Genomic DNA, 72,089 nt, shown 5'->3' with positions numbered 1-72,089 from the left:
GCATTTAACTGCGACGTTGCCAAGTAACCGTGAACAATGGCGGCAAATAAACACAACCCAGTATTTGGGGAGGTGCGGGACTGGGTTACTGGCATAAGAAGTGGTGGATTATTAATTACTCAAACATATTTGTGTTCTTCATAACCAGTTTGGATTCCAGTTAGAATGAATCTGAATTTAGATGAAACGCTGGTTGTTGGCTGGAGCCGGTGACCGGTCTTGGTTGATTGGTTGTCCTGGAATCTCATTTGCATAGAATGATGAGCATGGTCTCCATCACAGGTGTCTGGTCAAATTTGAGATTGTATACATTCCCATGACAATAATAGATTATTCCTGAGGGCAACAACAAGAAATTTATATATGCGGGTATTTACACGTGCCAGACTTGTAGGTGACGTCCTATGCGTTCTGTTCAAGTGATTGACATCCAGAGTAATTGGACGTTTATATACAGGGTATCATTTGTGTCTTTCAACAACCGTCTTCATGAGCAGAGGCCAAGGTATTTGCCCTACTAATGTGTACACATGCAGTCCTCGGAATATGAGTAAAGATGAAGGAAAGATCTATGGACAACCACCTAGATCAGAAAGTGTCACCAGCCGGTACGTGGACAACCCAACCTAGATCAGAAAGTGTCACCAGCCGGTACGTGGACAACCAAACCTGGATCAGAAAGTGTCACCAGCCTGTACGTGGACAACCAAACCTAGATCGGAAAGTGTCACCAGTCTGTACGTGGACAACCAAACCTAGATCGGAAAGTGTCACCAGCCTGTACGTGGACAACCAAACCGGGATCAGAAGCTGTCACCAGCCGGTACGTGGACAACCAAACCTGGATCAGAAAGTGTCACCAGCCTGTACGTGGACAACCAAGCCTAGATTGGAAAGTGTCACCAGTCTGTACGTGGACAACCAAACCTAGATCGGAAAGTGTCACCAGTCTGTACGTGGACAACCAAACCTGAACGACCTGGATCGGAAAGTGTCACCAGTCTCTACGTGAACAACCAAACCTAGATCGGAAAGTGTCACCAGTCTGTACGTGGACAACCAAACCTAGATCGGAAAGTGTCACCAGCCTGTACGTGAACAACCAAACCTAGATCGGAAAGTGTCACCAGCTTGTACGTGAACAACCAATCCTGGATCAGAAAGTGTCACCAGCCTGTACGTGAACAACCAAACCTGGATCAGAAAGTGTCACCAGTCTGTACGTGGACAACCAAGCCAAAATTAGAAAGTGTCACCAGCCTGTATGTGGACAACCAAACCTAGATCAGAAGCTGTCACCAGCTTGTACGTGGACAACCAAACCTAGATCGGAAAGTGTCACCAGTCTCTACGTGGACAACCAAACCTAGATCAGAAGCTGTCACCAGCTTGTACGTGAACAACCAAACCTAGATCAGAAAGTGTCACCAGCCTGTACGTGAACAACCAAACCTGGATCAGAAAGTGTCACCAGTCTCTACGTGGACGACAAAGCCTGGATTAAAAGTGTCACCAGCCGGTACGTGGACAACCAAACCTGGATCAGAAAGTGTCACCAGCTTGTACGTGGACAACCAAACCTAGATCGGAAAGTGTCACCAGTCTGTACGTGGACAACCAAGCCTAGATCGGAAAGTGTCACCAGCCTGTACGTGGACAACCAAACCTAGATCGGAAAGTGTCACCAGCTTGTACGTGAACAACCAAACCTGGATCAGAAAGTGTCACCAGCTTGTACGTGAACAACCAAACCTGGATCAGAAAGTGTCACCAGTCTGTACGTGGACAACCAAGCCAAAATTAGAAAGTGTCACCAGCCTGTATGTGGACAACCAAACCTAGATCAGAAGCTGTCACCAGCTTGTACGTGGACAACCAAACCTAGATCGGAAAGTGTCACCAGTCTCTACGTGGACAACCAAACCTGGATCAGAAGCTGTCACCAGCCTGTACGTGGACAACCAAACCTAGATCAGAAAGTGTCACCAGTATGTACGTGGACAACCAAACCTGGATCAGAAAGTGTCACCAGTCTGTACGTGGACAACCAAACCTGGATCAGAAAGTGTCACCAGTATGTACGTGGACAACCAAACCTGGATCAGAAAGTGTCACCAGTCTGTACGTGAACAACCAAACCTAGATCAGAAAGTGTCACCAGTATGTACGTGAACAACCAAACCTGGATCAGAAAGTGTCACCAGTCTCTACGTGGACAACCAAACCTGGATCAGAAGCTGTCACCAGCCTGTACGTGGACAACCAAACCTAGATCGTACGTAGACAACCAAACCTAGATCAGAAAGTGTCACCAGTCTGTACGTGGACAACCAAACCTGGATCAGAAAGTGTCACCAGTATGTACGTGGACAACCAAACCTGGATCAGAAAGTGTCACCAGTCTGTACGTGAACAACCAAACCTAGATCAGAAAGTGTCACCAGCCTGTACGTGAACAACCAAACCTGGATCAGAAAGTGTCACCAGTCTGTACGTGGACAACCAAACCTGGATCAGAAAGTGTCACCAGTCTGTACGTGGACGACAAAGCCTGGATTAAAAGTGTCACCAGCCGGTACGTGGACAACCAAACCTAGATCAGAAAGTGTCACCAGCCTGTACGTGAACAACCAAACCTGGATCCTAAAGTGTTTTGTGGCTTTTAATTACAGCCAATGAAATATCTTTTCTATTCCATGGCATGATCGTGTCGAATCTAAATCTAATTTTCATTCATAAGAAGACATCTGAAATATTGTAGCTGTACGTTGTCCTCATATACTAGAAAGGGCCATTGTTTCTGTTAGGTTCAGAAATAGATTTTCGTTAATGCAATGTATTCAAATACGAGTAAGTGTTATATTATGTCCTTTGTCCTGGCCTCTTCGTTATTGTCATTACTCTCTCGTTAATCAATCAAGCCTTTTCACGAAGAGTCTAGTATTCTGATTGTTGGTTTATTCCCACAATTGCCATTGATTTGTCAGAAACTAACTTCCGGGCTGTAATAAGTGAACAGTAAGCCAGCCGAGTCATTATAGTGACTGACGAGGGCACATATTCGAAGGATAGTGTATTCATCTTGTCCGCGAACGTGTTTGTTCTCCAAGTGAAATGTACTTCTTCACACTAGAGGACATCCAACACAGGCAACTGATGTGACAAACATACAGATGTGTTGGGAGTTATGAATGAGTTGACTCAGACAACAGATCTGAGAAACACACGCATGTGTTGGGAGTTACGAATGTGGGTGTGGTTGTGGGTGTGGGTGTGTACACACATATATAAAATGATATACAGTAGACAATCTGGTGGCCATTACTAACTCTATAGTATAGGTTGTGAAAAGCCGATTTGCGGACACTACAATATTCGAAGTATGTGTAGTAACACACTGTGTTCAGAATATAATAGACCGAGAACGTTTTGGGGTACATCAAAGCTATTTTCGTAGAATATGCATACATGTCCTGTAGTTTTAAGGTGAATAATTGCTTTAGCAAGAGCTGGCGATAGGTGGCACAGCTGAAGCACGATTCCGATAGTCTGTAAAACTACACAGGTTTGGCCATGGTCATAGGTGGTCTAAACGAAGATGATAGTGTCCAGAAAAATATAAACAACATTCTGTGGACCCAGGTGGAAGGTTACTTCATTGATTCAGACACGCGACATACCAACACAGTTGTATTTCTGAACACAGTCCCCTGTAACAAACATTGACCTACAATGTGGAACAGGCCTAGAAACTTGAACGTGCCATCTAACTAAGAGACTATGAATACAATCATTCCAAATACTTGATGTGTTTGCTACTGAAACGTACTTATTTACTGAAGTATACACACGCCACATGTTTACACTGAAGTATACACACGACACATGTTTAGACTGAAGTATACACACGCTATATGTTTACACTGAAGTATACACACGCCACATGTTTACACTAAAGTATACAAACGCCACATGTTTACACTAAAGTATACACACGGCACATGTTTACACTGAAGTATACACACGCTATATGTTTACACTGAAGTATACACACGCCACATGTTTACACTAAAGTATACACACGCCACATGTTTACACTGAAGTATACACACGCAATGTTTACACTGAAGTATACACACGCCACATGTTTACACTGAAGTATACACACGCTATATGTTTACACTGAAGTATACACACTCCACATGTTTACACTGAAGTATACACACTCCACATGTTTACACTAAAGTATACACACGCTATATGTTTACACTGAAGTATACACACTCCACATGTTTACACTGAAGTATACACACGCTATATGTTTACACTAAAGTATACACACGCCACATGTTTACTCTGAAGTATACACACGCCACATGTTTACACTGAGGTAAACCACATGCCACATGTTTACATTGAAGTATACACACGCCCAATGTTTACACTAAAGTATACACACGGCACATGTTTACACTGAGGTAATACACACTGAAGTATACAAACGACACATGTTTACAGTGAAGTATACACACGCTATATGTTTACACTGAAGTATACACACGCCACATGTTTACACTGAAGTATACAAACGCCACATGTTTACACTAAAGTATACACACGGCACATATTTACACTGAGGTAATACACATTAAAGTATACAAACGCCACATGTTTACAGTGAAGTATACACACGCGATATGTTTACACTGAAGTATACACACGCCACATGTTTACACTGAAGTATACAAACGCCACATGTTTACACTAAAGTATACACACGGCACATGTTTACACTGAGGTAATACACACTAAAGTATACAAACGCCACATGTTTACAGTGAAGTATACACACGCTATATGTTTACACTGAAGTATACACACGCCACATGTTAACACTGAAGTATACAAACGCCACATGTTTACAGTGAAGTATACACACGCCACATGTTTACACTGAAGTATACACACGCCACATGTTTACACTGAAGTATACACACGCCACATGTTTACACTGAAGTATACACACGCTATATGTTTAGACTGAAGTATACACACGCTATATGTTTACACTGAAGTATACACACGCCCAATGTTTACACTAAAGTATACACACGGCACATGTTTACACTGAGGTAATACACACTGAAGTATACACACGCCACATGTTTACAGTGAAGTATACACACGCCCAATGTTTACACTAAAGTATACAAACGCCACATGTTTACAGTGAAGTATACACACGCTATATGTTTACACTGAAGCATACACACTCCACATGTTTACACTAAAGTATACACACGCCACATGTTTACATTAAATTATACACACGACTAATGTTTACACTAAAGTATACACACGCCACATGTTTGCACTGAAGTATACACACGCCACATGTTTACACTGAAGTATACACACGACACATGTTTACACTGAAGTATACACACTCCACATGTTTACACTAAAGTATACACACGCTATATGTTTACACTAAAGTGTACACACGCCACATGTTTACACTGAGGTTTACGTAAGCCACATTGACTTACCAATCACTGACAAGAGTGGGTTTGACTGGCACCTGCTCTTAGCCGAAATCACAACGGATTTATACGTCACGCAAGGAGGCACACAAGTGTGAGTTCATGACAAGCATAATGTGTTCAGCAACGGGTACCATGTTGTATACCTGACCCATGGGAAATTTATAAATTATATAAATTGCATATCGGTCATTGTGTTGGAGTGCCGCAGCTGGATTCGACCGGTAAGTAGAGACACTGTTATAGCTACCCGACCAGTCTGTTTGGCTACAATGGGTCCTCAGATACAGTAAGCGGTGTTTGTGTATTAGGACTCTATCAGCATTGTTCGTGCAGGAAAGTAATCAAATACCGAACAAGACATTGTACACAGAGTTATACACACATCCCCAGACTATTGGTAACAGTTATAGGGGCGGTGGCCTGATGGTTAAAGCGTCCGCTCGTCACGCAAAAGACCCGGGTTCGATTCCCCACATGGGTACAATGTGTGAAGCCCATTTCTGGTATCCCCCACTGTGATATTGCTGGAATATTGCTAAAAGCGGCGTAAAATCATACTCACTCACTGGCAACAGTTACATTAACGTGACGCTGCCAAGAAAATGAAGCTTCCGCTCGGCTTTGATTTGATTCCCAAATTGTTTGGACCCTTTTGGCTTTAAATTCGGAACTCTCCGATAATACCCGTTTTCGAGATACATAAATTATATTCTTGTCTTAATGCTGTAAAATAGAAGACACATGTGCGTAATTCTACCAAATATCTTTCCATTCCGTCATCATACAAGCCCATCAGCCCGTAAAACATTGTCTAGCCTCGGCTACTTTTCTGTAAAGATGCATAAATATATAAAAATTTAAGGTATAATTGCTGTATAAACAAAAAACAAAATACACCAACATTTAGAGTAATTATCGAACTATCTTTGTGGAAATGTGAATGCTTTGTGTTGTGGCGATTTCGAGCTGCCATCCTTGAAAGAACAACACCATCAAACTGTTAATGAATGATTTAAGAACATCATAGTGAACTATTTCATGTCGAACTCTAATTTACACAGTCAATAAAGTTTCTAGTGACAAACCTGAGCTGTACTGCCCAAAAGTAGTTTATTCACAGAGAAACCATATAGAGACATCCGTATTTTAGTCACGTAGAGCTAAATCAACTTGATAATTGTTTTTCACCATTTATTTGTGTTACATGGTAATTATATTTCTTACGTACGGATTCTCTCCATCAACTTCTATATCTGTGTAAAAGTGGCAGTAGTTTGTTTGAACATGGTCACATCAGTCGCAAAACATTTGCAGATGGAGATACTAGAAGTGAATGGAATCACCTTGGACGGCTCATTAAACGAGACACATACTCACCCCTGGCCCCTGTGAGCACATCTACACCTATGTGCCGTAAAAGTGCAGTTTCATTCGTCAATTCATCATCTACACTCTTCACTAAAAAGGAAACCCATAGGTGATTTTGAGATTATTTGACTCATGTAGCTGTGTCAAGAACAATACAAATATACTATTTCTTTCCAAAACGTCATCTTAGTGCTTCAGCGCCAAAACGTGTCAATTTTAACTTCTTCGCTTGTTTTAGAAGCGTTTGAAGAAATATTCTCGAAAAGGTCACCAGGAAAACACGCAAAGAAAAGTGCATGAGCATGTAAGCGGAAAAGCATGGGGTATATCAATCACTATAAAAAGACAAAAGATTTGTTAAATTTTGTCATTCGTTTTTGCCTGGAAAAGAGGAAATCATCAAGCCAAGACTGACTGCCGCCAATCGAAACATCACCATAGGCCGCTTTGAAGCTGGGGAGTCGAAGGTTGCAGTTGCCCGACATTTCAATGTTCATCAGAGCACCATATCTTGCCTTGAGGATCGTTTCCTGCAGACCAATTCCGCCCAAGAAGCGGCCATCCAAAAGTTACCACCCAAGCCCAGGACTGCTACATCCCGGTTGCATCTTGCTACAACCATGGAGACTGCACAACGCATATCTGGTTTGAGAAGAATTTCCGACCAAACTGTCAGGATTCGATTGCGTGAAGTGGGATTCGACCAAGAAGGCCAGTTGTCGCCAGGACTGAACGGTATTAACGGTATATTGCAATACGCCCTTCAAACGATACGTATTGCAATGTTGTTCATTTTTGTGATTATCTTTATGGTTTAAGTTCAAATCCATACAGACTTTCATTCACGCTGATGTTTTCCATTGTAACAGCAAACTTTACATACATTTTATAAAAAAGAAAATACAATCCTTCAAAATCAAATCTAAATTCGAAATTTCTGTTATCACAACCATTAAGTTTATTTTTATGGCTTGAGTATGTAGAAAATAGGCTCTGCATGTACAATCGATGTCACTCACTGTCAAACACTCAGGCAATACGTATCGGAATACGGGTTCCAGAATCACAATATATTGCAATACAATTTATTTGCCAATACACAGCCCTAGTTTTGAGAGACTTCCATTGGCGCAATCGCTTGCGATTATGTCGTAGAGTCCGGAACTGGAACCATAGAAACTGGAGACAAGTCTGGTTCAGTGATGAATTGTGATTTCTTCTTCACCGGTGAGATGGAAGACAGCATGTTTACCGTCAGAGAAATGAACGTTTTGACCCTAATTGCAATCGACAGAATCGGTCGGGTGCGATATCCAGCACATAAAGATCTGATTTAGTGGTGGATCAGGGGAATCTGACAGTAAATCGGTACATCAACGAATAGGAGTCCTTGCACGTCACATACTTCCGATTATGAACCGACAGAGGGAGTTGTTCCAGCATGACAACGCTACTTCACATACAGCACGCGTCACTGTCCGCTACTTTGCCAATTCTAACGTCAATGTTTTGCCACGGCATTCCCAATCACCAGATCTAAACCCGATAGAACACCTATGGGATAGAATTCGATCGATGTGTACGTGCACGTCAACACACGCCTCATACACTTCCACAACTGGCCATCGCATTGCAGGAAGAGTGGGGATGAATTCCAGAAGAGTGACTTCGTCGACTTATGCAGTCTGTGCCGAGACTGTGCCGAGCAATCAGTGCTGCCAGTGATGACCATATAAAGTACTGACTTTGACGCCATCTTGTGGACTCCAGTAAACAGAAACAATAAAGGCTGCTGTTGTGTTAGTGAACTCTTTATCTATAGATGTGTGAATTTTCACCGTTTTACCATTGATATTACATGAAATAATTGTTCTTCAATATGGAACAAGTTTTTATGGATAACAACTTCTTTATTTCGTGAGTGCGACGTTTCGATACAGATTCTTGTACCGTTGTCAAGCAAGAATCTGTATCGAAACGTCGACTCACGAAATAAAGAAGTTGTTATCCATAAAAACTTGTTCCATATTGTACGTCTCAACTTCTAAAATGCCACTCAAACAAGTTAATTGTTCTTCATCTAACACAATAAATTCTTCTAAAAATGTCTTATGCGTTTCTTTTTGTGAAGAATGTATCTTTTCTCTTTTTTTGGATGATTCGTCATCCTTTGCTACTGAACTAAGTTTTTCAGGTTCCTTAGAGACAACAATTTCTTTATCAGTTTCATTTGGGACATATTTAAAATCTTTTTGTACGTATTTGAGGTTACCTGTTATATCACATAAACGTATTTGTAAAATAATAATTATCATCTCCCCTTAAATGCCAATACAGTGATATATCACCCCACTGACATCTTGAAAATGTTCAGAAAACTAGTAGTAGTTTAAACATCACATCTGAAGAAAAGAATACTTGATAGTTAGTGGTAATGCTGTATAGCAAATTGGATGACGAGTTTAGGTTGACCGTAAATCGTTCACCAACAGAAAATGAAATCGTTCACCATGACCAATTGTCTGGGTTCTTAAATCGTTCACTAACAGTTTGATGGTGTTGGTCTTTCGAGGATGAAAGCTCGAAAACGGCACAGCACTAAGTATTCACATTTGGCACAAAGATAGTTCGATAATTACTCTTTAGTCTCTAAATGTTGGTGTATTTTTTTTTCATTTATACAGCAATGATACCTTAAATTTTGATATATTTATGCATCTTTACGCAAACGGAGCCGAAGCTAGACAATGTTGTACAGGCTCATGGGCTTGTATCATGACGGAATGGAACGATATTTGGTGGAATTACGCACATGTTCTATTTTACAGCATGATTTTGGGGGACAGTATGGCCTATACATATACAGATATTGACAATTTTCCTACACCTAAAAATAAAACCTGCATTCCTCTCGCGTGATAAATCGTTCACTCCCTGCTATGAAATATTTCCTGCCGTTCACTGCTCCTACGGTGTTTAATGTTAATTCTCCTCAGTATATTACTGATGTCACAGTCCCATTTGCAGATTAATCCTCGCTATGCTTGAGCGCTAAAAATAACAGCAGCCACTTTCGATCAGCGACAAAAATTAACACCCGTTGTTGTTGTTATAGCGAGGGGCCCACCCACGGACAGCCCGTGCAGCACGTGGCAATATACGACCGCAAAGGAAATCTTGACTAACATGAAACTGCACTTACGTAAGAATACACTATTTGTTATGTACAAAAACAAGTATACTGGCCAAATAAAGAAACTGTGCACACAGAAAATATAAAGATAGGCAGACAGCGTCTTTATACATAAATAAAGGTGTGAACATAGCAAGTATTGGAGACAATCAAACGCTCATGCAGGTGCCAGGCGACGTGACGTCATTTATGGTGGCCTATGGACTTGCAATGTGTTACTCCACGTGCAGCCCGTGCAGCTGCACACAACATGTGAAACTCAGAAATTGCTGTCACTGTCGAAAGCTTGATCTTTGGTCATTCAAACGTTCACAAATTCACATGCACATCATGCCAAGAGTAACATCTGCTCAACGTCATGAAGCCATTGGAATGGTTCGAGCAGGCATGAGCCAACAACAGGTGGCAGCACATTTCCAATGCCATCGTAACACGATATCTGCATTGGTCAGGCGTTATAGAAACAGTAATGACGTCGCCAACCACCCACGTTCTGGGCGTCCCCGAGTAACGACGCCAAGACAGGACAGATGGATTCGGGTGACTCATCTCAGACGGCAGTGACCACAGGTTCCCCAGGATGGCAGTGACTCTGTGCGTCCCAAACCATTGCCCGACGTGTGACCCCCTAATCAACTTTGAACTTCTGACGTCATCGTTACGGATATTGTTTATGTTCTTTTGACATGTTGTTGTGGCCCGATACTTCAGCTTATAAAGAGTCTACATAATTTCGTCTTTTCTGTGTTGTATTCCAATTCTGAAGGAATATTCTGTGTGCACAGTTTCTTTATTTGGCTAGTATACATGCTTGTTTAGACGAAGATTAGGCGGACAGTAATATCTCAAATTAGTGTGCAAATGCCTCAGAGTGGCAAGGCATTGAACCGGTGTCTACCTTTCGGTTCCAACAAATTGAATCTCTACGTAATTCCTACAACACCAAGTCCTTTAGAAAATATGTGATCTGACTATCAACTTGAGCCACGATTACACAGAGAATGCGTCTGCCACTAGTGTTATTACAATGAAGAAGAAAAATTATCAAAGATGGTTCACATCCCATGAAGAAATCGGAGTTGTTGAAGTGCTCGTCAGTCTAAAGATCCAATTTCGTTTTCTGACAATGATACAATGTGCCAATCCCACTTTTGGTGTTTTCAGCGTGATAATGATAAATATTGCTAAGAAAAAACCCATACTCACTCCGTCCCATTTAGAAACAGAAGTCTGGCTTGCTGTACTGACAAAGGATGTGGTTTTAGCACCAGCTGGTTCACCTGAAATGGGATCCATACCTTGCACTCATGTGGGGAATCAGCAATGACGGGCAACACTTTAACCACCAGGGCCTAGATTTTCGAAGCTCTCTTACCGCTAAGATAGTCGTAAGTCTATGTTAATGTATGGCACTTACGACTATCTTAGCGCTAAGAGAGCTTCGAAAATCTAGGCCCAGGCTACCCCATCGCCCTCACCCTTAACTATTCTCCAAAACCAATACTGCTCAGATTGTCTGGGCCTGTTCATGTCCACAAACACACTGCATGTTTTCTCCTAAGATTGAAGATGGTGAAGACTTTCTCGATGTTGCTGCAGCATGTTCAGTTGCACAGTTCACCAGAGTGAGTGAGTGAGTATGGTTTTACGCCGCTTTTAGCAATACTCCAGCATTATTTCGGCAGGAGACACCAGAAATGGGCTTCAAACATTGCACCATGTGTGGAATTGAACCCAGGTCTAGCGTGACGAGCGAACACTCTAACCATTACGCTACCCTGCCACCCCAGTTCACCCGATGGTATCCGGTACATACCAAGTTGTCACACATTCTTGATAAGGTTTACCCTTGCAGTATGGAAAGAAAACACAAGGTCTCAAGCATGTCCAGTTCAATGGTTTATTCAGGTCAAGTTATCCAACTGACAATACCGGAACTAGACAAGGCACCCAACACAACCCTCTGCCATCCCTTAAACATATAGTTGGTACTCCACATGGTTCAATACTTCATCTAGACATCCTGACAGTTGACCCTGGGTAGACAATCCTTCACACTCCATCATGCAGAACTCACCAATGAGACCATGGACAATGTATGACAAAAGTCTGATTGCACAATTCAATGACATTAACAACTTTCATAGCACTCATCCTGTAGATTCTCATCCTGTTCCTGGTGAACAAGTTCAACACAGGTTACAACATATTTGCATATAAAATAGATAGTACAAAAATTCTTTCCTGTATTAACTTTATGAAACATTTTTGTGCCAGTTTACAAGTGACATAACCATACTAATATAGAGACACCAAAATTGATCATCTAAAGCTTTGGTGACTCTTCCAATGCAACAGTTCTTTGGCTACCTTTTCAACCAATTCCTGTTTTTGGCCTCATTATGTGACCCTGTCATTCAGGCCACCCAAGAATTGAAAAAAATTCTACATTCCTCAAAGCACTGTACTGAATAGACAGTCACGATATTCACTGATTTTTTTATTTTTTGACAATGCCAGTCTCCCCATTGGTCACAAGATGTGTCTCTGTGATCTGCAGCTACTGCAGCCTCAGTTCTTGTTGACTGACATCAATTGGACACACAGGTCATCAGGATTTTTTTTTTCATTACTTGGTTTACAGATTTTTTGAAAAAAATATTAGGTCAGTAGGGGATAAAAAAAGATGAAAAAAGGGAATTTGGTGGGTGAGTGAGTGCGTTTAGTTTTAAGCTGCTTTTAGCAATATTCCAGCAACATCACGGCGGGGGACACCAGAAATGGGCTTCACACATTGTACCCATGTGGGGAATTGAAACCTGGGTCTTCGACGTGACGAGCGAACACTTTAACCACTAGGCTACCCCACTACCCCTAGGGGGTAATATGGAGATGTTATTTGCACACATCATATATGCCAGGTACAGCATGCAAGCTGAGTAGCCTGTGGCATTCATTACCTTTCTCTCTGTTCCACTCTGTTTCTCTGTTTAAGCTTCTCCATTTCTGGTTCCCCAGGGAATATATTGCTAAAAGTGCTAAAACTAAACTCAAGGTCCATAATTGAAAGGCATAATTTTTCTTTTTTTTTCACTTTCTTTGTTTTTTATCAGGTCGGTGGCATATAAAGGCAAAAAAAATATGTAAAAACAATTTTTATTTTTCCCACTTCCTTCACATTTCGGTCGGCAGATCCGTAAACCAAGTAATAAAACAAAAAGGCCTCAAGAACAAAACAATGTACTCATTCAGCTGTAAACTCAGGAGACAAACTCAAACATTCCATAACAATAGAACAGAGTCTAATTTTTCTGGGTAACATGTTTTAATGGGTAACATGATATACGCTTTGCCACAGGGATAGTGGTCACTTGACCATAACACTGATGTTTGTAAGCATGTTAACTTTCCCATGAATATGATGGATACACAGATAGGCGGGGAAAACCCATGTGTTACTAGTACAGATAACAGAGTGAATTTGGGTTGATGCAACCTGGAATAGTGCTTCGTTTGCATTACATGGTGTTATTGTGTAAGAACGTGATACAGATCTTGAGACTTTTCCCAAACCCTCCTAGGATTCTGGAATGTCTAAGGCGAACAACTTTACAAAGGAGATATGGTGAGTGGGTGAGGTTTTTTACGCCGCCTTAGCAATATTCCAGCATTTTCATGGCAGGGAACACCAGAAATGGGCTTCATACATAGTACCCATGTGGGGAATTGAACCCAGGTCCTCAGTGTGACTAGCGAATGCTTTAACCACTAGGCTACCTCACCACCCCCAGGAGATATGGTCGATCTAGTTCCGTGAATAACATAGCCAAATAAAGACTGATTGTATCCTAATACCGGAGTTGACAATTAGAGCATCACATCTATCTACAGTCGCCTGCTCCTCATAAAACTTTCATTTTAGACATAAAACAGTTGCATCATTGTCAGAATTGTCCCTGGGTCTATAATTAACAAACCCACCATCCAATCACAATTATGACATAATCACAAGGTACATATACTATCAAATGGTCTGCTTCAGATCCACATCACTGCCCAATCAAAAATAGTGTTACAAAACTCTGTCTCTCTCGGAGGTGACAGGAGAAAGCTTTGTCTCGAATACAGGCTTCCTCCATACTACAGCACACCCATGGGGTTATCTCCCCTGGATAGCCTTACACCCATACAGATCTCTTTAGTTAGGGCCAGTAGTAGTACCTTAATTTCCTTTGATTATCAACAAGACCACGGTAATGTGGACATTGACTTTTATTCCTCTCAACTACAAATAACACATGAAATGCATAGGTGTTGAGTGATGTTTAATTTGCTATAATTCTGGTTATTTCATACAAAAGAAAAAACTCTTTTCCGAACATGCATTTGATACTGATTGTGCATATACCTGTTGAGGATTTCAACAGAATTTCATCTTACTCCACTATCTGTTTCAGTTACATTCTACACTTTTAGTACACTGCATAAAGTTCTTACCTCACTTTCTGGTAATGATTAATAGATAGCACGGGTTATGATGGTTATATAGCAATGGTAAATGATCACAGACATCACCAACATTGAGCAATGGTGAGTACTGAAGCTACTGATCAACCTGTACTGTGATGAGATTGTGTCAAACATGCTGACCTAACACCATACAGTCAAACACGATGACTTGAACATTTGCACATCAAACGTGTCACAAACACAATGTTATTTAGACATTATCAAATTTGTAGAGCTCTCCAAGCCCCAATAATGTCAAACAGTGAGCTGATCACATACATCACAACTGTATTATCAGTCAAACATCAGTAGATACACATCGCGCAGTCATGACAGGTTTGCTGAGTTTTTCTTAGCTCCACATGTCATCCCATCAAACACAGGGCATCCAGCAAACATGGAATGTCACCAGTCAAACATGTCATGACACAGAATCAGTAAATACACTGATATCTGATAATACTTTCAGGATTTCATTACACAAAGGCAGCTCAGTCTAGGGATTGTATTCTATAAGGCATGCATGTTTAGTTAACAAGTACTGCTTTACAAGACATTCTTTAGCTCAGTGCACCAGACATATGACATCAATCGACAGTACTTCTGCTCCTGAAGAGGGGGTGCACCTTCAACAGTGCGCCTGACACATGACATCACATGACAGTACTACTGCTCCTGAAGAGGGGGTGCACCTCCAACAGTGCACCTGACACATGACATCACATGACAGTACTACTGCTCCTGAAGAGGGGGTGCACCTCCAACAGTGCACCAGACACATGACATCACATGACAGTACTACTGCTCCTGAAGAGGGGTGCACCTCCAACAGTGCACCTGACACATGACATCACATGACAGTACTACTGCTCCTGAAGAGGGGGTGCACCTCCAACAGTGCACCAGACACATGACATCACATGACAGTACTACTGCTCCTGAAGAGGGGGTGCACCTTCAACAGTGCACCTGACACATGACATCACATGACAGTACTACTGCTCCTGAAGAGGGGGTGCACCTCCAACAGTGCACCAGACACATGACATCACATGACAGTACTACTGCTCCTGAAGAGGGGGTGCACCTCCAACAGTGCACCTGACACATGACATCACATGACAGTACTACTGCTCCTGAAGAGGGGTGCACCTCCAACAGTGCACCTGACACATGACATCACATGACAGTACTACTGCTCCTGAAGAGGGGTGCACCTCCAACAGTGCACCTGACACATGACATCACATGACAGTACTACTGCTCCTGAAGAGGGGTGCACCTCCAACAGTGCACCAGACACATGACATCACATGACAGTACTACTGCTCCTGAAGAGGGTGCACCTTCAACAGTGCACCTGACACATGACATCACATGACAGTACTACTGCTCCTGAAGAGGGGGTGCACCTCCAACAGTGCACCAGACACATGACATCACATGACAGTACTACTGCTCCTGAAGAGGGGGTGCACCTCCAACAGTGCACCAGACACATGACATCACATGACAGTACTACTGCTCCTGAAGAGGGGTGCACCTCCAACAGTGCACCTGACACATGACATCACATGACAGTACTACTGCTCCTGAAGAGGGGTGCACCTCCAACAGTGCACCTGACACATGACATCACATGACAGTACTACTGCTCCTGAAGAGGGGGTGCACCTCCAACAGTGCACCTGACACATGACATCACATGACAGTACTACTGCTCCTGAAGAGGGTGCACCTCCAACAGTGCACCTGACACATGACATCACATGACAGTACTACTGCTCCTGAAGACTGCACCTGAAGGGGTGCACCTTCAACAGTGCACCTGACACATGACATCACATGACAGTACTACTGCTCCTGAAGAGGGGGTGCACCTTCAACAGTGCACCTGACACATGACATCACATGACAGTACTACTGCTCCTGAAGAGGGGGTGCACCTCCAACAGTGCACCTGACACATGACATCACATGACAGTACTACTGCTCCTGAAGAGGGGTGCACCTCCAACAGTGCACCTGACACATGACATCACATGACAGTACTACTGCACCTGAAGAGGGGTGCACCTCCAACAGTGCACCTGACACCTGACATCACATGACAGTACTACTGCTCCTGAAGAGGGGGTGCACCTCCAACAGTGCACCTGACACCTGACATCACATGACAGTACTACTGCACCTGAAGAGGGAGGGACCTCAAACAGTGCACCTGACACATGACATCACATGACAGTACTACTGCTCCTGAAGAGGGGGTGCACCTTCAACAGTGCACCTGACACCTCACATCACATGACAGTACTACTGCACCTGAAGAGGGAGGGACCTCAAACAGTGCACCTGACACATGACATCACATGACAGTACTACTGCACCTGAAGAGGGGGTGCACCTTCAACAGTGCACCTGACACCTCACATCACATGACAGTACTACTGCACCTGAAGAGGGTGCACCTTCCAACAGTGCACCTGACACCTGACATCACATGACAGTACTACTGCACCTGAAGAGGGGGTGCACCTCCAACAGTGCACCTGACACCTGACATCACATGACAGTACTACTGCACCTGAAGAGGGGGTGCACCTCCAACAGTGCACCTGACACCTGACATCACATGACAGTACTACTGCACCTGAAGAGGGGGTGCACCTCCAACAGTGCACCTGACACCTGACATCACATGACAGTACTACTGCACCTGAAGAGGGAGGGACCTCAAACAGTGCACCTGACATCACATGACAGTACTACTGCTCCTGAAGAGGGGGTGCACCTTCAACAGTACACCTGGCACATGACATCACATGACAGTACTACTGCACCTGAAGAGGGGGTGCACCTTCAACAGTGCACCTGTGCACCTGACATGACATCACATGACAGTACTACTGCTCCTGAAGAGGGGGTGCACCTTCAACAGTGCACCTGACACCTGACATCACATGACAGTACTACTGCACCTGAAGAGGGGGTGCACCTTCAACAGTGCACCTGACACCTGACATCACATGACAGTACTACTGCACCTGAAGAGGGGGTGCACCTTCAACAGTGCACCTGGACACATGACATCACATGACAGTACTACTGCACCTGAAGAGGGGTGCACCTTCAACAGTGCACCTTCAACACACCTGACACATGACATCACATGACAGTACTACTGCACCTGAAGAGGGGGTGCACCTTCAACAGTGCACCTGACACATGACATCACATGACAGTACTACTGCACCTGAAGAGGGGGTGCACCTTCAACAGTGCACCTGACACATGACATCACATGACAGTACTACTGCACCTGAAGAGGGGGTGCACCTTCAACAGTGCACCTGACACCTGGCATCACATGACAGTACTACTGCACCTGAAGAGGGGGTGCACCTTCAACAGTGCACCTGACACCTGGCATCACATGACAGTACTACTGCTCCTGAAGAGGGGGTGCACCTTCAACAGTGCACCTGACACCTGGCATCACATGACAGTACTACTGCACCTGAAGAGGGGGTGCACCTTCAACAGTGCACCTGACACATGACATCACATGACAGTACTACTGCACCTGAAGAGGGGGTGCACCTTCAACAGTGCACCTGACACATGACATCACATGACAGTACTACTGCACCTGAAGAGGGGGTGCACCTTCAACAGTGCACCTGACACATGACATCACATGACAGTACTACTGCACCTGAAGAGGGGGTGCACCTTCAACAGTGCACCTGACACATGACATCACATGACAGTACTACTGCACCTGAAGAGAGAGGCACCTCAAACATCAGTTGGCCCCAAACCATCAGATGAAAGTGACATGATCGAATGTAAGAATGAGGTCAGACAAAGTACCACAGTATATCAAGGGGCAGGAAGGGAAGTCCTGTATTTGAGACACAGCCATGTTAATAAAAGCATGTGAAAGGCAATGTTATATAAAAATAAGTTACTATGTAGATTTTAACTTCCCCGTTCCTAGGCAAAATCGTATAGATCTGTCGACTACAAATGCTGAAAGAATGTCTGCTGATATCACACCAAGAACTGTGTTGCTAAACTGAAACAGAAAAGGACAGGGGTAAGTAAAAGATATGTCAGCTAAACACCTTCATCTAAATACCTCCTCCGTTGACAAAAAAATGTTCGGATCAACCTTGCAGAGTTAACATATTTCCAAAGAACTATTATCACTGAGAATATCGAGAAGAGGATTTTGAGTTGCAAAGTACAGCAGCACACTCAACATGTTGAAGGAAGACATAATTTTCATAATTATGGGACAGTGTTCCTAGTACAATTCATCTCTCTGTCGTATAAGTCTTATCATCTTTTACTTTGGTTGTTGTATCTTCGTAAGCAAGTTGTGAACAAAATACTCCGGTGGATTAGCAGTGAATGAGATAAGACTGTTGATGTTGGGTTTTGCATATTGACAATTTATTGTGTTGTTCCAACGTCATCGATTTAAGGTGTATTTGAACAAACTGCTATAGTTACTGCTATAGTTACCTCATCTGGAAATGCGACCAGTTGAAACTGGTCGGCAAGGTCTGGAAGCAGTCCACTTGCCAGTGCAAAGATGGCGCCCCCCGAGAACATCAAACTGTACAGTAGGGGTTTATTGTCCTTTAAACTCTCCATAAACGGTTCTCCCTATAACAGAAGTAAGATACAATATTCATATTCAAATCTTTGAAGGGCATTTGGAAGTTGATGCATAAGAAAAGCAAGATTAATGGATGTCAGCTTCTTTATTGTGTATAACACGACATTTTGGGGTGTATGCTTGCTCCTTCATCAGGTGATAAAGGAGAAAGCATACACCAAATGTTGTGACATCTATAAATCTTAATATCTTTTGTGTTAGTCTGATGACTTGAGTCATAAATATAAACACTCAGATACTTTTCTTCAGTGATTATTCATCATTTGTGAGTTGAGTTAAGATTTTGTCTCTGATGACTGCTTCTAAATTCATGAGTAAGTTAAACAGTAAAATTACTAGATTATCACAGATTTGTTAAAATTAGATCACACACCAACAACTAACAATACGAGAGAAAAAGTGTGGCAAGAGGTCGCTAGCATATCATATCTCTGTAGAGGTGGCAAGAGGTCGCTAGCATATCATATCTCTGTAGAGGTGGCAAGAGGTCGCTAGCATATCATATCTCTGTCGAGACGGATGCTAATGTATGGTTCAAGAACATTGCGCTTATAAAGCAATGTGCATTCACAAGTAACATGGTCACCCCACTCAGACAATATACTGACTTGCAGCCAACCAGTCCATTCATATTCCAGTTTATGCCTTACTGATGTTCTAGCCACTACAGAGGGGGTTGTAACTGTGTTGAATAACATACACAGCATATAGAATTACAAAGACATAAAACCAGGAAAGTATGCTAAAAAACATCAACAGAGCATAAGTCTCCATAGACTCACCCTCCAGTTGACAAGACTCATCCTCAAATTGACAAGACGTATAGACCAGTTGACATGACTTATCCACTAGTTGACATGACTTATCCACTAGTTAACATGACTTATCCACTCACTAGTTGACATGACTTATCCACTCACTAGTTGACATGACTTACCCACTAGTTGACATGACTTATCCACTACTTGACATGACTTACCCACTAGTTGACATGACTTACCCACTCACTAGTTGACATGACTTACCCACTACTTGACATGACTTACCAACTAGTTGACATGACTTATCCACTCACTAGTTGACATGACTTATCCACTCACTAGTTGACATGACTTACCCACTAGTTGACATGACTTATCCACTACTTGACATGACTTACCCACTAGTTGACATGACTTACCCACTACTTGACATGACTTATCCACTAGTTGACATGACTTACCCACTAGTTGACATGGCTTACCCACTAGTTGTTGACATGGCCTATCCACTAGTTGACATGGCTTACCCACTAGTTGACATGGCTTACCCACTACTAGCTTACCCACTAGTTGACATGGCTTACCCACTACTAGTTGACATGGCTTACCCACTAGTTGACATGGCTTACCCACTAGTTGACATGGTTTACCCACTAGTTGACATGGCTTACTCACTAGTTGACATGGCTTACCCACTAGTTGACATGGCTTACCCACTAGTTGACATGGCTTATCCACTAGTTGACATGGCTTACCCACTAGTTGACATGGTTTACCCACTAGTTGACATGGCTTACCCACTAGTTGACATGGCTTACCCACTAGTTGACATGGCTTACTCCACAAGTTGACATGGCTTACTCACTAGTTGACATGGCTTATTCACAAGTTGACATGGCTTACCCACTAGTTGACATGGCTTATCCACTAGTTGAAATGCCTTACTCACTAGTTGACATGACTTACCCACCAGCTAACATGTCTTACCCACTAGTTGACATGGCTTACCCACTAGTTGACATGGCTTTACCCACCCACTACTAGCTTACCCACTAGTTGACATGGCTTACCCACTACTAGTTGACATGGCTTACCCACTAGTTGACATGGCTTACCCACTAGTTGACATGGTTTACCCACTAGTTGACATGGCTTACCCACTAGTTGACATGGCTTACCCACTAGTTGACATGGCTTACCCACTAGTTGACATGGCTTATCCACTAGTTGACATGGCTTACCCACTAGTTGACATGGTTTACCCACTAGTTGACATGGCTTACTCACTAGTTGACATGGCTTACCCACTAGTTGACATGGCTTACTCCACAAGTTGACATGGCTTACCCACTAGTTGACATGGCTTATTCACAAGTTGACATGGCTTACTCACTAGTTGACATGGCTTATCCACTAGTTGAAATGCCTTACTCACTATGTAATTTTTAGAGTAAAATTGATATTTTATACTTATCCTGACTCATGCTCTTTGCTTGTCTTGTCTTCTTTCTTAAGTAACATAGTGGAACACTTGTATCTCCTTATTTGAAGCTCCCTTCAAAATAAAATCACTAATTGGTACTCACCACGAAGTTGCTCCCTTTGTTCCCCTGGATGGAAAGGTGTCGCCACCCTCTGGCCATGTGCTCCACTCTCTCCTGATTTAATGAGCCCAACACTTGAATTTACAGGGAAATCCAAAGTGTTATGTGGGAGGATGGAGGGTTAACCTCATGAGTCAGGATAAGTATAAAATATCAATTTTACTCTAAAATTACATATTTTTCCTTATCCTGACTCATGCTCTTTTGTTTGTAGCATCCTAACGGAACGGAGGTGGGTAACAGAATACTTTGGATTTATAATTAGTGATTTTGTATAGATATACTGTAATATTCCCCTACGGAACTTCATGAAGGCTTAGATTTAGGATGTTTCCTGTATAAAGAAAACCATAGGTTATATAAAGCCATTAAAGGGGAATTACATTATGAATATATTGAACAATACATATAAATTATATATATATATATAGGTGACTCTGATAGAGGCACTGAAATTGACTATACCAAAGTATATGCTTAAGGTTGAATACTTAAGCTGAACATATATACATAGCCCTAAAACTCTCAGAGAGTTATAAGCTAGATGAGTATGTATAAAATACATATTAATCTTGTGAGGATAATATTTTAACGCCACGCAGGGACTGTCAGTTGCTGAGCGAGGACCAGTGGTCCTAAATGGTGAATGCCAGAGACATCTTCTGTAGTGATGTCTCTCAGGTAGTGATTAGCAAATACCATGTTAGATTTCCAATAGCATCCTTCCATAATCGCGGTTCAAGGAACAGTTACCGTAGGGCTTAGGGTAGAGGCCAGTGCCCTGATCTCATGTGGATTTGATGCTGTTGGTGGGTCCAAGCCTGCTGCCTTGTAGGCACGGAGAATGACAGTCCTTATCCAAATAGATATTGTGGTCCGTGACACTTCTGTTTGATTCAGAGGCTTATAAGGGGATGAATAAACGCTTGAGAAATCTTCTCCTTGTTTTGGATCGTCAGAATAAACTTTGAGCTTCTTTACCGACACAGTGATAGGTCTTGTGTATCTTGTGATCCGAGAATAGAGGATAGCCGGATGTGGAATAATCTGTCTGGTTGACCTGGCAGTTGATTTTTTGGCGATGAAATCCCATCTTAATCCGAGGTGCGCTGTGTTATGATTGTCATCAAACTGTATCCTCTCGTAATCCAGAGCGCTGAATTTCAGACATTCTTGCTGCTGTGGCTAGCTTATAGCAGAAACAGTGTTTTCTGTGAGAGAAATTCAAAGTTTGTCGATTCCAAAGGTTCATAGACCTCACTCGCGGAGGTGTTGTAACACTACATTCAGATCCCAAGCTGGGCGTGGAACTTCCGCTTTGGTCCTCCAATCGGAAAGCTCGTAGTAAGGCCAGTAACTCTGGAGATCTTGTCAATTTGACACCCGCTCTCATGGTGATTACAGAACTAAGCCGCAAGATATGTTGATATCGTTGAACCTTTTAAATGTTTGTTTTGGCGTAGGTAACACAAATAGTCTGCCACTTGAGGTTGTGAAGCCTCTTGCTGTAAACCCTTTCTTTGTTGCATAATTTTCAAACTGTGCCACTTGTCGCCGCATTGCCACGAAGTTGAGTAACGAAGGCGCGTTGACTGCTTTTGCCGCCCTGGCAGAATATCCTCTTGTTTAAACACATTTGTATACAGTCCATACGCGTAGTTGGAACATTGCTGGGTTTCCGCGCACTTGTTTGGTGTGAGGATGAATTAACAGGTTTGCGCCGCTTTGGGTAGCTCCAGTGTTGGTTGACCGATTTCTTGAATTAGTATGGGAAACCACGCTCTGGCCGGCCAGTAGGGCTGCACCAAAGTGAGTTGTAGGCTCTGTGTTTGTCTGATTTTCTGTAATACTTGAGGTATTATTGCTGGCGGCGAAACGCTGCACGCATTGAGGCCTTCCCATGATAGACTTAGAGCCGTCCGCTGCCCAAGCTTGGGGGTCTGGGACTGGTGACACTAATGTCGGTAGCTGATTGTTGAATCGCTGCGGGCTTAATAGGTCTATTAGCGGCCCTAATTGCTTGATTATCTGTGCAAAAATTTCCTGTTGATCATCCACTCTGTCGGTGATGGTAGATGAGGCCGAGAGAGAGCCGCCTGCTAGTATATTTCTGGTCCGGAATGTGCACTGCTCTGACATGTAGATTTAGATCTTGTATTAAATCAACAGTTGAAAGCTTAGGTTCAAAAGGTTCATCGATCTCGCTGAGCCTTGCTTGTTTATGTAGAACGCCACTGTCGAATTGTCTGTATGGATCATTAGGGCCAAGATTTTGTAGAAATGTGCTCCAATGTAGAATGGCGCTGATTACAGCTTTCATTTCTAGACTGTTTATATGGAGTTTGCATTCTTGCTGATTCCATAATCCTGATATCGCGGTGGTTGGTGAGATGAGCTCCCCAACCTTGGAGTGACGCTGCCTACATACAGATGGGTTTTGTATTCCTGCTCTGCTAAACAAATCCCTTCGCAGACATTCGATTTCTTGGTCCACCATAGTAGATGGTCTGAGATGTTTCGTAGACTGAATGGTTGTACATCGCTGAGATGTGCGCTGATGAGGACCTGTAGGGGACGAACTGTAATCTGCCTGTGACAGTCATGTCTTGGGCTGATGTGAGAAGACCTAGTAGGCTCTGCCATTGTCGCAGTGGTAACGGAGAGAGTAGAGCTGGTGGAATGGTCTGCTGTATCTTGAGCCAACGGTCTTCTGGTACCATAATACGGTTGCGATTTGTGATGAATCAATACCTAGGAACTGCAGGTCTTGGCGATGGTACTAGGTCCGACTTATGTGAAGTTTACTAACCAACCTAGTTGTGTTAGTAGCTTTATGATGTAATTTAACTGTAGTTTGAGACGAGTGGATCTTGATCTACTTGTATCCCGGTCGTCGAGGTAAAACGACTCGCGAGCCCTTGACGATGTAGAAATTTGATAATCGGGTTTCGCTATCCTCGCGGAATAGCCAGGGGCTGATGATATTCAATGGGAGTACTTTCCACTGGTAATGTAGCCCTTCTAGAGTAAATCGTAGGTATTTCCTGAATCGGGATGAATGGGGATGCAGGTAGGCATCCTGTAGATCTATGCTGCCCATGTAGTCCATAGGACTAATCATCTGGCTTAACTGAGGTAAATGTATCATGCTAAACTCGTGGTTTATGAGATAGTTCTTGTTGAAAAAGCTCATGTTGTAGATGAGTCTGTATTTCTCCGCGTGGAGTTTTCTCTTGGGAACTAGGAAAACTGGGGAGTAGAAACCTGGTTCGACGCTTGCTTGATCTATTACTTCTATGGCCTGTTTGGATAGGAGTGATGAAACAGCCTCTTATCTTTGGTAGTTGTTGCTTTGTAAATCGAACTTGGGGGTTTGATTGTCAGCGGAGGCTTGGCCTGTAGAGGGATAATAAACTGCGGTTGAAGAATGTTGGAGACGTAAGGGTCTTGCAATATTCCCCAGTTTTCCCAGTGTAGTTGGAGGCGCCCACCCACTTGAGCTGGCTGTACTGGAACGGCTGGGGTGGAAGACTCCAGTCGCTCCAACCTGTGTTTCAGCTGCCTATAATTGCGGAACCTCTGGGTGTCCTGCCTCTTCCTGATCCTCCTCTATAGTTGCCATATGGGCTTAATTTAAAAGAATCTTTACCTCTAGAGCTGGCTATCTTCCTGTCTCTTGCTCTTTGTAGGCCCGTGAACTTAGATCTGCCTGAGTATCTTTGTGAAGTCTGACTAATGACGCTGGCTAGTGTGTCCATCGATCTAATCATAAGGACTTCCCTGGAATCCTTAGAGACTTCCTTGGCTTAACTTTGTCGATTTCTCCGCCAAAGATGGATGTTGTCGACCACGGGCTGTATAAAGTGGGCTGTAAAGTTCTCCCCAATTACAGGAGGCGCAGGAGGCCTTGACGACGAAGCTAAGGTCAGTGCTGCTGAAACAGATGTAAGATGATCCGCTAAAACTGCTGATCTTTCTTTGCATAAGTAAGGCAGAATAAATCATTCTATCATCTTCCTCGCCGGGAATCCCCGAATCTAGTAATAAGAGTCTCATTGATCGCCCTAGATCTATTTAACCCAAAGAACATACGCCTCGCCATGGTTTCTATATGAGCCAACTTATGCATCATCCATCTTGTAAATCTTGTTCTTTACATCGCTGATGATCTTATAGTTCTCATCGATGTCCTGGGCCTTGTAGAAGGAGTCCATGTTATGCGTGGAGAACTTCTTGGCTTGAAAGTTGGGCAGATGTGGTGTCTGAACTTTCGTGAGCTTTCTGGAAAGCTGCATCTAGATTCTGTGGCACTGCCGCAATCGGGTCGATCGGGGTAGAGTGATTGCATCTGGATCATCTTCCTTCATCAAATACGCCTGAGCTGTATTGCCACTTTTAGATGGTGATGTGAGATCTAGGTTATTGACCATCCAATACCGTGATCTCTGCATCAGAAAATATGATTCCTCCATCATCCTCAAACCATCATCATTAACAAATTGTAGATGCTCTTCGACCGCGGTAGCTGTCTGTATATCTGATGAGGTTTGTGGCATCTAGTTGACTTTGTGCGCTTCCTATGTGGAGATCTGACGGGTGATCAACCTGGTGATGAACGGAGTGGAGATCGCCTATGGGATGATCTTCTCGAGACTTGTGAGGTGAATGTTGATAGCTTCGCAAGCTCTTCGGCAGTCCCTCGATGTTCTTCTAGATGATGAGGATCTGGAATCATATGTCCTTCGCTAATGCCTTCGCGAAGCTTCATTTGCGCCCCGTCCGGGATCGATGATATGACCTTCGCAAGGCCTCCGTGATGTCTGATGGTCTGAGTCCATATCTAGAGATGAAATCGAAGATGGTGATGATCTCTCTCCCGCCAAGGCCTTCGCAAGGCTGTACATCTAGGTCCTTCGCCAAGGTGGTGCGGACTTCCCTTCGAAGGTGACATCGCCTTGGCTGCTACGCTGACGGGGGTGCCTCTGGGGTGTTGTTCACGTTGGAGCCTTCGCTGGTTCGGACTTCGCTTGGCGCAGTTTGTAGTGGTCCTCCATGATGTTCATAATCTGCCGCGATCATGTCTTCTGGGATGATCTAGACTAAGTCGCCGGGCGCCTTTTCTGCGATGGGGTTCACATCAATGACGCCTGACGCCGGTGTAGAGGCATCAGGCTGCATGGTGATCTCTGCAGAAGTCACAGTCGCTGACACCGGGTCGCTTCTTCTGCCGTGAAGTCGGGATGATTATCGGCTGATCATCGTAGAGGCCCAACTCTGCTGCTGGAACGATCTCGGCTGAGAAAGTTCTTGCTGTCTTCGTGAGATTTCCCTTTGGAAGTCTGGCGCTGCCCTGGGTGTCCTCAATCTGGCGCTGAGACGACGATGAGGCCCTCTTAGACTTGGTCTGCAATGACGGGATGTCTGGGGAGGCCGGTCGCTTTTTCGAGGTAACGGATGGCGGCCCCACGCCCTCCGCCCGCAGGGGTCTCTAGCAGAACACCAGACGGAGAGGGTCGATCGCTAGCAGCTGACTGGATGGAATATCTGGACTCTCTGCCATGTTTTGCCCTTGTTTGCATGGATCTATCTGCAGCACGCCTTAAGACGCAAAGATGATATTTATTAAATGCAGAATGAGATAAATTAATGCAGTAACTGCAACGGAATTAAACGCACACGGCGAGAACAACTAGGGCATATTACATGTGGATCGGAGGCAGAAAACGTAATCTACAAAATGTAATTTTTAGAGTAAAATTGATATTTTATACTTATCCTGACTCATGCTCTTTGCTTGTCTTCTTCTTCTTAAGTAACATAGTGGAACACTTGTATCTCCTTATTTGAAGCCCCTTCAAAAATAAAATCACTAATTGGTACTCACCACGAAGTTGCTCCCTTTGTTTCCCCTGGCGGGAAAGGTGTCGCCACCCTCTGGCCATGTGCTCCACTCTCTCCTGATTTAGCGAGCCCAACACTTGAATTTACAGGGAAATCCAAAGTGTTATGTGGGGAGGATGGGGGAGTTAACCTCATGAGTCAGGATAAGTATAAAATATCAATTTTACTCTAAAAATTACATATTTTTCCTTATCCTGACTCATGCTCTTTGTTTGTAGCATCCTACGGAACGGAGGTGGGTAACAGAATACTTTGGATTTATAATTAGTGATTTTGTATAGATATACTGTAATATCTCCCCACGGAACTTCATGAAGGCTTAGATTTAGGATGTTTCCTGTATAAAGAAACCATAGGTTATATAAAGCCATTAAAGGGGAATTACATTATGAATATATTGAACAATACATATAAATATATATATATATATATAGGTGACTCTGATAGAGGCACTGAAATTGACTATATGAAAGTATATGCTTAAGGTTGAATACTTAAGCTGAACATATATACATAGCCCTAAAACTCCCGTGAGAGTTATAAGCTAGATGAGTATGTATAAAATACATATTAATCTTGTGAGGATAATATTTTAACGCCACGCAGGGACTGTCAGTTGCTGAGCGAGGACCAGTGGTCCTAAATGGTGGAATGCCAGAGACATCTTCTGTAGTGATGTCTCTCAGGTAGTGATTAGCAAATACCATGTTAGATTTCCAATAGCATCCTTCCATAATCGTGGTTCAAGGAACAGTTACCGTAGGGCGAGGGTAGAGGCCAGTGCCCTGATCTCATGTGGATTTGATGCTGTTGGTGGGTCCAAGCCTGCTGCCTTGTAGGCACGGAGAATGACAGTCCTTATCCAAATAGATATTGTGGTCCGTGACACTTCTGTTTGATTCAGAGGCTTATAAGGGATGAATAAACGCTTGAGAAATCTTCTCCTTGTTTTGGATCGTCAGAATAAACTTTGAGCCTTACCGACACAGTGATAGGTCTTGTGTATCTTGTGATCCCGAGAATAGAGGATAGCCGGATGTGGAATAATCTGTCTGGTTGACCTGGCAGTTGATTTTGGCGATGAAATCCCATCTTAATCCGAGGTGCGCTGTGTTATGATTGTCATCAAACTGTATCCTCTCAGAATCCAGAGAGCTGAATTTCAGACATTCTTGCTGCTGTGGCTAGCGATAGCAGAAACAGTGTTTTCTGTGAGAGAAATTCAAAGTTTGTCGATTCCAAAGGTTCATAGACCTCACTCGTGAGGTGTTGTAACACTACATTCAGATCCCAAGCTGGGGCGTGGAACTTCCGCTTTGGTCCTCCAATCGAAAGCTCGTGAGTAAGGCCAGTAACTCTGGAGATCTTGTCAATTTGACACCCGCTCTCATGGTGATTACAGAACTAAGCGCCGCAAGATATGTTGATATCGCTGAACCTTTTAAATGTTTGTTTTGGCGTAGGTAACACAAATAGTCTGCCACTTGAGGTTGAAGAAGCCTCTTGCTGTAAACCCTTTCTTTGTTGCATAATTTTCAAACTGTGCCACTTGTCGCCGCATTGCCACGAAGTTGAGTAACGAAGGCAAGCGGACTGCTTTTGCCTCTGGCAGAATATCCTCTTGTTTAAACACATTTGTATACAGTCCATAATGCGTAGTTGGAACATTGCTGGGCTCGCGCACTTGTTTGGTGTGAGGATGAATTAACAGGTTTGGCGCTTTGGGTAGCTCCAGTGTTGGTTGACCGATTTCTTGAATTAGTATGGGAAACCACGCTCTGGCCGGCCAGTAGGGCCACCAAAGTGAGTTGTAGGCTCTGTGTTTGTCTGATTTTCTGTAATACTTGAGGTATTATTGCTGGCGGCGGAAACGCTGCGACGCATTGAGGCCTTCCCATGATAGACTTAGAGCCGCCCGCTGCCCAAGCTTGGGGTCTGGGACTGGTGACACTAATGTCGGTAGCTGATTGTTGAATCGCTGCGGGCTTAATAGGTCTATTAGCGGCCCTAATTGCTTGATTATCTGTGCAAAATTTCCTGTTGATCATCCACTCTGTCGGTGATGGTAGATGAGGCCGAGAGAGAGCCGCCTGCTAGTATATTTCTGGCTCCCGGAATGCACTGCTCTGACATGTAGATTTAGATCTTGTATTAAATCAACAGTTGAAAGCTTAGGTTCAAAAGGTTCATCGATCTCGCTGAGCCTTGCTTGTTTATGTAGAACGCCACTGTCGAATTGTCTGTATGGATCATTAGGCCGCGATTTTGTAGAAATGTGCTCCAATGTAGAATGGCGCTGATTACAGCTTTCATTTCTAGACTGTTTATATGGAGTTTGCATTCTTGCTGATTCCATAATCCTGATATCGCGGTGGTTGGTGAGATGAGCTCCCCAACCTTGGAGTGACGCTGCCTACATACAGATGGGTTTTGTATTCCTGCTCTGCTAAACAAATCCCTTCGCAGACATTCGATTTCTTGGTCCACCATAGTAGATGGTCTGAGATGTTTCGTAGACTGAATGGTTGTACATCGCTGAGATGTGTGCTGATGAGGACCTGTAGGGGACGAACTGTAATCTGCCTGTGACAGTCATGTCTTGGGCTGATGTGAGAAGACCTAGTAGGCTCTGCCATTGTCGCAGTGGTAACGGAGAGAGTAGAGCTGGTGGAATGGTCTGCTGTATCTTGAGCCAACGGTCTTCTGGTACCATAATACGGTTGCGATTTGTGATGAATCAATACCTAGGAACTGCAGGTCTTGGCGATGGTACTAGGTCCGACTTTATGTAAGTTTACTAACCAACCTAGTTGTGTTAGTAGCTTTATGATGTAATTTAACTGTAGTTTGAGACGAGTGGATCTTGATCTACTTGTATCCCGTCGTCGAGGTAAAACGACCGCGAGCCCTTGACGATGTAGAAATTTGATAATCGGTTTCGCTATCCTCGCGGAATAGCCAGGGGCTGATGATATTCAATGGGAGTACTTTCCACTGGTAATGTAGCCCTTCTAGAGTAAATCGTAGGTATTTCCTGAATCGGGATGAATGGGGATGTGCAGGTAGGCATCCTGTAGATCTATGCTGCCCATGTAGTCCATAGGATCTAATCATCTGGCGAACTGAGGTAAATGTATCATGCTAAACTTCGTGGTTTTGCGAGATAGTTCTTGTTGAAAAAGCTCATGTTGTAGATGAGTCTGTATTTCTCTCGCGGAGTTTTTCTTGGGAACTAGGAAAACTGGGGAGTAGAAACCTGGTTCGACGCTTGCTTGATCTATTACTTCTATGGCCTGTTTGGATAGGAGTGATGAAACAGCCTCTCTTATCTTTGGTAGTTGTTGGCGCTTTGTAAATCGAACTTGGGGGTTTGATTGTCAGCGAGGCTTGGCCTGTAGAGGGATACGTAAACTGTTGAAGAATGTTGGAGACGAAGGGTCTTGCAATATTCCCCAGTTTTCCCAGTGTAGTTGGAGGCGCCCACCCACTTGAGCTGGCTGTACTGGAACGGCTGGGGTGGAAGACTCCAGTCGCTCAACCTGTGTTTCAGCTGCCTATAATTGCGGAACCTCTGGGTGTCCTGCCTCTTCCTGATCCTCCTCTATAGTTGCCATATGGGCTTAATTTAAAAGAATCTTTACCTCTAGAGCTGGCTATCTTCCTGTCTCTTGCTCTTTGTAGGCCCGTGAACTTAGATCTGCCTGAGTATCTTTGTGAAGTCTGACTAATGACGCTGGCTAGTGTGTCCATCGATCTAATCATAAGGACTTCCCCTGAATCCTTAGAGACTTCCTTGGCTTAATTTTGTCGATTTCTCCGCCAAAGATGGATGTTGTCACCACGGGCTGTATAAAGTGGGCTGTAAAGTTCTCCCCCAATTACAGGAGGCGCAGGAGGCCTTGACGACGAAGCTAAGGTCAGTGCTGCTGAAACAGATGTAAGATGATCCGCTAAAAACTGCTGATCTTTCTTTGCATAAGTAAGGCAGAATAAATCATTCTATCATCTTCCGCCGTGGAATCCCGAATCTAGTAATAAGAGTCTCATTGATCGCCCTAGATCTATTTAACCCAAAGAACATACGCCTCGCCATGGTTTCTATATGAGCCAACTTATGCATCATCCATCTTGTAAATCTTGTTCTTTACATCGCTGATGATCTTATAGTTCTCATCGATGTCCTGGGCCTTGTAGAAGGAGTCCATGTTATGCGTGGAGAACTTCTTGGCTTGAAAGTTGGGCAGATGTGGTATCTGAACTTTCGTGAGCTTTCTGGAAAGCTGCATCTAGATTCTGTGGCACTGCCGCAATCGGGTCGATCGGGGTAGAGTGATTGCATCTGATCATCTTCCTTCATCAAATACGCCCTGCGCTTGTATTGCCACTTTTAGATGGTGATGTGAGATCTAGGTTATTGACCATCCAATACCGTGATTCTGCATCAGAAAATATGATTCCTCCATCATCCCTCAAACCATCATCATTAACAAATTGTAGATGCTCTTCGACCGCGGTAGCTGTCTGTATATCTGATGAGGTTTGTATGCATCTAGTTGACTTGTGCGCTTCTATGTGGAGATCTGACGGGTGATCGAACCTGGTGATGAACGGCGGAGATCGCCTATGGGATGATCTTCTCGAGACTTGTGAGGTGAATGTTGATAGCTTCGCAAGCTCTTCGCAGTCCCTCGATGTTCTTCTAGATGATGAGGATCTGAATCATATGTCCTTCGCTAATGCCTTCGCGAAGCTTCATTTGGCGCCCGTCCGGGGATCGATGATATGACCTTCGCGAAGGCCTCCGTGATGTCTGATGGTCTGAGTCCATATCTAGAGATGAAATCGAAGATGGTGATGATCTCCCCGCCGCTAAGGCCTTCGCTAAGGCTGTACATCTAGGTCCTTCGCCAAGGTGGTGCGGACTTCCTTCGCGAAGGTGACATCGCCTTGGCTGCTACGCTGACGGGGTGCCTCTGGGGTGTTGTTCACGCTGGAGCCTTCGCTGGTTGCTCGGACTTCGCTTGGCGCAGTTTGTAGTGGTCCTCCATGATGTTCATAATCTGCCGCGATCATGTCTTCTGGGATGATCTCAGACGAAGTCGCCGGGCGCCTTTTCTGCGCGATGGGGTTCACATCAATGACGCCTGACGCCGGTGTAGAGGCATCAGGCTGCATGGTGATCTCTGCAGAAGTCACAGTCGCTGACACCGGTCGCTTCTTCTGCCGTGAAGTCGGGATGATTATCGGCTGATCATCGAGGCCCAATTCTGCTGCTGGAACGATCTCGCTGAGAAAGTTCTTGCTGTCTTCAGAGATTTCCCTTTGGAAGTCTGGCGCTGCCCTGGGTGTCCTCAATCTGGCGCTGAGACGACGATGAGGCCCTCTTAGACTTGGTCTGCAATGACGGGATGTCTGGGGAGGCCGGTCGCTTCTTCGAGGTAACGGATCTGCGCCCCACGCCCTCTGCCGCAGGGGTCTCTAGCAGAACACCAGACGGAGAGGGTCGATCGCTAGCAGCTGACTGGATGGAATATCTGACTCTCTGCCATGTTTTGCCCTTTGTTGCATGGATCTATCTGCAGCACGCCTTAAGACGCAAAGATGATATTTATTAAATGCAGAATGAGATAAATTAATGCAGTAACTGCAACGCGGAATTAAAACGACACGGGCGAGAACAACTAGGGCATATTACATGTGGATCGGAGGCAGAAAACGTAATCTACAAATCGCACAGATTTTCATCAACGAAAGTTAGCTGAACAATCACTTAATACACGGAATAAACAGTAGAAATAATGATAATTAATCAATACAAATAGTAAAGGATACTAGCTATACCTCTATAGTAACCTATGAGAGGTAAAACTAAGAGATTATCAAAGGATATGGTGTGTAAGGAGACACAAGGCGCCTCACATCCTGCTCACTGGGCTAAGAAGGAGAGAGTGAAGCACATGGCCAGAGGGTGTATTACACCTTTCCCGCCAGGGGAAACAAAGGGGAGCAACTCGTGGTGAGTACCAATTAGTGATTTTATTTTGAAGGAGCTTCAAATAAGGAGATACAAGTGTTCCACTATGTTCGCAAGAAGAAGAAGACAAGCAAAAGAGCATGAGTCAGGATAAGGAAAAAAGCAAACTGTGCCAACACTGTGAGTATTGTGTACAGGTTGAAGATGTTAGGTAGAGGACGTTCCTTTGACAGAGACTTTAGTGGCTGAAACAAGAGGAAAAAACATCAGACACTGTGTCTGTTAAATTGAACATGGCATTCAGACACTTTTCTACAAGCTGTTGGAAACTAAGGTAATAACACACAAAATAATCATCATCATCTTCTTCATTGATGTCATGATGTTATTTATCTGGGCTGAGTGAGTGAGTTAGTGAGTGAGTTTAGTTATATGCTGCTTTTAGCACTTTCCAGCAATATCACAGCGGAGGACACCAGAAATGGGCTTCACACATTGTACCCATGTCGGGAATCAAACCTGGGTCTTCGGCGTGATGAGGGAAAGCTTTAACCACTAGGCTACCCCACCACCCCTATCTGGGCTCAGATAATACACCACTGTGTATGTGCATGAGTTTTGTTGTTTAAGCACAGACTTTAACAGTAATTCAGTTAAAGATATGACATGAAGCTGTAGAGAGTTACCTTGGACCGTGAGATGAACAGGAAGCAACCAGCTAGCAGCAGGCCTTGCATGGTGGCCTGGCCATCACTGAACTTGATGCCGTCCAGGTACAACACACTTTGACTGTAAGCCAGGATCAGGGCGTTTAGGGCCAGGATCTTGAACATCTGCAGGGTCGTAACTAGAGTACATCGCCCTTGTTTGATGATGTGACACACTGAAATAAAAGAAAAAAATAGCATGATATACATTGCTGGGTCTGGAGTTTACACAGCAAAACACATGTAGAGGTGCTTACCTAACACTGCTTTGATTCATACTACTGTGTGGAAAGTTTGGATGGTGATTCTATAATGGTAGAATGTCACTCACCACTAGCAACTGTGGAAAGTTTGGATGTGAATGGGGAAGCTATACTGGCATCTCCAAGTCGAACAATCTGCGATTTTTCTTCTTCTTCAAGTTCTTTCAACATGGCAGCAAGTTTTTTCTGTAATGGCAAAAAAACACATTAAACTCAGTAAATTCTCATGAGTAATGTTCAGGGCCTAGTCTCTTACAGAAAGATTTTCAATGCTATTATTATCCTGACACAACACACTGCAATTTCCACACTTCTTCCGTTCAATCGTCCAACATAGAACCCAAAACATGCCTCCTCCGCATGCCTTACACCATGGATATCAACCAGAGTTATCTGTCCTTGATCCATCACCACCATCTCATCAGCACTAACCTTGATATCCAGACATGGATGCAGGCCAAAGCCATGTATCAAGATAAGTATATTAATTAAATTTAAAATTAATATTGAATTTCACATAATTATTCCTGTAAATTATCTTATTCTGGCAACACACTGAAATGCTTATCCAATATATGATCTGCAGCTTGTGGCATTGTTAGCCAATGCCGGAATACATCTGGATTAGACTGTGCTAATCTTGTATCACCTCTCATATCATTACTCTGACATGCCAAGTTATGCTTCATGGTAAAGCACCTTCACAGCTTTTGATACATAAGTAGCAGATCAACAAGTTATTGCCAAAAGTCCAACTATCCCTCAGAATATTCATTTAATAGCTAGCCTAGCACTATGTAAAGATATCGCATCGTCCCAGAACACTCAAATGATTCTGTTGTGTGATATTTATATTTTGTTCTTCAACCAAATACTAACAGTAAATATGTAATATATGTCATACAAAATTACATACAAAGAACTATATATCATATCATTTGATCACATTGGGCAAAAAATAAAAGCATTGTGATGCATTTTCCAGCCACCATTCAGAATTCAGGTAATGATATTGCTGAACACCTTCACACAGACTAACACTGTACATGACATTTATAAGGTAAGTACCTGTGCTGGAGCTAGGTTATCTCCCCTTGCAATGGCTCTCTGTTTGGCAGCCCGCCCTGACACCTTGCCCCCACCACGCTGACTCAACATCTGTAGCTTGTCGTTGGGGGCCTCACCATCTACACTGCTGCTATTCTGAACAAGAACATTGAACACTGTTGGTTCATAGCCACACATGGCATCATACTGGATATGATGACCTCGCAAAAAACAGAGTTAAATTTACCCGCTCTTATATATCTCAAATCTATCATGAAAAATACCCTAAACCCTAAATCAACATTAGAGCTTTGTTTGGGAAATAACATCAATATCCCCAGCTCTCTCATCAACATTAGCTTGAAATTGACAATTGTCATCAGAAGATGCCATATCATCATCATCATCATCATCATCATCATCATCATCATCATCATCATCATCATCCTTATCATCATCCTACACCTCCTTCCTGTCTTGAGCATTTCAGAAATGGAGTTCAGCTACATACATTCCAGTTTTGACTGATTCCCAATTAAAGCTTCTCTGGAAGCCCCACCATGAAACTACAAGCAGGGAAGTTTGAAGACCTATTCTACCCTGGAAGCCGATTGTTGAAAGGTAAAATGAAAGTATCTATTTGTATATTAAACTTCCATCGTGACTACCGTTAATGACCACATGAAATGGAAAGCAGGCGTGTATTTTCACTGTTCTGTCCTATTCTGTTTATAACCACATTGTCATAAATACTTTCACAAGTTGGAAAGGAACTTGCTGCAACTCCCATATCATATAGAACATGGGAACCTTCACAACTTGGTGCATAATAATCACAGTGTTGTAAAATGTGCACGTTAACAGAAAACCAGTTGGCTTTTAGCCAAAATCATTAAATGTCGGATGATCTTAAGTTAGAGAGTCACGAAATATTCAATTCAGCAGTGTTATTCCGTCACTCCCAACTTTCTACATACCTCCTCTCTCCTCTTCTTCTTGTCAGGCAGCCTCTCTGGAGCATTGGCTAACAGTGCAACCCCTGAAAACACAGCACAACCTGTACTGCAGCACGTGGAGAGATATGAAGCCACACAATATCTGCATTAGAGCATTTGACACATCTGGCTAGTTACGCTAATGCTGGGAAGGTTTGACAGAAATACCCATTGACACTTAAGAAAATGCAACATCAAGAGTATTTCACACTTATTTTGTACAATCTGACCATGAAGATCCGGGTTAGAATTGATCTTCAGTAACCCATGCTTGTCGTAAGAGGCGACTAACGGGATCGGGTGGTCAGGCTTGCTGACTTGGTTCACAAATGTCATTGTATCCCAATTGCGTAGATCGATGCTCATGCTATTGATCACTGGATTGTATGGTCAAGACTTGATTACTTAGAGACCGCTGCCATATAGCTCGAATATTGCTGAGTGCGGCGTTAAACAACAAGCCAACCTAGTACAATCTGGGGGGCTACTGCAGGTAGTAGTCTAAGTCAGTATGTCCCTGTCTTGCTACAACACTGATGGTGATTGTGGATCTCAGAAGCTTCGGTAAGCCTTACTAGAAATACAACCTTTAAACCTGGTTCGTGATGAAAGCATGAAAAAAAAAACTTGAATCTATGACCGGATGTTAGAATAAATGGTGAAAGTTGTATAGAGTTGTAGGGATCACAAACATTTGCTGGCTATTTTTCTGAAACTACGGATTCAGTCTTCAGAGTGAGTGAGTGAGTTTAGTTTTACAACACTTTTAGCAATATTCCAGAAATATCACGGGGGGGACACCCAGAAATAGGCTTAACACATTGTGCCCATGTGGGGAATGAACCCGGGCAATATTCCAGCAATAGGATTGGGACACCAATGGGCTTTAACCACTAGGCTACCCCACCGCCCCCAATTCAGAAAACAACCATATAAACACAGATAGACTCAAGACCCCAACTCTTTGTTCAGTGTATTGTAAAGGGACAACTCTCCTCACCAACATGAGCGTGTTTGAGAGCACCAACGTCATTAGTTCCATCTCCACACATGAGGACTGTGTAACCCATGCTCTTCAAGGCTGTAACAATGAACTCCTGCAAGGCAAATACCATGAGGTGAGGTGAAATGGGGTTTAAGCTGGTTTTATAGAGCTAGCTCTCTGAGATACCATGCCCCAGTTAAGCATGAATACCCCACTCAGACACATTTTACTGACTCGTAGCCGACCAGTCCTTGTTGTACCCATAGTGTTATGTTACAGACTTTGATGAAATTATAATGACATCAGTGTGTATAGGGAATATAACATATCCCTTGAAACTATAAGTTAACATGAATATTACTATGAGTACATTAAGAAGAAACATAGAAACCTTATGGACTTCGGGTTGATGGAAACACAGACAAACCTTCAATATTCTAAACTAATACAAGAATGCTGTGGTAGCAGCTTGTACTGACTGATAGAAAATGGAATTACTTTTTAAAATACTGTGTCACGTCTAAAGGAGGCCTTGTAGGATGAGGTTAAGTGTGTAAGACGTACCTTTTGTTTTGGGGCTACCCTGGCAAAGACTTTAGTATTTGGCAGCACGATCCTCAGGAGTTTCTCGTGTTCTGTCTGCAGCCAGGTCAGAGCCTAGAAGAGATTATCCCTGATCAGAACTGTAAGAGTGAATGAGTGAGTATGGTTTTACGCCGCTTTTAGCAATATTCCAGCAATATCACGGCGGGGGGGACACCAGAAATGTGCTCCACACATTGTGCCCATGTGGGGAATCTACCCCGGGTCTTCGGTGTGACGAGCATGCTTTAAACACTGGGTTACCCCACTGCCCGAGAACTGTAAGACACTTGGTATTTCATTGAATGAATGAGTGAGTGCGTATGGTTTTACGTTACTTTTAGCAATATGCCAGCACTATCACGGCAGGGGACACCAGAAATGGGCTTCACACATTGTACCCATGTGGGGAATTGAACCCGGTTCTTGAACGTGACGATCGGACGCTTTAACCATTAGGCTACCCCAGTGCCCCTAATCAGCGAATGTTGTTTTCATCCACAGTCAGCAATATAATGGCATTACAGGCCAGTGAGAGCTAGTGGTTAATCACTGAATCCATGACAACTATGTCTGGTCCCTGTCGTATAACACCAGTGTAGGATCTTATCATGCACAGGGAACAAACTTGAGTACATCTTCCTACTATCTTAGTCTATGAGGGAATCCCCACAAAGAACTGATCACAGAGAACACAGTCATCATGTTCATATTGCAAAATAAAGGAATGTCAAACTTGCATTAACCTGTTCTTTGGTTAGTTGGCAAATTGAAAAGATCAGTTAGCATATAACATTGCAAAGTGGAATCTCTTGAGTGTTTGACAGTTTACACTAAATCTGACAGGTTTATCGTATCTGCCATGATCCGTTTAAAAAATAATCATCCCACGGGTCAAACTGATAATGTCATTGTCATACCTCCCCTGTGAGACAAAGGTCGTATGCAGCTATAAGTTCTTTCTTCATGTCCACTGGTATAGCGGGAATGACAACACGATCGTCGATTGACTGCCAGTGCCACCCTCGAGCTGCATGAATATAACAGGCAAATCGGTTATCATGAACTGGATGGTTATCATGAACTGGGTGGTTATCATAAACTGGGTGGTTACCATGAACTGGGCATTAGTTCATCATGAACTTGGTGGTTATCATGAACTGGGTGGTTATCATGAACTGGGTGGTTACCATGAACTGGGTGGTTACCATGAACTGGGTGGTTATCATGAACTGGGTCGTTATCATGAACTAGGAAGTTACCTTGAACTAGGAAGTTACCTTGAACTGGGTGGTTACAATGAACTGGGAGGTTACAATGAACTGGGAGGTTACCATGAACTGGGCATTAGTTCATCATGAACTGGGTGATTCTCATGAACTGGGTGGTTACCATGAACTGGGTGGTTATCATGAACTAGGAAGTTACCATGAACTGGATGGTTACCATGAACTTGGTGGTTATAATGAACTGGGTGGTTACCATAAACTGGGCATTAGTTCATCATGAACTGTGTGTGGTCATGAACTGGGTGGTTACCATGAACTGGGTGGTTACCATGAACTGGGTGGTTATCATGAACTGGGTGGTTATCATGAACTGGGCGGTTATCATGAACTAGGAAGTTACCTTGAACTGGGGGAAGTTACCTTGAACTGGGTGGTTACAATGAACTGGGAGGTTACCATGAACTGGGAGGTTATAAACTGGGCATTTACCATGAACTGGGTGGTTATCATGAACTTGGAAGTTACCATGAACTGGATGGTTACCATGAACTTGGTGGTTATAATGAACTGGGTGGTTACCATGAACTGGGCATTAGTTCATCATGAACTTGGTGGTTATCATGGAGTGGGTGGTTACCATGAACTGGGTGGTTATCATGGACTGGGTGGTTATCATGGACTGGGTGGTTATCATGGACTGGGTGGTTATCATGAACTGGGTGGTTATCATGAACTGGGCATTTATCACGAACTGGGCGGCTATCATGAACTGGGTGGTTATCATGAACTGGATGGTTTCCATGGACTGGGTGGTTATCATGGAATGGGTGGTTATCATGAACCGGGTGGTTATCATGGAATGGGTGGTTACCATGAACCGGGTGGTTATCATGAACTGGGTGGTTATCATGGATTGGGTGGTTATCATGAACTGGGTGGTTATCATGGATTGGGTGGTTATCATGAACCGGGTGATTATCATGAACCTGGTGGTTATCATGAACCGGGTGGTTATCATGAACCGGGTGGTTACCATGAACCGGGTGATTATCATGAACCGGTGGTTATCATGAACCGGGTGGTTATCATGAACCGGGTGGTTATCATGGACTGGGTGGTTATCATGAACCGGGTGGTTATCATGAACCGGGTGGTTATCATGGACTGGGTGGTTATCATGAACCGGGTGGTTATCATGAACTGGGTGGTTATCATGAACCGGGTGGTTATCATGAACCGGGTGGTTATCATGGACTGGGTGGTTATCATGAACTGGGTGGTTATCATGAACTGGGGGTTATCATGAACTGGGGGGTTATCAAGAACTGGGTGGTTATCATGAACCGGGTGGTTATCATGAACCGGGTGGTTATCATGAACCGGGTGGTTATCAAGAACCGGGTGGTTATCATGAAGTGGGTGGTTATCAAGAACCGGGTGGTTATCATGAAGTGGGTGGTTATCATGAACTGTGTGGCTATCACAGATACGGGAGAATCAATGTTGTACTCTGCGGATATATTAATTAAGGACTTATCCATGCCAGCTGTTGTCATGATAATAATCATTATACAAGGTGGTTATCATTAACAGATGGCAACATGACATTAAACAAGATGGTTAACATTAACAGATGGCAACATGACATTAAACATTATGCAGACTACATCTGGCCATTGTGTTATCATTAACAGATGGCAACATGACATTAAACATTATGCCATTGTTTTGTCACATCCCAATGTAAAAAATCCATAATTTCTATACATTTAATTTCTTCATGCTGAAGTCTGTTAAAATTAATTGTCAGCAGGCATGAAGAATGAAGTTGTAAAAATTGAACTCTAAGAACTGGCACACATCCAATCATTTCCATGAGAGACGAAAGCCTGGATCTGCTGCAAGACTTGATCATGTTGATGACAAAACCAATCCAGCCTTCAGGAGAAACATTAGTATATCCTGACACTGCTGACAAATGGACAGTAACACACAGGCAGCTGAACACTCCTTGCACACACCTTTATCATTTGGTCCTTGTAGGATGACAGTCTCTCGCTTGGTGATTCTCAGCTCCTTGGCAACATGGCAGGCTGTCAGTGGGTTGTCTCCGGTAATCATGGCAACCTGAAGGGGAACAACTACTTACAGTACCTTCAGATCAACGTCACATTTTCCTCCTTCTGTTTCACATTCAATGAGGATCTTTTATGAATGTTTGATAAATCTCTAGAATCATCACATTAACAGTCTCTGTGCCAAGCACCCATGAAGATACAGGTTAGAATTGATCGTCAGTAACCCATGCTTGTTGTAAGAGGCGACTAACGGGATTGGGTGGTCAGGCTCGATGACTTGGTTGACACATATCATCAGTTCCCAGTTACGTAGATCAATGCTCATGCTGTTGATCACTGGATTGTCTGGTCCAGATTCGATTATTTACAGACTGCTGCCATATAGCTGGAATATTGCTGAGTGTGGCGTAAAACTAAACTCACACACTCACTAACTCTGTGCCAAGCAATCTTGGTGCTAAGGTTACCAGAACTCCTACACTTGATGATGATTCCAGTGTTAACATCACTTTGAGGAGCCTGCTCTGTACTCAAGTTTTGATGTGGTATCTGAATTAACCATGACAACACCAACCAGGAGGAAAGTCTGACACGATACAGGTGTTTACCACTTTGGTAAAACCCACAAGTATTGTACTGACAAACACAGAACTGGAATTGGAACTGGACCCCATGGTTTCTGGTACCACATGTCATCAGTGTATCACAACACACAATTACCTACCGGTAAGTCAGCAAGCCTTCACTAACTCTAGACGAACACCATGGGCAGATCCAGAGTGAAGTACAGGGTCCCCCCCCTCCCTCCCCCCTCTGAAGAGAAGAGCATTTCCCCCAAACCTTTGGAATGCATGTACAGTAAAATACCTTTATAACAAACCCCAAGGGACCACTGAAATTAGTTCATTATATCCGTAATTCGCTATTCACGAAATTCCATTGAAAAAACAATAAAGACATACTGTACAGTCCGATACATTCCTACTCAGTTTATTCATTCATTCATACGACAGTACCATTCATTTCACCACAAAGTCTGTGATCTTACACTTTGTCCACGCCTGGCCGACTGAATACATGCTACAGCCTCATTCGGTATACACTGATTTCAAAGTGAGCACTGCTAATTGGCAGTGACACTGATTGAGTTCGCTCAGTTCATTATTCACACCGTTAATTAGTGTAGCCATTAAGCTCGCTATAGCCATTAAGTTTCTTATAGAGAATTCATTATTCACGACTTTTTATATGATAATATACAGAGGTTTATTTGGGACTTTAAAAACAATTTGCCATAGCCGTCAGTTCGTTATATCTACTATTCTATTGTATTATGTGCAAACCCCTTCTCCAAACTCCTGGATCCGCTCCTGAACACACTGCTGATTTATGTCTCAATCTCTCTATGCATATATAACATCACATCATAAACTACATGGTATAAAAATACACTACAAACACAGTTACAAGAGATGGCATGTTAATGATATGTATGTATCTGAGGTACTGGGGACCCATTGGGACTGAATCCACACAGGAATGAAACGTATTCCTACCAGATGTGAGGCATTATAGATTTCCTTGACCGAAGCCTTGGAGTCGGCTTTGAGTGGACAGGAGATGATGATGAAGCCTGCAAACTCCAGCTGACACTCGGCCTCCTCCCTCGTCATTTCCCGCACCTGCAACAACATGCACACCATTGTCAACATCACATCAATATTAGTGATTTCATGTTGTTTCACAACAATGAATTTTTTTCAGAGGTTGAAAATGTGAATTTCAATCAACAATCTTGGTACATTTACTCAAAGAATGCTCATTTACGTCAACTTTCAAGACAATCAAGGGTATTTGATGAGGACGGGCAGTATTATATGGAGTGTATATTGAGGAATTCAGGTTATCAAGTCTGGTCCAGACAACAGAGAGTGTTCGCTATCGAGAGAGTCAGGGTATAAAATCATGGCCATTCAATGTTCATCTTCCTAGACTATGTTCCTGCGAGTGATGTGCCATGAGCAGAGAGTGATTCATGTCTGGAACATGCTACTGGCAAATAAGGATAAGTTGGACTGGCACAGAGAACACGTTTACGAGGTGGTGCACGGCAATGAGCAAACTCATTGGGTTTGTGAAAGGTAGAGCAGATGTAGGCTAGTGCATGAGCATTGCATGACGATGAAATTGATTCCGGGCGTAGCTGCACACGCCTTGCTCATAAGACTCTCACGTCGGTGTAGCAAGTCGCACTACACTTGATCGCGAACAACCTGGGGTCCCTTCGCTAACAATGGCAAGCGCCTGTTGGGGCGGCACTCATAAATGCTAAGACGGGTCAATTGTCAGGTCAGAGCTCAACTTATCCTTGTTTGCCAGTAAGAACAAACACAACATGACATAAGTTACTGACCTCTTGATGTGAGAGGCTTCCGATACGTTTGTATCCAAGGGCCAGAACTCTAGCACCTCTCCTTGCCATAGCCAGGTACACCTCATCATAGTCCGCTGGTGGGTTCTTGAACTGTGGGGAGATGCATCATACTTCATAAGTAAATCGATATTGTGAGATATCACAGGTGAAACACTGGACATGCTCTGACACATTATACAGTCACAAGAATTACTGTATATCACTTTGTAAGTGTCTCAACATGGCTTTAATGGTCTCACTGTGGGTTTAAGAGTCCATCATTGGTTTAAAAGTCTCAATGTAGGTTTAATGAACTCCCTGTGGGTTTAAGTGTCTCACAATAGGTTTAAGTGTCTCACCATAGGTTTAAGTGTCTCACCATAGGTTTAAGTGTCTCACCACAGGTTTAAGTGTCTCACCATAGGTTTAAGTGTCTCACCACAGGTTTAAGTGTCTCACCACAGGTTTAAGTGTCTCACCACAGGTTTAAGTGTCTCACTATAAGTTTAAGTGTCTCACCACAGGTTTAAGGTTTGCAAGTGTCTCACTCTAACCATAGATAAGTTTAACACAGGTTTAAGTGTCTAACCATAGATGCAAGGTATCAAGTGTCTAACCATAGATGCAAGTGTCTCATCACATGGGTTTAAGTGTCTAACCATAGATGCAAGTGTCTCACCATGGGTTTAAGTGTCTAACCATAGATGCAAGTGTCTCACCATAGGTTTAAGTGTCTAACCATAGATGCAAGTGTCTCACCATGGGTTTAAGTGTCTAACCATAGATGCAATGCATAGGTTTAAGTGTCTAACCAGTGTCTAGGTTTAAGTGTCTAACCATAGATGCAAGTGTCTCACCATGGGTTTACGTGTCTCACCATAGATGCAAGTGTCTCACCATGGGTTTAAGTGTCTAACCATAGATGCAAGTGTCTCACCATGGGTTTAAGTGTCTAACCATAGATGCAAGTGTCTCACCATGGGTTTAAGTGTCTAACCATAGATGCAAGTGTCTCACCATGGGTTTAAGTGTCTAACCATAGATGCAAGTGTCTCACCATAGGTTTAAGTGTCTAACCATAGATGCAAGTGTCTCACCATAAGGGTTTAAGTGTCTAACCATAGTCTCACCATAGTGTCTCACCATGGGTTTACCATGTCTAACCATAGATGCAAGTGTCTCACCATGGGTTTAAGTGTCTAACCATAGATGCAAGTGTCTCACCATGGGTTTAAGTGTCTAACCATAGATGCAAGTGTCTCACCATAGGTTTAAGTGTCTAACCATAGATGCAAGTGTCTCACCAAGTGTTTACCATAGATGTGTCTCACCATAGATGCAAGTGTCTCACCATGGGTTTAAGTGTAACCAACCATAGATGCAAGTGTCTCACCATGGGTTTAAGTGTCTAACCATAGATGCAAGTGTCTCACCATGGGTTTAAGTGTCTCTCACCATAGATGCAAGTGTCTCACCATGGGTTTAAGTGTCTAACCATAGATGCAAGTGTCTCACCATAGGTTTAACCAAGTGTCTAACCATAGATGTGCAAGTGTCTCACCACAGGTTTAAGTGTCTAACCATAGATGCAAGTGTCTAACCCATGGCAAGTTTAAGTGTGTCTAACCATAGATGCAAGTGTCTCACCATGGGTTTAAGTGTCTAACCATAGATGCAAGTGTCTCACCATAGAGGTTTAAGTGTCTAACCATAGATGCAAGTGTCTCACCATGGGTTTAAGTGTCTAACCATAGATGCAAGTGTCTCACCATAGGTTTAAGTGTCTAACCATAGATGCAAGTGTCTCACCATGGGTTTAAGTGTCTAACCATAGATGCAAGTGTCTCACCATAGGTTTAAGTGTCTAACCATAGATGCAAGTGTCTCACCATAGGTTTAAGTGTCTAACCATAGATGCAAGTGTCTCACCATAGGTTTAAGTGTCTAACCATAGATGCAAGTGTCTCACCACAGGTTTAAGTGTCTAACCATAGATGCAAGTGTCTCACCATAGGTTTAAGTGTCTCACCACATAGATGCAAGTGTCTCACCACAGGTTTAAGTGTCTAACCATAGATGCAAGTGTCTCACCATGGGTTTAAGTGTCTAACCATAGATGCAAGTGTCTCACCATAGGTTTAAGTGTCTAACCATAGATGCAAGTGTCTCACCATAGGTTTAAGTGTCTAACCATAGATGCAAGTGTCTCACCATGGTTTAAGGTTTAAGTGTCTCACCACAGGTTTAAGTCTAACCATAGATGCAAGTGTCTCACCATAGTGGTTTAAGTGTCTAACCATAGATGCAAGTGTCTCACCATGGGTTTAAGTGTCTCACCATAGATGTCTAACCATAGAAGTGTCTCACCATGGGTTTAAGTGTCTAACCATAGATGCAAGTGTCTCACCATAGATGCAAGTGTCTAACCATAGATGCAAGTGTCTCACCATAGGTTTAAGTGTCTAACCATAGATGCAAGTGTCTCACCATAGGTTTAAGTGTCTAACCATAGATGCAAGTGTCTCACCATAGGTTTAAGTGTCTAACCATAGATGCAAGTGTCTCACCATAGGTTTAAGTGTCTAACCATAGATGCAAGTGTCTCACCACAGGTTTAAGTGTCTAACCATAGATGCAAGTGTCTCACCATAGGTTTAAGTGTCTAACCATAGATGCAAGTGTCTCACCACAGGTTTAAGTGTCTAACCATAGATGCAAGTGTCTCACCACAGGTTTAAGTGTCTAACCATAGATGCAAGTGTCTCACCATAGGTTTAAGTGTCTAACCATAGATGCAAGTGTCTCACCATGGGTTTAAGTGTCTAACCATAGATGCAAGTGTCTCACCACAGGTTTAAGTGTCTAACCATAGATGCAAGTGTCTCACCACAGGTTTAAGTGTCTCACCACAGGTTTAAGTGTCTAAACATAGATGCAAGTGTCTCACCATGGGTTTAAGTGTCTCTGGTGCTCCCTTCACTGTGGCCATGTAGTCCGTCTCCATGGAGCCTGGCGCTGTGTGACCAGCTATCACCGACATTCTCTTGAGGGCGCTGGAGAAGTGGAATCTGTGGAAGATCTTCATCCCATGGGTCTTCTTCTTCTGTGGAACCACAGCCTCACCTAAAGAGGAGAAAACAAGATGGAAGTCAGACGAAATAGAAATGTCCTAATCACATATTTGTCTGAAGGATGCCATCACAAATCAAAGGACATGTCCCTCACAGACTAGCAGACATCGCCATCACAGATCAGACAACCTCTCCTCCACAGATAAGGCAACCACTGTTCCTACCTTTAGTGAGTGTCCACTCTACAGCATTGAGAGTGGCTTTCTCCAGCGGGTCTCCCACCATCTCATCATCCAGCTGTACCAGAGAATGGCATGTTGCCATCACCTGCGCCGTCTCCAGGGGAGCTTCTTGTGCCGAGATGATCTCTGACCCACTAACAATAGTACAGAACAAGTCTCAGATCTACTTCAAATATAAGAGGACAATCTATAAATCACTGATAATATTTACATGAAGAAAGTGAGTGGTGAGTGAGTGACTTTACATTTACGTCTCTTTTCCAACAATATCATGGTGGGGGACACCACAAATGGGCTTCACATAATTTACCCATGTGGGGAATCATACCCCGATCTTTGGCGAACGAAGATGAGCAAACGTGTTAACCGCTAGACTAACCCACCGCCCCCACATGAAGAAAGTACTTCAGTTTGTCACATCTGACACAGCTTTTGATACTAAGGTGGTTCCTTGAAGTTTGCTCCCAAAATATTAATCCAAAGAGACCCTAAATCTTTAACTTTAAGCAAAAGAGACAAGAAAAGAGTTTCACACTTTACCTCGAACACTGCACTAGCAATATGAGATGACACCAAATCTGAGAGAACCACTGATAGTGTACAGCATCCGATCCAGTACTTACTTGAGGCCAGCTACACCCTCCACCACAAGGTTGTCACTTGTCAGAGTGCCAGTCTTGTCAAAACAGCAGATGTCTACTTTACCCGCGAAGGGTATACGGAAGGGCTCTGTGCAGTACACATCTACAACATGCATCAAAGACTGGTCAGTAGGTGTCACGTGTGAACCGCTATATATTCCAATATGGACAAAGGGAGACCACCCATTTGAAAACCATTAAAGTTATCTCCCTTTCCATTGCATGAGCAAGTAAATGGATCACAGAACATGCTGGACACAATTCATTGTCTTTTAAACATGATGAACTTTTTGACAAGTTCCATAAAACCATGTGTCTACATACACAGTTTAGTGAGAGCCAGCAGCGATGTGTTGACAGCTAGAGACAGTTCTATAGGCAGCTCCGGCGGTACTACAGAAGTCAGGATGAGAGTACACTCCAAGAACAACTTGTAGCGGTTTCGGTCAGGATTTTTGGTTCCTGAAACACAACAAAACAACGTGAAATACTCATCCATAGTCACCCTTATCTGAAAACTTCTGGTTCTCAAATATTTCTTAGCAGTTGTTTAACCATGCTCATGATGTGAATAGATCTGCTAGCAAAGTGTAATTTTTCGTAGTCTGAGTTTCCAAGCAGCAGAATATGCCTCAGCTAGATGGTATAATTTCTGCCATGTGTTTAGTTCAATGCACCTTTAAACAGCATTTTCATAAAATCACGAATATATCATGAAAGACCAATGTTCCAATGTGAAGAAATCGATGGTGAACACAAGCACAGGGGTGGGACTGAGGTCCAAATCTTGGCAAACATATTAATCATAAGATTATGTCAACAATTAGGTAAACTACATTCAGGATATTATCATCTGAGTATTAAACCAACCACAGCCAGTATTCAAATATTTACAGGATCAGACTTGAATCAGAATAGAAATTAAAGCACCTTCTATCCAGACATAACTGGCTGCAGTGACGGCAAAGATGAGGAGAAACAGGATGAAGCAGAATGTCTCGAGGTTGTTGGCCGTCACTCTCTTCACACCGAACAGGATTGAGCGCAGCAGCTTGCCCTGAGATGTGTTGAAACTATGCCGCAACACGAACGCGATACACCCATTGTCACTAGCTGAAACACAGTGAAGGTGATTAGTACTATTGATGAGGATCTAGTTTAAGTTGGGTTTTAGCAATATTCCAGCAATATTATGGCAGGGGACACCAGAAATGGGCCTCACACATTATACCCATGTGGGGAATCAAATCTGGGTCTTTGGCATGACAAGCGAACGCTTTAACTACTTGGCTACCCCACCACCCTGAGGAAAGCCCAGAACAATGCAGGATAATTGAATCTGGACCAGACAATCCATTGATCAACAGCATGAGCATTGATCTTGTTACAATGGCCCTCAGGTCCTGGTAACAGACATTTTTAAGAAAATTCTATCCAGTCCAACTGTAACAAATGTTGACTGAATAAGTGCTCACATTTGAGTCCCGGTCCGGTCTTGCTCGGAGGCGAGTGCTGCACCACCTTCGTACCGCCATACAGGACATGCAGTTTACCGTCATGCTCCAGGTCAAACACGTGATCAATGTCCATGTTCTCTACCGGTTCCTGTAAATACCAATAGTCCATGAGTTGTCAGCAATTTGGAAAATTGAAAAGAAATCAATCAGTGATTTTGCACCCATTCTTATCACTGATCACAGAACCATTACTGATAAATGAACCCTTGAAAACTGGCTTAGACAGGGTATCAGCATGACCAGGGTATAGCAAAGAAACATAAGGCGACAATTCCTCTGAAACAATTCTTCTTTATAATTTCACCAACATAAATATGTAAAGAGTGATAGAAAACATTCCAAAAATCACCTCAGCTTTGTTCTGATAAAAACACTTCCATGCAGAAAACATTTTAAAGAACAAATTACTATTTCATCCAACAAATGATTAACACTTTACTCATCTCCTTTAATTTCCCACCTTCTGACAAGATAAAATTACCAAATCAAGTCATACAAAAAGTCTCCACTGAATGTCTTACTGGCTGGATCATACAATCAGTTTGTTTAGCATTCATACATAGGATAGACTAAAACAATGAAATGATTATTATTATATGCCACCAGTTATTTGTGTTTGCCACAGACCTTCATGACTGGCACAGATTCTCCTGTCAACATGGACTCATCTACTATACAGGGCCCCCTCAGTAGCAGCATATCACATGGCACGAGGCGGTCGTCCTGGGATCGCCCTGCAACAGAGTCAGGTGTGAAACTCAACCCAATATTGTTTACCACAAACTTTCAAACCTCTCCACAAGATATGTTGTCACCTGACTGACTATGAAATCTCTCGTCAGAATGAATATAAATTATTGTTGCTTGTTTCTGTATCACCAATATTAAAGCTATTTACGACGGGGCTCGGAGTTTTCTATCTATAGGTACAGGATTTATAAAACCCTACTCTGATGATTTACTTGTTTCACTATTCCAGAGACCGACACCGTGGTGTAGTGGTTGGAGTGTCCGCCCGGAGAGCGGAAGGTCATGGGTTCGATCCCTGACCGCGTCATACCAAAAGACTTTAAAAATGAAATTTTTAAAGTAAAATTAATATTTTTATACTTATCCTGACTCATGTTTATTTGCTTGTCTTCTTCTTCTGGCGAACCTAGTGGAACACTTGTATCTCCCAATTGAAGTTCCCTTCAATAAAAAATCACTCATTAGTACTGACCAGGAGTTACCTCCCTTCCACAAGCTGGCCCGGGGCGAGGGAGCCACCCTGAACCCACGTGCCTCTCTCTCTCCTCATATACTGAGCCCAACACCTGAATTTCCAGGAAATCCAAAGTGTTAAGTGGGAGGACGGAGGGAGAGGCCACCTCATGAGTCAGGATAAGTATAAAAATATTAATTTTACTCTCAAAAATTTCATATTTTTTCTTATCCTGACTCATGTTTATTGCTTGTAGAATCCTAATGAATAGGAGGTGGGATTATATATACTTTGGATTTTACTAATTAGTGATTTGAACTGAGATAATTGTAATAACCCTAAGGGAACTTCATGAAGGCACTGAACTGAATTCCTGCTGTTAACTTATCAGTTGCCATATATAGGGTTATTACAATTTACTGAATATAATAAAGTATATAGAACATTAATTAAGCTAAAGCTATTAATGTGATAGTATAAACTGTTGATAGTTTATAATGAATACTTTTATAAGAACCAAAGTAGTAAGCTTACAATATGCATATATGTAAGTTATAACAGAATTGTGCTTAAGGTATAATGATACTTTAAGCTGTATAATAGTAACCAACTACTGAGAGTTTGTTAACTAATACATGTTATGAAATGAACATATGACTGAGCTTAAGGATTGAAACTTAAGCTGAACATATATATAATAGTAGAACTCCTAAGAGTTGTAGGCATATATATAGTATGGTTATAGAACTGTGCTCAAGATATAATTAACTTTAGCAACCTAAATAGCCAAAACAACTCCATAGAGTTTGTTAGCTATTACATTTTATAATGTAACCATAATGCTTAAAATATGATGAAACTTAAGCTAAGTATATGATAGTAAAAACTCTTTAGAGTTCGTTAGCTAATATACTTATATGATATAAACACAGTACTGAGCTTTAAGATATGAATAAACTTAAGCTACATATATAATAGCAAAAAGCTCCGTAGAGTTTGTTAGCTAATACATGTTATAATGTAACCATAATGCTTAAGATATGATGAAACTGAAGCTAAGTATATGATAGCAAAAAACTCTTTAGAGTTTGTTAGCTAATATACTTATATGATATAAACATAGTAATGAGCTTAAGATATGAATAAACTTAAGCTATATATATAATAGCAAAAAACTCCATGAGAGTTTGTTAGCTAATATATTTATAATGTAACCATAGTACTGAGCTTAAGATATGATTAACTTAAGCTAAATATATAATAACAAACTCCGTAGAGTTGTTAGCTTACATATTGTATGATATAATAACCATAGTACTGAGCTTAAGATAATAAATTGAACTTAAGCAAAATATATATAGCATGTAGCTATTTAGTACTGTTATAAGATAAGTAAAATTCTGTAAGATGGACTTATCTTCTCCGAGGAACTGTCAACTGTTGTGCGAGGACCATGGGACCGAATAGGTGGATACCTGAGACGTCCTCGGTGGTGATATCTCTCAGATAGTGGTTGGCAAACACCATATCGGATCTCCAGAAATAACCCTCCATTATTCCAAAAGCATTTGTGTAGAGCAATTGTAGATGTTAGCGCTCTAATATTATGAGGATTAGAAGCTCATGGAGGGTAGAGTCCTACAGTCTTGTAGGCACGTAGTATGACAGTTCTGATCCAAAAGGAGATATAGTAGTACGTGAGACTTTCGTCTGCGTAGCTTGATAGAGGAAATAAATCTCTTGCATTTTCCCTCCTGTTTGGCTCGGTGGAGATATATTTTCAGTGCTGTTACTGGCCATCGTGATAGATTCATCGTATCATGGGGTTCAAGTATATCATCAAAGCGTGTTCATAAACCTCACTTGTGAGGTGTTGGAGCACTATATTCAGATCCCAAGTTGGAGCGTGAACTTCCGTTTTAATCCTCCAATCGAAAGCTCGTAGCAGGCGCAGTAACTGGAGTTAGGTTAACTTGACGCCCGTTCTCAGTTATGATAGAGCTATTGCTGCAAGATAGGTGGACAAGCTGAGCCTTATAAAATCTTAGTCTGACGTAGATAACATAAGTAGTCCGCCACTTGAGGATGAGTAGCATATCTAGCTGTAAATCCTTCCTTTGCAGCATAATTGACAAAACTGTGCCATTTGTCATCGTATAAGTTGCCAGTTGAGTTACGCAGGGCAAGTTAGACTGCTTTGCCGCTCTGGCTGAATAACTTGTTTTTCAGACACGACTTGATACAATCCATATGTGAAGTTGGAATATATCTGGCTTTCCGTGCGCTTGTTTGGTGTGCGGATGTATTAACAGATTCGAGCACTCTGTAAGATGTAGTATTGGTTGTCCGATTTCTTGAATAAGAGTTGGAAACCACTTCCTCGCTGGTCAGTAGGCCGTGACCAAAATCAGATGGAGGCTCTGCTTTAGACTGATTTAGAGTAAACTTGTGAGAATAACGCTGGTGGCGGAAAAGCGTACGCGTTGAGATCTTCCCACGATATGCTTAGTGCGTCTATTGCCAATGCTAGTGGGTCTGGAACTGGCGATACGAATGTTGTCAGTTGTTTGTTGAATCGAATGGTAAATAGGTCTATTAGTGTTCCTTGATAATTTGAGTGAATATCTCTGTATGGAGCATTCATTCTGTCGGCGATGGTATGTGTGACCGAGAGAGAGCGTCTGCTATCACATTCTTTGCTCCTGGAATGTGATATGCTCTGACATGTATGTTGAGATTGTTGATTAAATCGACGGGGACCTGGTTGAGCTTAGTTTGTTCACATAAAACGCCACTGTCGAATTGACTGTGTGAATCATCCACTGGGTATACTGTAGTAAGTTGCTCCAGTGTATTAAGGCGTTTATTACTGCTTGCATCTCTAGCAGATTTATGTGTAATTGCTCTCTTGATTGCTTATAGCCTTGATGCTGTCCTGTTGGCAAGATGGGCTCCCCAACCTTATAGTGACACATCTACGTAGAGAAGTGTTATCGATTCCAGCTCTATTAACGAGACACCTATTCAAACATTCGATCTCTTGGTGCATCATAGTAGATGAGGTTTGACCTGAACCGATGAATTGAGCGGTAGAGATTCGTCTAGATGCTTAATTGCTGATGACTTGTAACGGATGTAATTGTAGTCTGCCTCTGTCTGTCATGTCTTGAGCTGAGCTGAAGTGCGTAACCCCAACAGACTCTGTCACTGTCGTAGTGGTAGCGGAGATAGTAAGGCATGTGGAAATGACTGTTGGATCTTGATCCATGGTCCTCGGTACAATTATACGATTCTGGCGCTGTTACAAATCAAAACCTAGAAATAGCAGATCTTCGCGAAGGTTCTAGGTCCAACTTAAGTAGGTTTACTAACCATCTAGTTGTGTTAGTAGCTTGATGATGAATTCAACTGTAGTCTGAGGCGCTATGGATTTGGATCCATTTGTATCCTGTCGTCGAGGTAAATTAAGCTGCGAAGCGCTTGACGATGTAGATGCATAACCAGGGGTGACTGCCATCGTTGAACTTTATGTAAAAATCGTCTGACTGCCCGTGTCCTCGTCCTTACTTGACAGGGAGGTCTCTAACCTCAAGAAGGCAGCCCAATCATGAAGGTTTAGATTAGCTGGACTGTAAGGAGACTTGCTCGTTCACTGATATATTGTTGTCACTTGCAACCTAAGTGTTGAACTGTGAATTATGATCGACCTCTGCGAGGGCGTTGTCCATCTCTGTCCAATCAGAACAAGGCATTTTGATTCTGTCCAGTAATCGCCAGCTGTGGCGTCACGGTGTATCAGGAAAGGAACCTTGTTTAATATAGTGCGTCGTTGATATTAGAACAATCATCGGTCTTCACCGTAACTTCCCAAAGTTACCCGAGTGACCACGTGTTCTACGAGGGTTGATGGTGCTTGTAGCTGAAACCTCCGGTAGCGAAATACCTCGCTCTGTAATATTAATGCTGGGTAAGTTATTTTCCAGGCTGTCGTGAAAGTAACTTCAGTCTTGAAGATAATTCGACTTCCTTATATAAGGTTCAATAACCTTTGCAAGTTGTCAGCTTGTAGACTGTTAAAGCTGAACTTGTTGTACATATTACTTCTGAGGAAATGGTTGACGATTATGAGTTTTACTAAAGCTGTAACAAGACTGCTGTTCAATTCTCGTTTTGAATTGTCTGCAGATCTGCGTAATGGTCGCATGTAGATAATCGTATCGTCGTAGGTAGGTAGTCGGCTTTTGAAGATCCCTAATTAGGCTCTTCATCCGTTGATAAATTAATACAGCGGCGTTGTGTGTTGTAAATAGCCTGTGCAATTGTCTGGCGTAGGCTTGTAGGCGGACATATGGCTTACAGTTGATAAACAACTCATGTGATGTCTTGAGCGGACTGGCAATTGGCTATATATGGCCAGTGGCTAGTATATGGAGACCAACGGAGGAGACTTCCTCGCTGACACCCGAGGATTTCTTGAAAGATCTCAAGATAGCGCTTCTAGATCTTCTGGGTGAAATGAACTTGGAGCCACTTAGCCTTGACCTTCGCGAAATCGAAGATCAGAGTCCGATCAATATATGGCCGCTTGCCGTGAATCGACCTCTGTGTTCTACAGGGTGTGGGCTCGTGGCGCTCCTTCAATCTTAAATGATACCATCGTCTTCCTCTGGCGTATGGTGTGATATGTCGGAGGATTCGATCTGTAAGAAGATCTATGTGAGGACTGAGAGGAGAACGGACTGGACGATTGGCTAGTGTATGTAGACCTTGAAGAAGACATCCTTCGCTGAAACTGTGGGCTTTGAGAACGGTGATGGCCATGCAGCGCTCTGGACTTCTCGAGCGTTGAGGGCTACATGGAAGCATCCTCTAAGCGTTGTAGAACCACGCAACCTTCGCGTCTTGCGTCTTGTCTGGAGTCAGTGTCGATCCGACATATGAGTGCTGGTTTGCTGCGAGCGCCCATACCGTACATGACAAGGTGCGTGCTAGGGCGAAGCACTCCTTCTCCGAAGCCTCTTGCAAAGGGTCAGGCTCTAGCTCCTCCCTCGAGGCGGCCTGGGATACCTTATGCAAAAGAGCTCACTCCGGCAGGGTTGCCTGTTGCTTCGCGGAGAGGCGGCGTCTATGGGCTCAGGGGCCCTACGCGAAGTCAAGGCGGGCTCTGGGGCCCTGTATGACTTAGTATGGGGTGGGCTCTGGGGCCCGTGGCTCTGAGGCCTCTGTAAGCCGTAACGGTCTTCCATCAGCCTCATGATTTGGTTGACCAGGTCGTCTGGGATGGTCTGCGCTGGCGTTGAGGGTGTCCTCTCTGTGATAGTGACGGGACCCTCAGTTATAATCTCCGGCGTCAGCGTAGGCATCTCTGATAATTTACAAACAGTGCAGATTTTTATTAACGCAAACTGCTGAGCAAACACGGCGAACCGTGAATCAAGCAGCAGAAACACGAATAATTATCAATGCATGTTGAATGATACTAGTTACACCTCTATAGATGAATATAAGAGGTAACAAACTAAATATAAATAAAGGATATAGTGTGCAGGGAGACACAGGTGCTCTCACGTCTTGCTCACTGGGTGAAGAAGGAGAGAGTGAGGCACGTGGGTTCAGGTGACGCCCTCGTTCCCGCGCTTGTGGAAGGGAGGTAACTCGTGGTCAGTACTAATGAGTGATTTTTTATTGAAGGGAACTTCAATTGGGGGATACAAGTGTTCCACTAGGTTCGCCAGAAGAAGAAGACAAGCAAATAAACCTGAGTCAGGATAAGAAAAAATTATGGTACTTGTTGGTCCCTGCCTGGCGCATTTATGGGTACAACAAGTACTTGTCGGCTCAGAGTCAGTATAATGTGTCTGAGTGGGATATTCATGCTTCACTGCGGCATGGTATCTCAGTGGGCTAGCACTATAAACCAGCTTCAGTCTGGGCTAGTACAAGCAGCCGCACATACACACGCATGCACGTCGTCATATGAGTGAAATATTCTCAAGCACGACGTTAAACCCAATTTCACCTCACTATTCCAGTACTGTGAAACAGGAGCAATTGATTTCAAGAGCATCTCAGATTCCAATATTGAGTGAATTACAATGAACAATGAACAGATGTTGACATAACAACACCTTGGAGTCAGATAAAGCCGAAGGTTAAGAATGTCTAATGTTTACCACTTTGCTGAAACCCGGGAGCACTCACTGCCACTGACAAACCTAGGATCATAACCAGTGCAAATCTTGGATTCAAACCCACAATCAAAATAACCTAAGGGACATAACTCTGCAATTATAACAAGGTTCCATGTGCTCCAAAAAGGTGAAAGATGCTTCTTATGTCTGATCAACAACAGACACGTCTCATCATATATCTCACCTATTGAGATTATGTCACCCGGAACTATTTCATCAGACAAAGTCCGCAGCCACTTTCGGTTCCGATAGGCCTGAAACATGGAAACATGAGTTGACCAGGTTTTACTTAGTTTTTAACATCATAAACCAGGAGAGGGACGTCTTGACTTTACTTCTTAATTTTGGACATTGCTGACCAATAAAAACATCCACCTAGTTTTGAAAAGCTGTATAAGACAATGTTTACAATGTCTCCTGACTCAACTCTGGCTCGCTAGCCCATGGCTAGTAAAAATCCAGTCGAACCATTAAATCTTCAAAGTCACTGGCCAAACAGGCTAGTGAATTTTCATGGGGTCATTTTGTAAATATATCACTCTCTCCGACTTGTTAAGTTATAATATACTTTAAAATCATGCCAGATTATGGCCTGATAAATGTTTATCATATTAGCAGCTTAATGATGAAACCTGTGTCATGTAGGCAATATCTTATTCTCATTTCTGTATTCATTTGCTTAGTTTCTACATTCAGATTTCGGTCTAGTGAATTATCTTGTTGGCTGGTAACTTTCATAGCTAGCCCAACTGGGTAGCAAATTTAGAAAATATTTCACACACTGATCATCACCTGCATAACATAGGGTTTATTCCCCATCTTCCTGATCTCCGACATGTTGCGCAGCTGCTGTTGTACGAGCGTGGCCTCGAACGCTATCAACATGAACAGCGTGAACACACTGTAGTACCAGTACTCGTCCAGGCACCACAAACCCACGCAGAACACTTGGAACACGAAGAACGGAGCAGTGGCTCTCTCACTGAACAGCTCCATGAAAGCTGGGATGTCCATTGTCATGCTAGAATGACGGAATGGTAAACATGGTAGTGCCACAAACTGGAGTAGTGTTTCTTACAAATAATAGATAAACTGTATCATGAGCATTCTACTAATGAATTCACAATGCCATTCAGAAAGTGGCCAAATGTAACATATGTTATATTTGGGATTACACTTTCTTAGTAAAGTACAGATTCTAGTACTTTTGTTTGCTTGAGTCCCATCCGGATTCGAACCCACACCCTCAGAGTCAGGCACCTAATCGTCAGCACACAAAGTCAGCCGCCTAACCCGCTCAGCCACAGCGTCTTCCACCATAATAACTTGTTATTAAACCACTAATCTGATTGGTGGTTTGGAAAGATCATGTTTACTAAACACAAAGTTTATTATTGGGATCATTACTCTTTGAATTATGCTAAGTCATATCTCAGAATTTCAACATCTGTGGGTGCCCCCTCACACATATCACAATAGCCTTACAAATGACACAATTGGTAACATGTTGTATTTGGGATTACTCTTTCTCAGAAAAGTACAGATTCTAGTACTCTTTTAGGGTAAGTCCTATATGGGATTTGAACCCACACACTCCAAGTCATGAACCAAAGTTAAGCCAAACAGAGTCAGCGATCTAACCTACTCAGCCACCACAGCTTTCACAAAAATCGAGTTGGGCATGATAACACTCATCAACCAAGTCACCATGACAACCTCCAATCAGTTAGTCACCTCATACAAGCATAGGTTGATGGTAATCAATTCTAAATCTGAATCAAGAACACTGACTTGTTGAGTCCAAACTTGGACTCTGCCGCCTTCATCTCCCCTTCATCCTGGTACCCCTTCCACTCCATGTAATACTTGATGCTGTGGTTGTCGGGGAAGGACAACGTGTAGAACTGTTTCCGCTCCTCTGCATCATACAGGTATTTCGTTTTCTGGAAGTTGAACCATATCTCCTCCCCTTTCTCCTTCTGAAGACAAAATTATTTGTTGTTTGGATACAGAATTATTATAGGATGCTTTTTTTTACATAGAGTAAATCTAAGCACAATAACCATTATAAAGGACTTAGATACCTTGGTTTTCGAAAAGAAATTCAATAATCGAAATTATATTGCTACACTTGTTTTCAATCGTTAATGAAGCAAGATATATTCAACATATCTTCCAACATGCCATTTAAAGGTTTTCATGAAGACACGGCAGTCCCAAGCATCAACTAAATCATTACACTGCATCTGTCTCAAACGAGTCAAAGCTGTTATGATAAAGCCACACAAAGGCAAGACATAAAACATTATCCTTATTCAACATCTTACTAATTGCAATGATAACTTCATAGTTTGTTTACTTTACCTTTTGGTGATGCAATCGAATAAGTTCTGTAGATCCATTATTTGGTGTGGGCACAACTTTCACCCAGGATGCCTTGAATGGACTGGTTTCCTGTTGAAAGTTGAATAAGTTGATTAACGTGAAAGTATAGCCTTGATCAATACATTAAGTGGTTTTGTTGTTGAAATAGTCGATCAAATTCTGAGGCTCAGACTGGCAAGGAGTGTAACTGATCACTTAATCAATCAAAAATCAGATTTAAAAGGTGTGACATATTTACGCTATGGTGAACATTCACTGAAAGACCCCAAGCACCTAAAATAGTGTAACAATCACTTTACCAGTAAAATACCAGCATTGATCATGTTGATAGGATAATTTTTTAAACTCTTGAATCCAAGCAATATTTTTGTGATATGGATATATCCAGTCAAATGTTAGCAGTTTTCAATACACATGATCCATTAGAAGACATGTATTAAGTGATCATGCTTTTACAAAATAAATGAAAATGGGCTTCTTGTTGTGATTTTAAAAAGCAGCATTATGAAGAATTTGTATAGCCTTATTCTGAACGGTTATGTACTTGTTAGATATATGGTGGATTATTTAAATTGGAACTCTTAACTTTCCGCACAACTATAAGACATGAGATTTATATTCATAATTTTCATAAGCTAATTTCAAAAGACATTTAAGATAATATTTACACATTATTTGAGATATTTAAGATTTAAATAGATATTTGTTTGCTGTTTAACAGTAATATTGCTGTCATAAAACAATGTTTAATTTCATCTCACAAGTCTTAACTGTTGCTGAATGACAATTCTAACTCTGATTTTCAAAGGGATGAGAATAGTGAGATGTGTTCTTTGAACCTTCCTGTGCAAGCTCATGGCAACTCAGTTTCCATTACATGTAAATCATAAATGATTCATATCAGATGAACCCGAGTACATTTACTGATCACCAAAATATGTTGATTGACAAATTAGGAGCTAACTTAACATTAATCAAGGAAAGAGAAGTTTTAAAAAAAGAATTTACTACTAGCCTTCAAATTAATAAACACATCACTGTTAACTCCACATAATTTCTTTCATGTCACTTGAATACAGAATTACATCTGTTTAATCACAGTGTGCGAAAAAGTTTCCAAATAATGCTACCCAGGCGGGCAAGCTATGCCTGAAAGTTACTTGCCCACAAAATAATTCACTTGACGAAATTTGAATGTAGACACAGATTTCATCATTAAACTGCTAATATGATGAACATTTTTATCAGGCCATAATCTTGCATGATTTAAAAGTGAATTTAACTTAATCGGTCGGAGAGAGTGATATATTTACAATATGATCCCACGAAAATTCAATAGCCAGTCGGGCCAGTGACTGTGGAGATTTACTGGTCTGGCTGGATTTTTACTAGCCACGGGCTAGCGGGCCAACAGTTATTTCACACACTGAAGCACAGTGAAGTGATGTTAAACAGCATTTCCTATCAGTAAAACTCCAGCCATAGGCATATGACGATCATAACGATGGTTTGAGAATATTTAATATGTCTAACCTGACATGGCTCATAACTGACAAAAACACCGCCAGCAAGTAGCAGTGAATGAACAACACAACAAGCATCAAACTGCACTTCTTTGGATTGTTTGTGCCCGGTTATAACCAATGACTCCAAAACAGCCCCAAGTTATATCCTATTTCAGGAATTACTCATAGACTTCCATATGAAATGAAAACTGATTTTCAGGGTTTAATTGTTCAGTTTGTTATTACTTGAAATTAACACAATGTGACCCTGATAAGAAGGAACTGTAAAGCAATTGAAACCAATGACCAAAGATCTATCACTGGCCATATGGAACCCAAATTTCGTGAAAGTGCAAAGTCTTAGCTTAAAGTGACACATTAAGTGAGTTGTATGATATATTTTACTCAGCTTAGGAAATATAGGCACAATGTGTATCCATTCTTACTTTAGAGCATGTGAGAGCACATCTCACATGGATCGACCACAAACAAAACAACGCCGTCAGAATCTGCACTAAGCCGATGATTGCCAGAGCTATCAAACCGCCCTCGTAGTAATCTTGAATTCCATAGACAGTGGCCCACGTATAAAACCAAGCTATATAAATGCAAATAAAAGGCGCAACATATCCATGCAATGCTACATGTCGAATATTATAGTAGGAAACAGATTGGATCTCGTCATTTAAGGGCGCAGCCATCTTGAAGTTTCCAATACCGCAGTAAATGCTTTCCACAGTTTCGATTCCATGAAAGTTGATAATTAATTCAAGACCACGTCTAATTTGGGACTTGAACTATTGCATCATTGACTATTTCGTCAAATTTGATTATTCTAATAATATATGTTTATCGTTGAAGTGATGAACAATTCGGTTATTTTGCGTAATTTTCTCCGATGTGCAAAACATGTGTTTCTGTTGTGGATGAGGGGTCGTGACTTAGAACGTGTAAGACACAACAGCGATCAGCTACTGACAAGACAACACAATTGCAGGCTTTTACAAAACCGTGGCCATCGCCATTATATTGACCAATATTGTTTACATCTATTTTCTAATGGCAGCTTGTCAATATAGTATATTGATTTAGGTATATTGTGTCCAGTTTGATACGTACTGAAAACACAATCTGATTCCTTTTGTTTTTTAAATTCATGTCTAAACTACAGTGCAGAATCGCGTAGAATGTATAGCCTACAATTAGTTTTATTTAAGTTATTAACAAATACACTATGTATTGAATACAACTTAAAAGCAGCAGCTTCAACTCTATATACATTTTGTAAAATCAGTAGAAACAAAACATATTCCACCATACAATTATGAGTTCTAATTACTTAGGCTCAGAAATGCTATTGACAGAGTTGTCTCTCTTAGTCATGCCAGGATCTGCTGATTATAGGTTCAATGTACCTGCACTGATTATGATCCCTATGACCAATGAATGTAGGATTCACCAAAGTAATATGAATGTCAACAGCCTGCATCCCCTATAATGGCCTTAAATGCCAACCCGTGAAGAAGCAGGTTAGAATTGGTCTTCAGTAACCCATATGCTTATTGTAAGAGGCGACTAAAGGGATCGGGTGGTCAGGCTCCCTGACTTAGTTGACACACGTCGTCTATCCCAACTGCGTAGATCGATGCTCATGACGTTGATCACTGGATTGTCTGGTCCAGACTCGATTATTTAGAGACTGCTGCCATATAGCTGGAATATTGCTGAGTGCGGCATTAAACTAAACTCACTCACTCACTCTGAGTCAGCATACTAATGTCTGTGTGAAGTATCCTTGTTAAACCCTGGCTGAGTGGGCTATCAGTACTAACTGGCATAAGGTAGGACTATGATAAGCATCCACAAACACATCTTCATGCAATAAACGTGAATACATTGTTTAAGCCCTTTACCTCACCCTACCTCACCCTATCACAGACCTGTAGTCAAGTTTCCTGTACACTTTGATACATATCATACTGTGTCTAAGTACTGCATATACTGCATAATTTTGCAGTACAATTTGAAAGTACATGTAGTCCTTATATGTATGTTCTATTATCATATTATTAGCAGCTGTGATGGTATATTTTGTCATGTAGAGTTACCTCCTTTGGCAACATAGCCATGAGACCCACATAAACAGACCATGATGATATAACTGTGTGCAGTGTCAACATTATAAGAAAATTGAACACCACATGTCGATCATTAATATTTTTTTTTGTTTGTTGTTTAATGCAGCATTGAGCAATTTAGCACAATGAAAGACACTTCTTAAGACATTTTGTGTTTACAAAGACTGGATTGTGGAACTAGCTTCCAGTTTAGAAAGAGTGAGTGAGTTTAGTTTTACGCCGTACTAAACAATATTCCAGCTATTCGACGGCAGTCTGTAAGTATTTCGAATCTGGACCAGACAATCCAGTGATTGACATCATCATTCATAGTTATACACCAAAATTAACACCTCTAGTGTTACCATTTTCTTTCAAAAGTTCAAGAACAGTACATTTTAGAATATAGTTAGTCCACAAAACTTCCAGTGTGTCGTGTATGCCTTTGGGATGCAGCATCCATATTACATTAAGGTGGCAATAAACTATACTGGTACCTTATATCATTAACAGGTTTATTCTTATCATCATTATTATGCATGTTACCTCCTTATTCCATCTATGACTGCAGCTACAAGGATGGAGAGGTGACATGTCACAGCGCTTGTCTTCATCTGGAGGGAATGGACGTGAACAAAATGTAGGTGATCCAGGTGATCATGTCTTGTTTGACGTAACCTCAGTGAGAGGGTCAACCTACAGTTGTCATGTTACAGAGGACAGACAGCCTAATGATTACTAAGGACAACTATGTCTTGATTGTGGAAGTGTTTGCCTGGGGAATAGTCTGTCTCCCAGACCATAGAGAATAAATGTTAAAAGGTGTCCAACACAAATCTAGAATGATCATTCAAGTCTACAAGAATTGTTCCTCTTGTATTTTGTCTTTGTATAATTGTAGATATACACTACCCATCAAGGTTTAGACTCACTTAAAACTTTCACTATATGTTATGTACATATATATGGTTACATCGAAGATGAATTTCTTCACTAACTTGTAGGAACCAACTGCAAACTTTATTCGGATGAATTGCACGAGGATCATGCATCAAATTGCTGAAAAGCATGTGCAAATATCATACATGTGAATTGCTGCGTTTTGGTGTGAAGTCTTGTAAAGAATTCGCCAATTTTCACTGGATTTCATAATTTATTGAACTCATGACAATAATCTTTTCAACGTTACGAACGTTAAGATAGTTACTACATTTGTTGCTGTGTTAACACAGTGTCTGTGAATGTTACTAAGACGGTTATGTTTCCACAGTGTCTGTGAATGTTACTAAGATGGTTATGTTTCCAGTGTCTGTGAATCTTACTAAGATGGTTATGTTTCCAGTGTCTGTGAATATTACTAAGATGGTTATGTTTCCACAGTGTCTGTGATTGTTAATAAGATGGTTATGTTTCCACAGTGTCTGTGATTGTTAATAAGATGGTTATGTTTCCACAGTGTCTGTGAATGTTCCTAAGATGGTTATGTTTCCAGTGTCTGAATGTTACTAAGATGGTTATGTTTCCACAGTGTCTGTCAATGTTACTAAGACGGTTATGTTTCCACAGTGTCTGTGAATGTTACTAAGATGGTTATGTTTCCACAGTGTCTGTGATTGTTACTAAGATGGTTATGTTTCGACAGTGTCTGTGAATGTTACTAAGATGGTTATGTTTCCACAGTGTCTGTGATTGTTACTTAAATGGTTATGTTTCCACAGTGTCTGTGATTGTTACTAAGACGGTTATGTTTCTACAGTGTCTGTGATTGTTAATAAGAAGGTTATGTTTCGGTTATGTTTCCACAGTGTCTGTGAATGTTACTAAGAGTGGTTATGTTCTCCACAGTGTCTGTGATTGTTACTAAGATGGTTATGTTTCCACAGTGTCTGTGATTGTTACTAAGATGGTTATGTTTCCACAGTGTCTGTGATTGTTACTAAGATGGTTATGTTTCCACAGTGTCTGTGATTGTTAATAAGATGGTTATGTTTCCACAGTGTCTGTGATTGTTACTAAGATGGTTATGTTTCCTCCACAGTGTCTGTGAATGTTACTAAGATGGTTATGTTTCCACAGTGTCCGTGAATGTTACTAAGATGGTTATGTTTCCACAGTGTCTGTGATTGTGATGTTTCCACAGTGTCTGTGATTGTTAATAAGATGGTTATGTTTCCACAGTGTCTGTGATTGTTACTAAGATGGTTATGTTTCCAGTGTCTGAATGTTACTAAGATGGTTATGTTTCCACAGTGTCTGTGATTGTTACTAAGATGGTTATGTTTCCACAGTGTCTGTGATTGTTACTAAGATGGTTATGTTTCCACAGTGTCTGTGATTGTTAACTAAGATGGTTATGTTTCCACAGTGTCTGTGATTGTTACTAAAATGGTTATGTTTAAGATGGTTATGTTTCCACAGTGTCTGTGATTGTTACTAAGATGGTTATGTTTCCACAGTGTCTGTGAATGTTACTAAGATGGTTATGTTATGTTTCCACAGTGTCTGTGAATGTTACTAAGATGGTTATGTTTCCACAGTGTCTGTGAATGTTACTAGAGAGGTTATGTTTCCACAGTGTCTGTGATTGTTAGTGTCTGTGATTGTTACCTAAGATGGTTATGTTTCCACAGTGTCTGTGATTGTTACTAAGATGGTTATGTTTCCACAGTGTCTGTGATTGTTACTAAGATGGTTATGTTTCCACAGTGTCTGTGATTGTTACTAAGATGGTTATGTTTCCACAGTGTCTGTGATTGTTACTAAGATGGTTATGTTTCCACAGTGTCTGTGATTGTTACTAAGATGGTTATGTTTCCACAGTGTCTGTGAATGTTACTAAGATGGTTATGTTTCCACAGTGTCTAAGATGGTTATGTTTCCACAGTGTGAATGTTACTAAGATGGTTATGTTTCCACAGTGTCTGTGATATGTTACTAAGATGGTTATGTTTCCACAGTGTCTGTGATTGTTACTAAGATGGTTATGTTTCCACAGTGTCTGTGATTGTTACTAAGATGGTTATGTTTCCACAGTGTTACTTAAGATGGTGTTTCCACATGTGATTGTTACTAAGACTGGTTATGTTTCACACAGTGTCTGTGATTGTTAATAAGATGGGTTATGTTTCCACAGTGTCTGTGATTGTTACTAAGATGGTTATGTTTCCACAGTGTCTGTGATTGTTACTAAGATGGTTATGTTTCCACAGTGTCTGTAAGATATGTTTCCACAGTGTCTAAGATGGTTATGTTTCCACAGTGTCTGTGATTGTTACTAAGATGGTTATGTTTACTGTGAATTGTTAAGATGGTTATGTTTCCACAGTGTCTGTGATTGTTACTAAGATGGTTATGTTTCCACAGTGTCTGTGAATGTTACTAAGATGGTTATGTTTCCACAGTGTCTGTGAATGTTACTAAGATGGTTATGTTTCCACAGTGTCTGTGAATGTTACTAAGATGGTTATGTTTCCACAGTGTCTGTGAATGTTACTAAGATGGTTATGTTTCCACAGTGTCTGTGATTGTTACTAAGATGGTTATGTTTCCACAGTGTCTGTGAATGTTACTAAGATGGTTATGTTTCCACAGTGTCTGTGAATGTTACTAAGATGGTTATGTTTCCACAGTGTCTGTGTGAATGTTACTAAGATGGTTATGTTTCCACAGTGTCTGTGAATGTTACTAAGATGGTTATGTGTCTGTGAATGAGATGGTTATGTTCCACACTGAGATGTTACTAAGATGGTTATGTTTCCACAGTGTCTGTGAATGTTACTAAGATGGTTATGTTTCCACAGTGTCTGTGAATGTTACTAAGATGGTTATGTTTCCACAGTGTCTGTGAATGTTACTAAGATGGTTATGTTTCCACAGTGTCTGTGAATGTTACTAAGATGGTTATGTTTCCACAGTGTCTGTGAATGTTACTAAGATGGTTATGTTTCCACAGTGTCTGTGAATGTTACTAAGATGGTTATGTTTCCACAGTGTCTGTGAATGTTACTAAGATGGTTATGTTTCCACAGTGTCTGTGAATGTTACTAAGATGATTATGTTTCCACAGTGTCTGTGATTGTTACTAGGATGATTATGTTTCCACAGTGTCTGTTATTGTCAGTAAGTTGTATATTTTATTGACCAGGAATGCCTCCTTGCAACTGGTGGAGCGTCAGTGTGGCCGCTACCTCAACACCTACGCCACCTGCATTAACAACTTCCCCGAAACTTGGCACCTCGACTGCAACAAACAGAAGCTCAAACTAGCCAGCTGTGCTGAGACGGAGTATGTTGTCACCAATTATATTGTGTTGATTTTCAAGCAAAGTGATAATCACACAGAGATGTAGTATAGGGCACTTTTTGAGCTATTAGGAAATACAGATAAGTGTCTTTACCTTTTGGACTAAATGACATAAATGAAAATTGTAATGTAGGTATTACATGGCATGGTGTTAAGGGCTGACTGAATATGGTTACTGGTTACTGCAGTTGATTAGTCCCTTCTGACTCTATGCTTTTGGAGTCAGTCATGATAGGCAGAGCATAGCTACAATGATATACAGGCCATGGTCATATAACATAATTATTGCTTACTACCAAGGCTTTATGAAAGGTTAACACCTGTGGCTGTGACTGTCACAGACTAACACCTATGTCTGTGTTACAGACTAACACCTATGTCTGTGTTACAGACTAACACCTATGTCTGTGTTACAGACTAACACCTATGTCTGTCACAGACTAACACCTATGACTGTCACAGACTAACACCTATGTCTGTCACAGACTAACACCTATGACTGTCACAGACTAACACCTATGTCTGTCACAGACTAACACCTATGACTGTCACAGACTAACACCTATGACTGTCACAGACTAACACCTATGTCTGTCACAGACTAACACCTATGACTGTCACAGACTAACACCTATGTCTGTCACAGACTACACCTACACTGTCTATATGACTGTCACAGACTAACACCTATGTCTGTCACAGACAACAGACTAACATGTCTGTCACAGACTAACACCTATGTCTGTCACAGACTAACACCTATGACTGTCACAGACTAACACCTATGACTGTCACAGACTAACACCTATGACTGTCACAGACTAACACCTATGTCTGTCACTGACTAACACCTATGTCTGTTACAGACTAACACCTATGTCTGTGTTACAGACTAACACCTATGACTGTCACAGACTAACACCTATGTCTGTGTTACAGACTAATACCTATGACTGTGTTACAGGCCTACAATCAAGAAGATCAAGACAGTCTGTGCAGATCAGTTTGAGAAATACGAGTCCTGCGTGGTGGCCAACCCAGTACATAGTGACCACTGCCAGCCTCAGTTTGACCTGTTCAACAAGTGTGCGCAGACAGTGTCTTCCCACAGTAAGTAGTGCCTGACTCCTGGTCATGATCTCTACTGGTGTAAATCATATATTAGAGTCAGCCACCATCCGTCTTGTAATGAAGATCTATTCCAGGTAAATACATTACACGTGGAGATCCAGGTTACAGTTGGTCTTCAGTAACCCATGCCTGTCATGAGAGGCGACTAACAGGTTCGGGGTCGTTGGTCAGGCTCTCTGACTTTGTTGACACATACCATCGTATCCTAATTGCATAGTTCTATGCTTATGATTTTAAATCACCTGATTGTCTGGCCCAGACTTAATTATTTATGGACTGCCATTATATAAGTTAAATGTTTTTGTCTGTAATGTTAAACAACAAATAAAGAAGCAGGGCATATTGAAAATTGTGGACATGCTTCTCCATAGAAATCATCATCACCACCCCCTAGCTATGAATTATGAATGGTCCCTCATGTATCATCTTCGTGGATTGAAATTCTAGGAGTTCATGTCTATGGTGTATCACATCATCACCTTTCATGTTGTTGTTACAGGTAAAGATGACCAACACACGGGACCTGACCTCAGTATTCTGTAGGGAAGAAAGATGCTCAGCATCAGGACCACTCCTGCGTGTAGAGGTTCAGCGTGTGAGTGAGTGTGTATGTCCACACGCATGGATACTATCAAACTGTGTGTATGTGTGCGTAAATGTTCAAAGTGTCTGTACAAATATACAGCTTTACAGGTCTGGGTGTGTGGTGTCGCTGGTGTGTGGTGGTTTGTATACAAGAGTGGGTTCTGACATATTGCTTAATGAGTTTATCGTTCCAAGAAGTAAGTGAGGACATCCATGCTGTAGACATCCAGACTTTGGAGTCATGCATTCACACAACTGTACATGTTACCACTATATTATCTGTGTATAAACAGAGGACATCCATAAGTGATATTGTATGTTTGATGAACCATGTATGTTGCTGTGTCCAGCTTGTTTATTGTAAGTTGCACTAATGTATTAAAACAGCCGAATCAAGACTGCCGAGTGTCGACTGTGTTTTTGATTAGCCTACACTTGTTGCATGACACACATCTGTAGGTACTAGGAAAGTTGTTAGAAACATTGTATTATGGTTGTGTTTCTTTCTCCAAGGTGTGTGTGACCCGTGAAGATCCGGGTTAGAATTGATCTTCAGTAACCCATGCTTGTTGTAAGAGGTGACTAACGGGATCAGGTGGTCAGCCTCGATGACTGGGTTGACAGGTCATCGATGACTGATATAAGTGTAAATCGATGTTCATGCTGTTGATCCCTGGATTGTTTGGTCCAGACTCGATTATTAACAGACTGCTGCCATATAGCTGGAGTATTGCTGAGTGCCTCCTAAAACTAAACTCACTCCAAGGTGTGTGTTGGCCAGGGTGCCGTTGTACAAAGTGATCTTATCGCTAAGGTGACCGTAACTCCCATATCTTATCATAGACTGAAGGTAGTCTTAGTGCTAAGGTGACCGTAACTCCCATATCTTAACATAGACTTAAGGTAGTCTTAGCGCTAAGGTGACCGTAACTCCCATATCTTAACATAGACTTAAGGTAGTCTTAGTGCTAAGGTGACCGTAACTCCCATATCTTAACATAGACTTAAGGTAGTCTTAGCGCTAAGGTGACCGTAACTCCCATATCTTAACATAGACTTAAGGTAGTCTTAGCACTAAGGTGACCGTAACTCCCATATCTTAACATAGACTTAAGGTAGTCTTAGCACTAAGGTGACCGTAACTCCCATATCTTAACATAGACTTAAGGTAGTCTTAGCGCTAAGGTTGTTTTGTACAACGGCACCCTGTATGGGTAAGACACTCTATTTACATTTCTTTAATAAAGTATATTTTGATAGCAAGTAACAGTGTAAATTTTTACATAACCGTCAATTTCTAGTGAACATTAACAATTTTAAGGTCAACGATTCGTATCACGATACGAACAAAAGTATCGATATATTTATCGTCATATAAAGTATCACGATTATCGATACTCCGATGTATCGTCACAGCTCTACTGCCTTTGGTTAGGTTTACAGCATGGGTACACATGTACAGAGTCAAACATACCACTGATCAGTTTTCAAAAAGTTCAAAACATAAGATACTGTTTTATATAAGTTCTGTTATGAGTTGGTACCACTACAACAGAATGGTTCAACCTTTTGCATGTATACTACTCAAAAGCAATTCAGGACCACAAATATATTATTTCTTCATATTGCACTGAGACATCACCACCTGGTGACTGAATATATGGGTTAGAATTGATCTTCATGTCGTAAGAGGCGACTAACGGGATCGGGTGGTCAGGCTCACTGACTTTGTTGATAAAATACATCGTGTTCCAATTTGTGTAGATCGATGCTCAATCACTGGATTGTCTGGTTCAGAGTCGAGTATTTACAGGCCACCTCCATACAGCTGGAATATTGCTGTGTGCAGCCTTAAACAACACACACCACCTTATGGTCTGTCGTGTATACACAACACTGACAAATCTGGAAAGCCGTGTGTTTAAGGGGATGAAAACTATGCTTAATATAAAGTTCAACAGTAATAAATGTGTCCTGAAATAAACTAATGCATCTTTCATAACATATCTATGATGGAATCTCAACTCCTCACAATTTGCACATACATGATTGTTCACACTAGACATTTTAATGTTCATCGAAACACAATATCATCACATTTTGGAGACATATCTACAGCTGGACAGCATCATGCCTTGCAACAGGCGAGTCATCACGGCTAAGTTCAGATGGATCATCGGAATCGATACCAAACTGCCACATTAACAGCTCCGTTGAGACCAATTAGTGTCAGAACCGTACACAACCGGTTGGGGGAGTGATAGGCCAGATGTTGCTTGCAGGTCGCCGTTACGTGCGTCTAGCTTGGTGTCAACAGCATCTGAGGTTCAGAAGACCGTATGCTGTTCACGGACTCCAGGTGGGCAGCTCTGGTGGTGGTCAAGGTCTACAGTCGTCGGTATCGGCGTTCATGTGAACTGGTATGGGGTAGCTTTAAAGCTTATGGAAGTAATATGCTCTACTAAACATCCATGGCCTCCTTGTTTTTCCAGACCTTTCCCAAGTAGAAAGTAGAATGAGACTGAACACAGGATCAACCCTTAACCACAATGTCATGTTAGTACACCTAGTGTACTGTGATGTCACTTGCATTGTGACGTCATAACTCAGTTATAACATCATAGTGACGACGTGATAGTCCTAACTGCCAGTTCAGCTGATGAAGGGACGTGGAATGCAATCGAAACTTACAATTGGTCCGGACCAATTGTAAGGAGCTAAGATCATTGTAGTCTGTGACAAAATGGTGTTCAAGTTTCACGCAAATAATCAGCTTTACGTTTGGAGATAGCGTGCTTTTATATTGCATAAAACTGTACTGTATGATTCGCCTCGACACTTCAACAACACGGAGAATGCACCACCGATTTAACGTCGGATACATTGTTATTTGCTGTAGTGAACCACAGAACTATCGAGTCGATATCACAAAGTACTATTCCCAACCGATTCAATGTTGGAATAAGTGTGAAACAACATACCTTTTTGATAATCAAGGAAGGATACTAGCAAATGGTGTCCGCGTGCGATTAACAATGGCCGTGACCTTTTCATTAACTCAAGAGCAGATAATTTTAGTTTATGGGCAAGATGGGAGTGGTTTCCCCTGGCTTATGCCGTTGCCGTAGAGTCTGTCATGCCCAATGGCAGAGCTCAAGATATTTTCCTTTTCGGTGATGGAGTGATTTTGTCTTAGTTAATCATTAAAGTAATCAAGTTAACGTGCAAAATCAAGATTCAATTACAATTTCACTTTTTAGAAAAATATTTATCAACGCAATAGGGTCATATCATTAATATATACTGTGAATGAGTATTTAACAACTGCTCTCTCGATATATTATTTGATATTCGT

At 42.1% G+C, this 72,089-nt stretch overlaps 2 protein-coding genes across 3 annotated transcripts; one reads left to right on the top strand and one right to left on the bottom strand.

Annotated features, from left to right (window-relative positions):
* Positions 1-17,094: 17,094 nt before the first annotated feature.
* On the bottom strand, positions 17,095-61,305 carry LOC124290029 (endoplasmic reticulum transmembrane helix translocase-like). The gene is made up of 26 exons (XM_046726712.1): positions 61,045-61,305; positions 59,073-59,162; positions 58,500-58,687; positions 57,501-57,729; positions 56,893-56,962; positions 49,941-50,047; positions 49,272-49,401; positions 48,727-48,909; positions 48,121-48,258; positions 47,779-47,899; positions 47,138-47,289; positions 46,790-46,965; positions 43,843-43,953; positions 42,986-43,111; positions 41,373-41,478; positions 39,043-39,152; positions 38,105-38,197; positions 37,556-37,652; positions 36,538-36,599; positions 35,582-35,716; positions 34,582-34,699; positions 34,230-34,426; positions 33,684-33,788; positions 19,147-19,290; positions 18,106-18,694; positions 17,095-17,304 (listed from the first exon to the last, which is right to left on the bottom strand). The coding sequence occupies exons 1-25, from the start codon at positions 61,297-61,299 to the stop codon at positions 18,587-18,589; spliced, it is 3,351 nt and encodes a 1,116-aa protein (XP_046582668.1). The 5' UTR covers positions 61,300-61,305; the 3' UTR covers positions 17,095-17,304; positions 18,106-18,586.
* Positions 61,306-61,417: 112 nt separating this feature from the next.
* On the top strand, positions 61,418-69,132 carry LOC124290055 (coiled-coil-helix-coiled-coil-helix domain-containing protein 5-like). Of its 2 annotated transcripts, none has more exons than XM_046726742.1 (5): positions 61,418-61,548; positions 63,287-63,355; positions 66,860-67,000; positions 67,983-68,128; positions 68,643-69,132. In XM_046726742.1, the coding sequence occupies exons 2-5, from the start codon at positions 63,339-63,341 to the stop codon at positions 68,690-68,692; spliced, it is 354 nt and encodes a 117-aa protein (XP_046582698.1). In that variant the 5' UTR covers positions 61,418-61,548; positions 63,287-63,338; the 3' UTR covers positions 68,693-69,132. The 2 variants fall into 2 exon arrangements, with proteins under 2 accessions (XP_046582698.1, XP_046582699.1); XM_046726743.1 differs by having other exon boundaries at positions 61,423-61,548; positions 68,649-69,132.
* The last annotated feature ends 2,957 nt before the right edge of the window (positions 69,133-72,089 follow it).

This window comes from Haliotis rubra, unplaced genomic scaffold (assembly GCF_003918875.1).
Source record: "Haliotis rubra isolate DU_JTF1 unplaced genomic scaffold, ASM391887v1 Scf455, whole genome shotgun sequence".
Classification (NCBI taxonomy): Eukaryota; Metazoa; Mollusca; class Gastropoda; order Lepetellida; family Haliotidae; genus Haliotis; species Haliotis rubra.
This window is presented reverse-complemented; position numbering and strand designations above follow the sequence as displayed.

Coding starts and splice junctions, on each gene's coding strand:
- LOC124290029 (XM_046726712.1), bottom strand. CDS start 61,299: ATGGCTGCGCCCTTAAATGACGAGATCCAATCTGTTTCCTACTATAAT. Junction 43,112..43,842: donor GAAGCCTCTCACATCAAGAG/GTCAGTAACTTA, acceptor ATGTTGTTGCAG/GTGCGGGAAATGACGAGGGA. Junction 34,427..34,581: donor ACTTTCCACAGTTGCTAGTG/GTGAGTGACATT, acceptor CTTTTATTTCAG/TGTGTCACATCATCAAACAA.
- LOC124290055 (XM_046726742.1), top strand. Junction 67,001..67,982: donor GCCAGCTGTGCTGAGACGGA/GTATGTTGTCAC, acceptor ACTGTGTTACAG/GCCTACAATCAAGAAGATCA. Junction 68,129..68,642: donor GCAGACAGTGTCTTCCCACA/GTAAGTAGTGCC, acceptor TTCATGTTGTTG/TTACAGGTAAAGATGACCAA.